Source organism: Canis aureus, chromosome 28, assembly GCF_053574225.1.
Source record: "Canis aureus isolate CA01 chromosome 28, VMU_Caureus_v.1.0, whole genome shotgun sequence".
NCBI lineage: Eukaryota > Metazoa > Chordata > Mammalia > Carnivora > Canidae > Canis > Canis aureus.
The window spans coordinates 18,793,037-18,865,125 of record NC_135638.1 but is presented as its reverse complement, the minus strand read 5'-3'; the positions used below and the strand labels follow the sequence as shown (position 1 = coordinate 18,865,125).

Sequence of the window (72,089 nt, the reverse complement as noted above, 5' to 3'; positions counted from 1 at the left end):
ATCTCAGTGTCCTCTCTTTAAGAATCACTGCCTCTGTGCTGAGTACTTTATGCCCATATAGCCATAGAATCATCCTGTTTCCTGTCCCTATTTATAGTTTTTGTATTTCATTCACATAAAAATATAATCCAACATTTACCATGTACCAGGCACAGTGGATATATGGCCAGCCCTCCTGTACTAAGGTAGGAAATGTATAATAAAGAATACAGATAAAGACTTGGTTTCTCTGCTTTCTCCTCTCCCACCGTATCATCAACCTATTGCACTCAATTTTGACCACACTATTACCACCCAAACTGCTCTTGACCTGGTCACTAGTTAAGTGACCTCCACATTGTTAAATTCAATGTCCAAGTCTTAGTCCTCATCCTATCAACCAGTTATTGTTTAACAAATGTTGCTGAGTATATGTCACATGCCAGCTCTTTTACTTTTATAGCCGCAGGACCTGAAACAGAAAAAAAACCAAAAATCCCCGCCTTTATGGAGTTTACATTCCAAAGGCCTCATTTTACAAAGTTGATTATCCAGTCTTATGAAATGCTTCCTTTCTTCCTTAGCCCCTGGGATACAATTTGTTTTTTTAAAGAATTTATTTATTTATTCCTGAGAGGCACACAGAGAGCGAGCGAGTGGCAGAGACACAGGCAGAGGGAGAAGCAGGCTCCATGCAGGAAGCCTGATGTGGGCTTGATCCCTGGTCTCCAGGATCAGGCCCTGGGCTGAAGGCGGCACTAAACCGCTGAACCACCTGGACTGCCGCAATTTTATTTTATTTTTTTAATTTTCCTACCTTTATGTTTCTGATCTTATTTGTTGCTCAAAACTCATTTCTCAAGCTCTAAGCAGTGTAGTGCCATACTTTTAAGAACTTGGGGGCTTTTCTCTCTTCCTCTGTCTCTTCCCCAGGTGATATCACACAGTCCCATAGCTTTAAGTACATCTAGAAGCTTCCCTCAGGACTTTCTTAACTGTTTATCAGTAAGTATTCCCTGACCACTTGATCCAAAATCATATCTGTCCATCAACCTCTGTCCTCTTGCCCTATTTTTTCATAGCATTTAACACTATCTGTTCTGACACATTGGTTTGCCTATTTATTGCTTTTCCCCCTCCTCAGAATAAAATCTTCATGAAGACAGGGACTTTGTTTTGTTTGCTGTTATATCCCAAGTGTCCAGAATTGTACCTGGCCCATAGAGGGCATTGTGTAAGTATCTGACAAATGAATATTAATAAGGGTCATAAGGGAAGGGCTTATGATACAGTAAGAGTATATTCGATTTGGAAAGGTCGGTGAAATTTCCCTGAGAGGATGACAATTAAACTGATGTAGACAATTATTAGACAAATCTGGGACATTACATACAAAGGGAAGATGTGCAAAGGCCCTGTGGCAACAAGAAAAATGATCAATATGAATAACAGAAGGGCTCATGTTGCTGGAACACACAGAGTGTGAAGGAGAAAATTGTAAGATAAAGTTGAACAGATAGTCAGGAACATAAACTACTCAGGGCTTTGTAGGTTATGTGCAAATTTGTGTTTTTTTAGAATTCAGAATTTTAGAATATATTCTAGGGGAAATGTGAAGCCATCTAAATATTTTAAGCAGCTGACTGCCATGATTGGATTGGATTTCATCAACATTCTTGCTGAAGTACATAGAACAGACTAGAGATGATAGAAGTGAACAGAAGACAATTGCTTAAGTGGCTAATGAGGTAGCCTAGAAGAGGAATTATGCTCATAGAAACTGCAATGTGTCATGGAGAAAAGAAATGGATAGACTTGAGAGTTATTTAAGAGATCAATTTGATAATAAAGAGTTAGATCTATGGAATGATGGAGAGAAATATCAAAGTTTCTGGCTTGCTTTTTATTGAGATAAGAAATTACACAAAAAGTTTGGAAAGTGATGAGGGTACTCATCCATGAATTCAATTAAGACATTCTTTCCTTTTGGGGGATATGTAATAAAATCTTTCCCAGTCTTTCTTCTCCACCCAAAATCCCTCCAAAACTTTCCAAAGACTTGACATATCCTCAGACTTTGCCCTATCCCTATTTTTTCCCTTTCCCAAATTTTTGGAAGGACAGGTCCATTTTTGAGATTTCCACTCTAATACACACCTAAGCTTGGCTTCATGCAGTCCAGCTTTCCCATTGTCCAATCTATTGCCTCCTATCTTGAATCTAGAGACGTTGCTACAATTGTTTTGGCTTCTGACTTCTGACATTAGTTTCTCTCAGGTTCTATAGGTCTATTTTTTCCCTGATCCAAATGTGTTTCAGGTTGTGAAATACTTAAGCCTCTCCTTTGCATATCTGCCATCACCTAATACAGCAGAATATTTTTTTTTCCGGAGCTACAGATGTGAATTTCTATCTATTAAATAGCTCCACTGGGCATTAATACCTTTAGTCTCAGAAAGAGCTATCCTCTTATTCCCCAAACCAGATTTTCTTTGTTGTATTGTTTCACTAACCTCTCAGCCATTTTAAGCTAAAGATCTATCATGCTTTCTTCTTTATGCCTCCATCTTATCTAATTTATTGCTATATTCTAGGATTCTCTCACTTCAAATATCTTACATTCACTATTATTTGTATAGTGTTGCTACTGCTCTAATTTAGCCTTTTATTATGACACATTAGGATTTTTCCAGAACACATCCTAACTTATATTTTTGCTTTTAGTTTATCATATTGTCCACCCTACATATTTGTCTGATCGACTTTTCTTTAAAAACATGGTTTTACTGTTGTTATTTTCTTATGTCAAAACGCCAATGGATATTCTTTGCCTACAGAATGGGGTTCAAATTCCTTAGTAATTTATGGTTATTTCAGAGCTCATTCCAGTATAGCGGTATCCTACTTTTCCAGCCTCATGTCTTAATTTTGCCCTTGCAAAGCCTTATCTCCTGGTCCAAGAGAACCAAGACTACAGACACTCTTTTCAATCTGTTCACATGTTTTAGAGTTTATTCCTTTAGCAATAGCTTTCCTCTACATTTCTGCCTGTCAGAATCTTCCTCATCTTTGAAGACTTTTAAAACACCACATCCTTCATGAAGGTAGGTATCTACATAAGGCTTGTCTTGTCTCTCCAGGACTGTGGTTCACCTACTCTAAACATATCAAGTAGTCAAAGACTTGGGGTGATTAGGGATTTATTCAATATCACAAATATGTGAAAAGAAATGAACTGGATCTGTGACTCATTTCTCCTGGGTCTCAGAATAGAATCCTTATATTAGAACTTTATCTCAATTGAACTGCTTGGTAATATGTATGAACATGTATGAGGCCAGTGAAAGAAAACTTGGTTAAGATTGCTTGAGTTACCAGAATTAGTTAGCAACATTTTTAATCATGAAATTAGAAAGGTAATTCCTTTTGCCCATCTCAAAAGTACTGGAGCCAAACATTGCTTGCTCTGGTTATACTCCCCATTATGTTTGGCATTCCAGCTGTAGTATCTTTCCAAAAACTATTTACAGCATTACCAAAAAGAGCCAACTTGTGACTAATTGGCAAAGTTTTGAAGAGAATTAATATATATTTGAACTTTGGAAAAGATGGAAATCATGGACATTTGGTCCAACAGATTTTCCATTTTGTTCTGGGAACAATTAGCCACAAACATGTTGTATAGTTTCTAGGGCACCACCCAATGGCCAACTGATTCTCTTCAAATTGAAAGCATATCATTCTCTTCAACATCATTGTTGCCACAGCCAAATTCTGGGCTTATGTCACTTTGCCCAAAGTTCCAAGGGGGATTGATTTCACTTTAAGCATGTTCTTGATCTTTTTTCTGGGTAGCTCGTGTTGTATGATTAGATTGACTCACTGTAAATAAACTGGAGGATTTTTGTGTAACCCAAGTCTTTTATTGAAATGAAGCATTTGCTACTAATCAGGTTCCTGCACTATTAATTATACAACTGGCTCTTCACTTATTTTTTAAACTCCAAATCCCTAATTATTTTCTACCTGACCTTTTGCAAGAGTGAGGAATTTTCTGGAGTTTGTATATTTGACATGTATTGAACAAACACTATTTACACATTCACAAGAATGCTTGTAAATGCATCTGGTTGACCTGTTGATATCTATATTTTTAGATTAATATTTATAAGTCATTTTCTCTTAGTGCTTCCTTTGTAGGCATCATGGCATTTTTGCATTTGGGTTGCGTTTGCATTATATATTCCTGACACTTAAATATTTGAGTCTTGTTCTTTCTGATTACAGCTGCCTGTGGGATTCTATACATTTTCTCATTCAGTCTCTAAAATAATTCAACCAAAAATGTAAAAGAAAAAGGAAAGAGGATTCTTTTTTTTTTGGAACTTACACTTTCAAGGAGGTATGGAGTGAGATCAAGGAAACTTGGGCAGGCATAGATGAACACAGCCAAAGACGAATACATGTATTTTCAAACTATGTGGGTCCAGGAGTAAAAATAATGTTTTTGTTTTGTTTTTGTTTTTTGTTTTTTTTTTTTGGATCTTGCCATCTGCCATTATGGGACCTAAACTCCTTTTTGGAAGTACACAAAAATGATAGAGTATTTCACAAAAACTGGGAGAAATTTGAAGGCATCTGTATAGTATTTAGTAACATATAATTATAAAAACTAAAATATAAAATTTTAAGGAATACAGGCTATTGGATTGTAATAAAATGTCAACAACTTTGGAGAAAATTGTTTATATTTTAGATGGCTTACACATAACTCCTGTTTTGGTAATTAAAACTTGAGGGCAATGATTTAAAGATTTTAAACAACTAAAATAATATTTTACATTTTACTGAAACTTTTTTGTTCACTGATGAGTGTAATTTTAAAGATTCTTATATAATACTTTTTTTGGATTGGCCAAAATACTTTTTTTGGATTGGCCAAATTGATTTTGGATCCAATTGGCCTTTTTCATCAAGTATTTCAAATTAATGATGGATCTATAATAATCATGCATACATTATAGAAGCAGTCATACCATCGAAGTCTTGGATGCTTTTAAATGGTAAGTTAGGCAAAATGCAAAGATAAATATTTCGTTCCACTACCAGTGACCGTGATTATAGGAGGTAAAGAGTCTCACTTTCTCTCCCTAGTCCCCAGACCAGCACTCCTTGGACTACATGCTTATTCTTTGGACACCAGCAACAGGAACTTTTCTAAGTAGCTTCATGGGCCCTTCCCCACAGTGGCAGCTCTGGGCAGCTGGCTGCTGAAATGGGTGCCTGGGTGGAACAGCACCCCCTTGGTTCACTCAGAACCAAGCAAGTGCTGGATTTCACTCCATTTTCTGCCAACAGGAATCACTAGACACTCCTCTAGGGATTCACTTATAGGATATTCAGAAAAGGCTGTTGGCAGCAATAAGATTTTCCCCCTATTTCTTTTTTTTTTTTAATTTATTTATTACAGTCACACAGAGAGAGAGAGAAAGGCAGAGACACAGGCAGAAGGAGAAGCAGGCTCCATGCACCGGGAGCCCGACGTGGGATTTGATCCCGGGTCTCCAGGATCACGCCCTGGGCCAAAGGCAGGCGCTAAACCACTGCGCCACCCAGGGATCCCTCCCCCTATTTCTTAATCTCAGGTCCTGACTTGGCCACTAAGAGTAGAGTGGGTTACATCTCAGCAGCAGCTTCTAACTCATTCATTGCACACTAGTGTGCCAAAGTACAGAGACTAGGCCATTCTCTACCAGGAATATCATCTCTGTGGATGGAAATAAGAGGGTTCCCAGGCAAAGTCATGACAGTTCCTTGGAGAGTGTAAAGAATGTTCTTAGGATATAGAATAGAAAATGGGAGTGAGATCTGTTACAAAAGTCCAGGATATAAATTTGAACCTCAGAGATTTAAGCAACAAGGTGTTTTACCTTTTATATATTACTGATACTATCATTGCTAGCAGTGATAGAAAAGGACTTATTACCATTTGAATGCATCTCTTTCCATATTTTTGGAGTCATTCAGTATTTTTAGGTCTTGTTCATAAAGCCAAGGTCACTCTCATTTCACACATGGACACCCTACTCTGCATACTGCCCTGTACCCCAACAAATTTTCTTTTTTTTCCCCAACAAATTTTCTACACTGCAGCCAGACTGATTTTTTACAAATGCCTACTGGTTTTTAACACAGTCTGCTTAAAAACCTTTAACATCTTACATTTTTCTTAGGAAAAAGAACAAAAATCTTTAATATGGCTTTAAGGCCTTTGTTTCAACTTCTACTTAACTCTCCAGCCTTTGAATATTCCAATCTCCTTCTTAATCTTTACTCTGGAGCCATCATGATTCTATTTTGCCTTTCATTCCACTCAGTCTCCTTGATGTGCATTCACCTTCTGGAGCTTAAAACAAATGCCATCTTAGAAAAATTCCCAGCCTAGTCAGATTCCTGTTCTACATTTGCAAGAAATCATATGCTTTTCCTTTAGGAAATGTTACAGTTGATAAGTATTCATTCATTGGCATGATTATTTGTAAATATCTATCTCCCACTATGTAATGTAAGCTGCATGAAAACAAGGAAATTTCTTATTTTGCTCATCATTCGATCTCTAGAACTGTCATTTAACTAACACCTGACCAATAGCCGATCATGTTGTTAAATAACTGAAAAGAGGGGTTCATAAAAAGTCCAAACTAAATTATTATGAATAATATGGATATTATGGGAGCTTTCAGAAAAGAATATCAGTGGAAAAGAGTATCTAATACCTATTTGAAAACTAACATTTTTCTTTTTTTTTATTAATTTATTTTTTATTGGTGTTCAATTTGCCAACATATAGAATAACACCCAGGGATCATCCCATCAAGTGTCCCCCTCAGTGCCGTCACCTGTACCCCGATGTTTATAGCAGCAATGTCCACAATAGCCAAACTGTGGAAGGAGCCTCGGTGTCCATCGAAAGATGAATTTTTCTTTTTTTCATCTCAATTTTTATAAAAGGGGAACTGAAGTTATTACCTGGGTAATTCATATCATAAATTAAAAAAAATTCCACTTTTATTTTGTTCTGATTTCTGAAAAAAAAATGGTTGAATAGGAGGATGAGGCTCACTTCATCTGATTTCTGAAAAAATGGTTGAGTAGGAGGACAAGGCTCACCTCATCCCATAAATGTGGTAACAGCCACATCAGTGCGACTAACTCAGGAAAGGATCCAAAGATTTGCAGAACAGGCTTTCAGGTAATCAGAGAAGAGGCCACACTGAAAAAGATAGGAGGGGCAGAGATGCAGTTGAGAACCAAACCCCTGGCAAGACAAATCACAAATGGGAGGTACACCACAAGCAAGAGAAGTGAGAGGATCAGACCCCACACTGGGCACCCCAACCACTGGGAAGACAAGTCCCCATTACATTTGTCTCTGAAAACCAGATGGGCTTAACTTCATGAGTTTTTACCATCAGTGAGGCATAACTCCAAGTACTTTAAAAGTCAGCGGGCTTAGCTCCAGGAGGGCTGGAGGGCAATAGGAAACTGAGTCCTCGCTCTTAAAAGCCAGCATAACAAAAACCTCACTGAGATACATCATAGAAGCAATAGTCTGAAAAGTGCCTAGGGTGTATGGGAAGGAGATTTATTTACTAATCTCAGAATATGTTCTGGAGGGGCAGGAATTTTTTTGAGACTTCTCCAAGAACAAAAGAGCTGGAAAGTGTCATTTCCCTTTCCACCCCCACACAGCCTAGATAGCCAGACATTTGCAGGAACCAGTGCATTCTCCACCTATCTTGCTAACACTGCAGCCCAAATCTGCATTCTCCTGTGGATCTGCTCCATCCTACCCATCCCATTTGGCAGGCAACTTTCCAAAGTGGCTCCTGCTACAACACACCTTATAAGCAGCCCCAGCAGGTACAGACAACATTCCAAAGTGACTCTTACTCTGGGGAAAGGAGAAGATAACCACACACACCAGTATGCCTACAGTCCCAGCAGCCAAACCTTATAGCTTGTGATGTATAGTGCTTTGCCAATGTAGTTTGAATATATCCCCAGCAGATGATCTAGAGACAAACATCTGCTCTGACTACCACCCTGGTCACCAACAAAAACCCCTCAGGGCCTGGCACAGTGAGAATGCCCTGCAGTTTAGTGTGACTGCAGCCCTGGCAAATGGATGGGAGGGGTAGGCATCGGGTCTGAGTTTTCGCCCATTAATGAAAGCCTCTTAGAGGACAATGTAGGGTAAGTAGCCTGCAGATCTTATTGCAGACACTGCCCTAATACAAGTTCAGGACAGCCCCAAGCTGGCCCCTTAACAACACAGGTACCAAACACTCCCCATAAAAGACAAAATAAGCCAGTATAGCTGACTGGACTAAAGGCAAAAATGGTTAAGTTGCAGAAGTAGAGTACATGCAACACTCATGGGATACACTCCTGAAGCACCTGGTTCTGGTGAACATGGGACATTGCCCTCAGGACCTCTTCTTCATAAGGTCACTATTCTCAAGGTCAGGAACTATAACTGACTTTCCTAATATATAGAAACAAATAGAGATGATTAAGACAGGAATAAGTCTCAAATGAAACAATAGGACAAAACCACAGCAAAGAGCTAAATGAAATGGAGATAAGCAATATGCCTGATAAAAAATTCGAAGTAGTGGTCATAAAGATACTCACTGGACTTAAGAGGGGAGGGTCTCAGAGACCTTCAGCAAAGAGATAGAAAATATTAGAGTGCAAATCAGCAATGGAGAACTCAGTAGCTGAAATTAAAAGTAATCTAGAGGGAATCAGTAGATAAATTAGATTAATAGAGGAAACAAAAACAGATCAGCAACCAGGATAATAGGAAACACCCAAATTGAACTGCAAAAAGAAAAAATTAGAATAGGTTAAAGGAACTCAGCAACATTATCAAGCATAAAACACTCACATTGTAGGATTCCCAGAAGGAGAAAAGAGAAAAGGGGGCAGAGAATTTATTCAAAGCTAAAGACTTCATAATATGGGAAACAGACGTCTAGATCCAGGAAGAAGAGACCCTCAGCAAAATTAACCCAAGGAGGTCCACACCAAGACATATATTAATTAAAATGGCAAAAACTACCAATAAAGAGAGAATTTTAAAATCATCAAGAGAAAAGAAAATCATCCCATACAGAGGAAACTCAAAGGGCTATCAGATTTTTCAGCAGAGACTTTGCAGGCCAGAAGAAAGTGGCTTGATACATTCAAAGAGCTGAAAAGAAAAGATCTACAGCCTAGAATACTCTACCAAGTCTATCATTCAGAAAAAGAGAGAATGTTTCCCAGATAAACAAAAGTTGAGGGAATTTATCACCACTAAACCAGCTTTATAAGAAATGTTGAAGGGAATTCTCTGAGTGGAAAGAAAAGGCCATAATCAGGAGTAAGAAAATTATGAAAGGAACAAATTTCACAGGTAAGTGCAAGCATAAAAATAGGTCAATCATTTATAAAACTAATATTGAGGTTAAAATGTAAAAGCAGTAAAATCAATTATATCTACAAAAATCAGCCAAAGGATTAAAAGGATGTGATATAATATATATGTATATATACATATTTTATATACATTTTATATACATATATATAAAATATGTGTGGGCAGGTGGGGAGGAATATTTAGTGCTTTTAGAATGAGTCCAAACTTACATGACCATCAACTTAAATATAGACTGCTATACACATAAGATGTTACATATAAACCTAATGCTAACTGCAAACTAAAAACCTAAAATAGATACACAAAAAATAAAGAGAATGGAATCCAAGCAGATCACTAAAGAAAGCCATCAAACCACAAAGGAAGAAAGGAGGAACAGAACTACAAAAACAACCATAAAACAACAAAATGTTAATAAATACATACCTATCAATTAATTAAACATAAATGGGTTAAATGTTCTATTCAAAAGAACTTGAATGGATAAAAAAGCAAGATGGGTGACTGAAGGGATAAAAAAGCAAGATCCAACTATATGGATCCAACCTACAAAAGACTAGACCTAAAGACACAATGCAGATCAAAAGTGAAGATATGGAAAAACATTTATCATGCAAATAGAAGGAAAAAGAAGCTGAGATAGCAATATTTATACTGGATAAAATAGGTTTTAAAACAGAGACTGTAACAAGAGACAAAGAAGGACACTATATAATAATAAAGGGATCAATCCAACAAGAAGATAAAAAATTGTAAATATTTATGCACCTAATATGGGAGTACCTGAATACATTAAAAAAAAACTTGACATAAGGAAAACATTTACAATAATACAGTTATATTAAGGGGGGCTTTAGCACCCAGTTAGATCAATGGATAGATCGTACAGGCAGAAAATCAACAAGGAAACAGTGTCTTTGAAGGATGTGTTGAATCCAGTCAACCTAACAAATATTTAGCACATTTCATCCCAAAACAGAGTACACATTCTTTTCAAGTCCACATGTTACATTCTCCAGAAGAGATCATATTTTAGGTCACTAAACAAGTTTCAACAAATTAAAAAAAATTAAAATTATATCATGCATCTCTTCTGACTATATCTGTATCAAACTAAAAAATCAATCACAAGAAGAAAAATCTGGGAAGAATACAAACACATAAAAGTTAAATAACTTGCTACTGAACAATGAATGAGTCAGCCAAGAAATTAAAAAGGAAATTAAAAAATACATGAGCTAAATGAAAATGAAAAGAGAATAGTCCAAAATCTTTGGGATGCAGCAAGAGCTGTTCTAAGAGAGAAAAGTATAGCAATATGGCCTACCTCAAGTAAGGAAAATCATGAGCAACCTAATCTTACAACTACAGGAACTAGGAAAGCAACAAAGCCCAAAGCAGCAGAGGGAAAGAAAGAATATGTTAAAGTGGAAATAAATGAAATAAAAACTAAAAAACAATAGAAGAGATCAATGTAATCAGAACTCGTTCTTTAAAAGATCAACAAAATTGATAGGCCTTTAGACTTATCAAGAAAAAAACCTCAGAAATAAAAGAGAAATAACACCATAGGAGCTCAAAGGATTGTAATAGTATGAAAAATTATATGCCAACAAATTAGACAACCTAGAAAAGATAAATTCCTAGAAACTTCTACTCTTCCAAAACTGAATTAGGAAGACAGAAATTTTAAGCAGACTGATTACTAGCAATGAAACTGAATCAGTAATGATTAAAAAAAAAACAAAAAAACAAAAAAACAAAAGACTTCCCAACAACAACAAAAATCCAGGACCAGATAGCTTCACAGGTGAATTCTACCGAACATTAAAAGACAAATACCTATGCATTACTATTCCAAAATAAACAAAACAAAGGAAAATTTCCAAATTTATTCTATAAGGCCAGCATTACCCTGATACCAAACCAGATAAAGACACTACAAAAACAAAGAAACAGGACTACAGGCCAATATCTCTGATGAATATAGATTTAAAAATGCTCAACAAAGTATTAACTAACCAAATCCACCAATACGTTAAAAAAAAAAAAAAAGTCATTTGCCACAGTCACATGGAATTTAGTCCAGGGATGCAAGAGTGGTTCAATATTCACAAATCGACATAATACATCATATTAAGAAGGGAAATAAAAAGCATAGCATCATCTTGACAGATGCAGAAAACACATGAAGTATAATATCTATCTATTTGTGATAAAAACTCTCAACAAGGTAGGATTAGAGGGAACATACCTCAACATACTGAAGGCCATATATAGAGTACCCATAACTAACATACTTAATGGCAAAAAACAATTTTTCCCTTAAGATCAGGAACAAGGCAAGAATGTCCATTCTTACTATTTCTATTCAACATAAAACTGGAAGTCCTAGCCACAACAATCAGACAAGAAATGAAAGGCATCCAAATTGGTATGGAAGAAGTCAAACTTTCATTATTTTCAGATAACATGATACTATATATATAGAAAATCCTAAATACTACCAAACAACTTCTAGAACAGATAAATGAACTATGTGGCAGGATACTAAATACAGAACTATTTTGTGTTTTTATACAATAATAAAGTAGCAGAAAAAAGATTAACAACCTCATTCACAACTGCACAAGAATAAAATACCTAGTAATAAACTTTTTTTTTTTTTTATTAAAGATTTTATTTATTCATGAGAGACACAGAGAGAGAGGCAGAGACCTAGGCAGAGGGAGAAGCAGGCTCCCTGCAAGAAACATGGTAAGGGACTAGATCCCTGGATTCTGGGATCTTGTCCTAAGCCAAAGGCAGATCCTCAACCACTGAACCACCCAGGTGTCCCACCTAACTTAACACTTAACACAGAGTCACATAGTTTTAGGTATACAGTATACAGTATGATTTAGCAATTCTTAAATATTACAGTACACCTAAAACTAATATAACACCTTGTTAAGTATACTTAACAAGTATAATTAATTTTTTAAAAAGTAAATTTGTTCTGTATTACCTGAATAATTGGGCCCATTATCTATTTAACGTGGCAGGTATCTATGTGACTATGATTGTGTGTCTGTTTTACATATGCAAGTACATTGGAAATCTTCCATGGCATCTGACTGTAATTAAAATATGACCTAAGCATTTTTAAAGTTAGAACACTTACTATTAAATCTCCACTTTTTTTAGTGATGTTTACACGTTAGCATGATTATAATCAGAGATGTGGAAGATCAGAAAAGCCTTTAAATTCAAATCTATTCAGCTTAAGAGCCATGTAACTTTGCTAAGAGGTTGGGTTGATTGCTGGCTCATGTCTCAATATTGTGATAAAGATTGTTCCCTCCCTTTCCATTAGTGCTGGGATTTATACGGCTCTTGGTGAAAGTGGGAGTGATGCCTTCTGATTGCCTTGCTCTGTTTATTATCATTGTTGACAGTCAAGAGGAAGAGAGAGTAACTCATGTTTCAATTAAGGACCAGTCAAAAATTAGAACAAATATCCATTACAAAAGATTTGCCCTTGGGGCATTGGAGAGAGATGAGGGAAGCATAAAACCAAAGGAAATAATGCTTCCAGAGAACTCCAACTCTTCTGACAAAGGCCTTTGTATGAAAGCTGTAACTAAGTTATTTGTTTAAGGACTTGGATGGTCCAAAGCAATAAAATATTAACTACCTGGAAAAATGAGGAAGAGAAAATATGAAAATCTTTAACCAAGATTAAAATATAAAGGTATGTTCATGTGACTCAGATGAAAGTTAGAATTGAAAAATATTTTATCAGAAGCTAGTAGCTGTGGAAGGTTGAAATGGTAGTGGGTCCCTCTTATCAACCTAGCTGTGAACTGCTTGTGTCAGTGCAGGTGGAATTTAGGGAAAAACCTATGTTAAATGGCTTCTTCTTTGGTGGATATCTTAATGGGGAAGGTATTTGGTATTAGCAAACCAGAAAATGGGGCATTTGGTGAGAGACTTTCATTCTTCTGGATCTTCACAATTCACCCTCCAAAATGCTTAAAGTTCTTTTGAATCATGGGGGATGATTAAGGATTATTAACTGTAAGAAAATTAAAGTTTACTTTCTAGAAGTTCAGTGGTGGGATAAGGAAGGTAATTAAAAGCTGTATTCAGAGAAATAGGCACAATTCAATGGAAGGTGATGTTGCATGAGTCCGATGGGATCTTTGGTGATGGGTTTTCTTTGAAAATGATCTCAATTAAATATTAAGTAGATTACGGTGGTTCAGAAAGCAGAGAATTGGTGAGAAAGAAGGAAAAAAGTGGTACCTTGCTTGATGATCTAGTAAGGGGCTACATGATTTTCTGATAGTCTGGTAGGTATTTCATTTGAAAAAAATCTGAAGGTTTTTAGGGGAACCACCTAAAATCACTGATTTATTGGACTAACACTGATTAAGTCCCTCTTCCATTTTTGAGTTCACATTCATTTTCTCATTAAACTAATTTACTGCTCTAGCATGCTCTTTAATTTAAATGTCACATAAACCTTTTTAAAAAATTAAAGATTTTGGAAGTAACTTTTCTGATTACAGAGATGATGTCTTTAAGGCCAGGGTAAACTATAAGCACAGCTATTTAGCAGAAATTCACATGTCTTCATTTCTTGACTTAGCAAAATTTTATCGAATGATGTCATGAACCAGGAAGTATTTTTGACATTAAGAATTCTAAGGTGAACCAGATATTCCTACTATCAAAGATCATCCAAGTTAGTAGAGAAACCCATGATTAGACAATTGCAACATAGTGACATGATGGAAGAAAACACAGGTGGGCAAGAAGTACATCAGAGAGCCCTTGGCCTGGTGGGAAGGTTTTCAGTAAGATTTTCTACAGTAGGTGATATCTAGGGTCGGGGCAAGGAAAGTGGTCCAGGGGGATCAGAGAGTAAATGTGAAACAGCAAGAGGGCCTGTGTTGTCCTCCACTCTAGCGTTAGTCACAGGCTGTGGACCTCTACTGAGAACAAATGTCTTCTGTTAGCAGAGGGCAGTTTTTTGGAGAAAGTGAAGAGCTGTGAGCTTTCAATAGCCAACACTCACAGAAGCCCAAGATGGTACACTGGCCTGGTGAAGGGGTCTGGCCGGTGCACCAAAACAGCATCAGTCAGCCACCAGGGTGCTTGGGCTATGAGTAATAGCTATATCACATGTTGATCCCTCTCCCAAAAAGCTTGAATATGGATGTTTCTCAGGAAACATCCTTAGCCTTATTCTCACAATGAACAATTCTCCCCAGGCAATGTCTACTACTCTTGTCTGCAACTCATTACCACCTTCTGATGCCCTAGTGACACCCACACCCGCACATCCAGCCAGGCATTTCCCTCAATGAATGTTTGTTGAGTGAATGAATATACTAGGATTTCTCCAGCTGAAGAAGGAAAGCACATCATAGAAAAGAGCTGCTCAGCAGTATGGAGAAGTGAGGGGGATAAACTAGGACAAGGAATTTAAAGTGGCAGTTCAGATCTGATCAGAATGACATGCGGGTGAAATGTTCTGGTCACATCTGATAATGCTAAATGTATTAATTTGACTTAAATCGGGCTTTTTTTTCCCCCAGCTCAAAATAAACACTTTAAATAAGTTCCCAAGAACTCTCTCCTTTGTACCCATATCATAGTAAGGAGAAGATCTGACATGTTTAATCAACTTATGGGAAATCAAATCCCTCTTTTCCCTCCAGGTAGTAGGTTGTTCCTGGCTCTGGATGGTAGGGGTGAGGTAAGTCAGGCCTACAGTAAGTGTTTGGACAATCACAAAGGTCCATCTTCCTGTCCAGCCACAAGGAAGGGGAAAGAGTCAAGAGGAAATGGTTAAGAAGGAAACTCAGGCAAACCTTTCCCCTCAAGAGGAAGAAATCTTTTAGATAAAGGACAAAAGTGCAAAACAGATATCTCAGGGAAAAAAAAAAGGCACTTCAGTTTACAAGTCTTTTATGATAACGAATCTCTAGGGAGAGATAACTAGAGAAAACATGCAACTTAGCTTTCAGAAACAAGCCATCTGGAAATAGGAGGAGAAAATGTTGGATGTAAGTTCCTGGCAGTGAGCTCCAGAGGGCATATCCTAGCATCTGCATCTTCTTAGCAATCTGCTGCATTTTACACTACACTAACAACTGACAAAGAAAAAGAATGGAAAGTGTCAAGAAATTACCATTTGGTGGCTCCTACATGTCAGCCATTGCATGAACTGCTTCATATACACCACCTCATCTGATCCTCAGACTGACCATTCTAAGTTTTCTAACTTTCACCTATACTTAAAAAGAGTCAAGTGTATCCAAAGCAAAATATACTTTCCCATTTTCCCATGGGCCTAGGATTTCAGAAATAGAGTTTCCTGAATTGTGATTAGTTATGAGGAAGCAGCTTTCATATTAGGGTAATTTGAGGACAGTGCAATGGACATATAAGGTACACTGCTCACAGTCTACTCCAGTCAGGGCACTCTCAAAATAAACATGGATCTTTGGTGCCTGGTGAGCCAGTTTTCTCTGTTTGGTCATCTTTGAAGGAGGAAGAAAAATCTGCCCCTTTGTTTTCCAACAAATTCTGGGAGAACATTGCTAGTTATAGCAACAGTGGCCTTTGGTAGAAGAATGGATGGGAAAATGATGTTTGATAATATTTAAGGAGTCCCTTTTTTTTTCCCCCTGAAAGTTTCTTGAAAATTACTAGGATTTGTTTTTATTCTTTTGTCACAAATTAGGGAGGTATTTTCTTCTTTTGATCTTTAAATATCTAAAATTCTTATATTTTCTCTTACATAGAAGATTCAATATATCATAATCTAGTTGTCTAATAACATATTTGTCTAAGATACTTCAATAACTGTTGGTGTGAATTGATGGAAAGAATTTAGGCAGATAACTTCTCAAAACCCCTCCTTAATCTATGTAGGAGTATATTGAGCACACTCAACAAGAAAAATGTAAGATGAGAATCCCATGTATTAGGTGTTATGGCACCAGTATAAGCTGTTTTCCCACATGCTGTTCCATAGCAGTTAATACTTCTGGTTTAGACCCATCTTCCTCCATGAAGAATGGCTTCTCCTCGACCATGGCATAGCCACACAGGTTTTTCCCAAGACTAGGAGATCAAGAGGAGCATGTTTGATCTCAGGATGTCACCAGTAGAATGTGTTACAGTGACCACTAAACCCCAGGTTTGATATTGGGGTTTACACTCCTATAGTGTCCCCTGCAGTTACTTTTTTAGGGAAGGGCCTGCTATGCTTCTGTACCTCTCTCAAAGGCTGCTATGGAAGACTTCTCAATGGCTTGTATATTCTAAATGCTGAGGAGCCAGGGACTGTTGTTATCTTACTTAGGGATAGAAAACTTACTTAGGGAGAAAAAGTTATGATTCTGGAAATCCAAACATTTTAATCATCAGGTCTCAAAATTCTAATTTACTGCACATTTTAAAGCAAAACATACACATCTAAATAGACAGCCATCTGGTAGGACTTCAGTGTTATTCTTTTAGTAATATTCCATATAAAATTCTGAACTTTTAACTGTCATATACTTTCCTGTCATCATTGTGCTGAGTGAGATAATTATAAGGAGAACTGAAAGAAATCTTCATGACGCTCTCTTCTCTGAAGTCAAACTTATTAGGGGTTCTGAAGCTGTGAGCAATCATACCCTTGTCTACTCTATTTTCCTAATAGTCTCTGTTCTACAATACAGCCAATTACTCCTAAGCATTCTGCATCTAATGCCTGGATCTCACATTTTTCCCACTCTTCTGCTATGCAATCAGACCTTCACACTCAACCTGTTTTTTTTTTTTTTTTCTTTCTCAGCTTTATGTTCTTCCAACTGCCCACACCATACCCCTAATTTCACATTAGGCCCTTCTTATGTGTGTTATTCACTGGGACATCCTTGGCGGTATTATAGGCTTCTGACTTGTTAGGCACAAATAAAAAAATGGAAAGGTTTGACCCTAGGAATATATAAGCTAATTTTGCTATTTTTGTTGTTGCTACTGTTACTGTTATGGTTTAGTTCCATGTTTTACTAACAAAGTTTCTCCTTAGAATGATGCTTCAACTTAAGTTATAGAAGGATTAGTTTCTATATTGCCCTGTCACTTGCATGAATTGTACACTATTGCCATGGTGTTTCGTAGGTCCAGAGTATACTAATTCCATTGTATTTTCTTCTTAGGAATCTGTTTGCACGTGTAATTCCCACTGGGACTCAACCCACTAATGATACCAACTTAGTTCTAGGCTTTTGTTATTAATGATCCTGATAGGTCTATTGGTATGCAACAGAAAAATATACAAGATCATAAAAAAGTCATATTGAGATGTGTGAGTCTTTGGCTGCTTAATGGATGAGGGACATAATGGAGATATATGGTTTTGTAAGCTTATGGGTGTTCTGTTAAAAGCTGATTAATCTAGCCATTCATTAATTCATTCAATTCATTAAATATGCCAAACCTCTTTAAAGGGGGGAACCAAATTAGCAGCCAGTTCTTTTCTTTAATCATCTAAAAAATCTAATAGGGAAGGCAGACATGTAAATTATTTTAGTAAGGTGTGATAAGTTTGACTGACATTCTACTATGTAGTCTAGTACTTCTAGAAGACATCTTAGCTCTGCAAATTTAGGTTCCTAAAAAGGTAGGAAGGGAATGGTATTGAAGAATTGAGTAATCAGTAATACTTGGAATTCATGTTCCAGTAAGGAATATCAGTTTCAAGTGGAGAAGAGGATGAACAAGAACTAGCAATTTCAAGAATTTAAAAACTCAAATTTCTGGTATTATCAGTAAGGTATCCATTTAGACATAGAAACAAGGAATAAGTTTAGATACCACCACCTGTACACAAAGTCATAGTTGGACCACTGGCAAGAAACGTGTTGCTAATGTATAGTATTTGACAGCTTATAACCTATCTTCCTGTTTATATTCTGTCAAAAATAATCTGAGACTCTTGGGGTACCCTGGGTTGTTCAGTTGGTTAAGTGGCTGACTCTGGGTTTCAGTTCAGGTCATAATCACAGGCTCATGGGATCCAGCCCTAAGTCAAGCTCTGCGCTCAGTAGGAGTCAGCTTCGATATTCTCTCCTTGTGCCCCTTCCCCTACTCATATGCTCTTTCTCTGTCTTTCCTTCTAATTAAATAATCTGAAACTCTTAGAAAATAATCTGAGTACATTTTCATATTCAAAACCTTTTTCAAGTCCTATTATTTTCAAGTAGTGGTAACAATAATAATTACTATAATTAACATCATATTATCTATACTGCATTTATCTATTTTGTAAGACCACTTAGGGGAGTGGCATTGGCAAGATGGTTAAATAAGATATCCCCCTCCCATATTCCCACTGAATAGTTTGGAATCCACCCACAGATAAAAGTTCTTTCGTGGGAGCTTTGGGGTCCAGGTAAGAGATTCTGAAACTGTGTTCAAAATGAACATAGCTGGTAGGAGACGTCCATCTGTGCTTCCAGAACCAGATTTATAGACTTTAATCTTGGCTGTGGGGCCTGAAACTGCCTGAAACTTGGTTCTAATCCCTTTCAGCCATGGTTCAGTGCCATCCTTTCCCACCAAGGGACCCATCTGATGGCTCCTAGAGACCTGGTGGAACTACATATATTTGGTAATAGACTTGCTGACTGAGGACATATAGTAGTATGGACCCTGAAGAAGACATTTGTCTCACTACCTACCATACTTAACAAGGTATTTGGGGAAGTCCTAACCACCCAGAGACCAGGCAGAATATGCATACCTGACCAAACACCTGGTAACAAGCGTATCAATTGTGTACCCCACTGTAGATCCAGTGAGCTTCAAAATTGACTCAAATTCATCATGATTGCAATTCCAGAGCTAATACCGTTAATCTAAGGAACTGATGGAAGATCCTTATCTGACCAAACTAGTCTATAAATAACAGAAGAGGCACTTGCCAAAAAAAAAAAGAAAAGAAAAGAAAAGAAAAGAAGAGGCACTTGCTCCCTCCAATGCACAAACCAATGCATGGTTATGTGACTCATGAAGAATCAGGCAAATATAACACTACCAAAGGGAACTAATAGAGCTCCAGTGACTGACCCTAAAGAAATGGAAGTCTATGACTTGCCTTAAAAATAATTCAAAATAATCACCTTATATAAACTCAATGAAATGCAAGAGAACTAAAAATTAGGAAAACAATGCATGAACAAACTGAGACATTTAATAAAGTAAAAACCATAAAAAAGAACCAAAAAAAAATCCAGGGGCTGATGAAGACAATGATAGAACTGCAAGATTCAATAGAGAGCTTCAACAAGACTTGATCATGCAGATAATCAGCAAACTCAAAGATAGAACATTTGAAAATAGCCAGATAGAACAACAACAACAACAACAACAAAGAATAACGTTTATCTGAATGAGAAAGTATAGAGTGAATGAACATTCACATCATGAGAGCACCATAAAGAAGAAAGAGGCAGAAAAATTTAAAGAAATAGCTGAATATTTTCCAAGTTTTTGGGAGAGAGATGCACACTTAGGTACAGAAAGTTCAAAGGACCACAACAAGATCAACTCCCCAAACACCCCAAGATGTGTTATAATTGAAACGATATGTCAAAGACAAAAATTTTGAAAGCAGCAAAAGAAAAGCAATACAGAAACCTCCATAAGTCTATCAGTAAATTTTTCTGTATAAAACAAGTCTCTTCAACAAATGGTGCTGGGAAAACTGGTCAGCTCCATGCAAAAGAATGAAACTTTCGCAATGAAACCACTGTCTTATACCATATACAAAAATAAAGTTAAAATGTATTAAAGATTTGAATGTGAAGCCTGAAGCCAAAAAAAAATCTAGAAGAAAACAAAGGTAGTAAGCTCTTTGGTCTGTTTGCTTGTTTATTTATTTAAAATATTTTATTTATTTATATGAGAGAGAGAGAGAGAGATATTGAGAGGCAGAGACACAGGCAGTGGGAGAAGCAGGCTCCATGGAGGGAGCCTGATGTGGGGCTCGATCCCGGGACTCCACGACCATGCCCTGGGCCAAAGGCAGGTGCTAAACCGCTGAGCCACCCAGGTATCCCTCTTTGCTCAATTTTAGTAACATTTTTTTTAGACCAGCATAAAGACAAGGGTAACAGCTAAAATAAACAAATATAATTCCGTCAAACTAAAGAGTTTTTGCATAGTGAAGGAAAACATCAAGAAAACAAAAAAGCAACCTACAGAATGGAAGAAGATATTTTCAAATTATATTTCTGATAAAGGATTAATATCCAAAATATATAAAGAACTTACACAGCTTAATATCCAAAGCCAACCCAATTAAAAAATTGGCAGAGGACCTGAATAGAATTTTTTTTCTAAAGACATACAGATGGTCAAAAGGCACATAAAAAGATGATCAAAATTTTAATACAAATCTGACTACAACTGAGATATCACCTCACACATGTTAGATTGGCTATTATCATAGAAACAAAGGACAAATTTTGGTGAGGATGTGGTGAGAAAAGAACCCTCATATACTATTGGTGGGAATGTAAATTAGTGAAGCCACTATGGAAAGCTATGAATTGCAATACAATCTTGCAATTCCACTTCTGGGTTTCTATCTGAAGAATACGAAAACATCAATTCAAAGAAATACATGCACTCCTATGTTCATTGCTGTATTATTTACAGTAGCCAAGATATGGAAGCAACTCAAGTGTTTACTGACAGATAAATGGATAAAGACGATGTGGAGTATGCATACACAGTAATATTTTTACTTGGACACTTAAAAAAAAGAAATCTTGCTATTTGCAATAATGTTGAACTAGAAGGCATTATGCTAAGTAAAATAGGTCAAAGAAAAATAAGTTTATGATTTCAATTATGTGTAGAATCTAAAAAAACAAATGAGTAAATAAGACAGAAACAGACTCACAGATAAAGGAAACTGTTGGTTACCAGAGGGAAGGGTTTGGCAAAAGAGGTAAAGGGAGTTAAGAGGTACAGCCTTCAAGGTATAAGATAAATGAATCATAGGGATGTAATATGCAGCATAGGAAATGTAGTCAATAACACTGTAATCACTTTGGTGACATCATTACTATTCAATATATGATAATTAGAATTATCATGAGGATGATTTGTAATATACAAAAATATTGAATCCTATGATGTATACCTGAAATAAATAGGATATTGTATATCAATTATATTTTAATTTAAAACAAGTTATAAAGTAGGATATTAATAGCATAAAATGTGGGGAAAGGAGAAGTATAGATTTTGTATGTTTTTGAAGGTAAGGGTCTGTCATGTTAAAAGTATTTTATGTGACCTCATGGTAACCACAAGGGAAAAAAAAAAACCTGCAGTATAGACACAAAAGAAATTAAAGCATAGAAAAAATACATAACAAAGATTACAGGAAAGGAAGAAAGCAACAAGGAAATTTAAACACTAGTAGAACACAATTAATAAAATGGCAGGAGTAAGCAGTTACCTGTCAAAAATTAAATGCAAGTGGACTAAATTATCCCATCAAAAGACCAAGTTGCTAAATGTATTTAAAACAAAAAAACAAAAACAGAAAACATAACCAAGATTGAACAATATGCTGCCGAAATATGCTACTTTAGCTCATGTAGACAAAATGAAGGAATGGAAAAAGATATGCCATGCAATGAGATTAGGAATCACTATACTTAGATCAGAAAAAATACTGTTTCAGTTAAAAATTGGTCACAAGAGACTTAGAAGGTCACTATATGGTGATAAAAAAGTCCATTAATTGAGAGAACTATAAGTACCTATGTAACCAAAAGTGGAACACCTATATGTTTAAAGCAAATATTAACAGAACTAAGTGGAGAAATATATAGCAATACAATAATAGGTGATTTCAATACCCTACTTTCACACTGAATAGACCATCTAGACAGAAAAATGACAAGGAAACAGTGGATTTGGATAATGCTATAAGCCAAATGAGGCTAAAAGACATGCATAGAACATTTTTTCCAATAGCATAAAAGGACAGATTAATCTCAAGGGCACATGGATGGTTCTCCAGGATAGAGATATTGGGCCACAAAAGCCACCCTTAACAAATTTAAGAGGATTGAAATCATATCAAGCATCTTTTCCAACAGTAGCATGAAGCTAGAAATCAATAATAAAAAGTAAAAATTCACAAATGTGTGGAAAATATGTAATATACTTCTGAAAAACTAGCAAATCTAAGTAGAATTTATAAAGTTGAGACAAACAAAAATGAAAATGTAACAGACTAAAACTTATAGGATGAAGCAAGGGCAGTTTTAAGAGGCAAGTTTATAGTGATGAATGTCTGCATTAAAATAAAAGATATCAAATAAGGAACTTTATAACTCAAGAAATTAGAAAAGAACATGAAGTGTACAGTTAGCAAAAGAAAATAATGAAAATTAGAGAAGTAAAACAGATTAGAAGAATAGAAAAAAAATATCAGTGGGACAGAGGTGGATTTTTAATAAACAAAACTGACAAACTTTTGGCTATGAACCAAAAAAACAAAAGAAGACCCAAACAAAATTATGAGAGAAGACACTAAAATTGACACTACAGAAATTTAAAAGAGGATAATATGAACAATTATATGCCAGCAAAATGGATAACAAAGAAGAAATGGAAATTCCTAGAACATACAACTTACCAAGAATGAATCATGAAAGAAGTTTTTATTGATCTCTTCTGATTTTCAAAGGAGATTGAAACAGTAATCAAAAATCTTCCAAAATAGAAAAATCCCAGGACCAGATGATTTCACTGGTAATTCTACCAAGCATCTAAAAATGATCAATGCCAGCACTTCTTAAATTCTTCCAAAATTGAAAAGAGTAGAGAATGCTTCGAAACTCATTTTACAAGGCCAGTGCTACCCTGACACCAAAGCCACAGGACACTACAAGAAAACTACATGCCAATATTCCTGGTGAATATAGATACAAATATTCTCAAAAAGATACTAACTGAATTCAATAGCATTTTAAAATGATCACACACTAGGACATCTGAGATTTATCCCCAAGATGCAAGGATAAGAAAAATGATGTAATTTACCACATTAATAGAAAGATGAGGGGATCCCTGGGTGGCGCAGCGGTTTAGCGCCTGCCTTTGGCCCAGGGCGCGATCCTGGAGACCCGGGATCAAATCCCACGTCGGGCTCCCGGTGCATGGAGCCTGCTTCTCCCTCTGTCTATGTCTCTGCCTCTCTCTCTCTCTGACTATCATAAATAAATAAAAATTAAAAAAAAAAGAAAGATGAATAAAAAACAATCACCTCGAACTGTATGGAGAGAGCTTTCACAAAATTCAATTCCTTTTTTGATGAAAGCTTTTAACAAATTAAGTATAGAAGGAATATACCTCAACATAATAAAGACTATAAGTGACAAACCCACAGTTGACATCATACTCAATGGGGAAAAGTGAAAATCTTTTTCTCCAAAATCAAGGTGCCCACTCTCATCATTACTATTCAATATATGAGAAGTCCTAGTCACTAGGACATTAAAGGAAGAAGAAAAAAATAATATGCACCCAAATTGGAAAGAAAGAAGTAAAATTGTCTCTATTTGCAGATGACATGATTTTATGTATTGAAAACCCTAAAGACCTGCCCCCCAATGTTAGAATAAATGAATTCAGTAAAGTTGTAGGATATAAAATAACATGAAAAAAATCAGTAGCATTTCTATACACTAACAACGAACTATTTGAAAAAGAAAAAAATCCCAAATACAACAGCATCAAAAAACAATAAAATACTTAGGCATAAATTTAACTGAGAGGAAATATTTGTACACTGAAAACTACAAGATCTTTATGAAAGGCATTGAATACAGAAGCAGGAAGATATCCATGTCCATGAATTAGGAGAGTTAAAATGCCTACACTACCCAGAGCCAAGTATATATTCAATATAATCCCTATCAAAAATTCAATGCATTTTTACAGAAATATAAAAAGAATCTTAAAATATTTATGGAAAAGCAAAATACCTCAAACAGTCAAGGTAATCTTTGGAATGAAGAACAAAGCTGGAGGCATCATGGTGTTGGGGAAACTCAGTAATCACATGAATAAAACCAGATCCTAATTTTACAAAAACTCAACATGTATTACAAGTTTATTTTTTATTTTTTTTAATTTTTTAAAATTTACTTATGATAGTCACACACAGAGAGAGAGAGAGGCAGAGACATAGGCAGAGGGAGAAGCAGGCTCCATGCACTGGGAGCCTGACGTGGGATTCGATCCCGGGTCTCCAGTATCGCGCCCTGGGCCAAAGGCAGGCGCCAAACCGCTGTGCCACCCAGGGATCCCTGTATTACAAGAAAATATTTGTAAGTCACATATCGCTTAAGGGGTTAATATCTAGAGGATTATAAAGAGCTCATACAACTCAATAGCAAAATGCAAAACAAAAAAACTCAAAAGCAACCCCAATATGTCAATTTAAAAAATGACACAAGAACTAAATGTTTTTTCCAAAGAGGATATGCAAATAGCCAACAGGTGTCTGAAAAGATGCTCAACATCACTAATCACTAGGGAAATGCAAATCAAAACCACAATATTACCTCACACCTGTTAGTTCTTGTCCTTTTGATAATTGCCATTCTAATAATTGTTGGTGAAGCTATGGGGAAAGGGAGCCCTTGTACATTGTTATTGGGCACGTAAACGTGTAGTCAGTATGGAGAACAGCATAGAGTTCCCTCAAAAAATTAAAAATAGAACTACCATATGATTTGGCAATTCCACTTCTGGGTATTTATCAGAAGGAACAAAGTTCCTATCTTAAAAAGATATCTGCATTCCTATGTTCATTACAGAATCATTTAGTATAGCCAAGAAATGGAAACATAAGTGTCCATTGAATAGTAAATGGAAATAATACATGGATGTACACACACAATGAAATATTATTCAGCCATAAAAAGGGAAATCTTGCCACTTGCAACAACATAGATGCATCTTTAGGGTACTATGCTTGGTAAAATAATCAGAGAAAGACAAATACTGTATCATTTCACTTATATATGCAAACTAAAAATCCTAAACTCAAACACTAGGATAGTGGTTACTGTGGCTGATGGAAATGGGAAGATGTTGGCTAAAGGCTACAGATTTCCAGTTACAAAATGAAAAATTTCAGAGGACCTAATACACTCCATGGTCACTATAGTTAAAATACTATATTAGGTATTTGAAAGCATCTGAGAGTAAATTTTAACTGTTCTTCAGAGAAAATAGTTATGTGAAGTGAAGGATGTATTAGCTAACCTTATTTTGGTAATGATTTTATTAATATATATGCATATGAAGTCATCACATTGTACACCTTAAACATATACAATGTTATCTGTTAATTATATCTCAAAGTGGAGGGAAATAAGAACACTTGGTATCATCTGGAGACAATGGCTATGCCACAAGACTGAAAACGGCCAACAAAATCCCAGAGAGGCTTCATAACTTTATGCTAATCATGCGACTTATTGTTTTGACAAGATAATTGATTCATTCAAATATTTATTAAAGGCTAACTAAGTTTCAGGCATTGGCATTGGGCCAGGAATAGAATCTAGTTTTTTTTTCCCCCAAAGGAAGGAAATTATACTATGCATTAGCCCAGTGTCCCCTAAGAATTCTATGTAGTTACAAGTTGCCATGATAATGACATGGAATTTTAGAGGAAATAGGATAAAAATGTAAACTTCAGTATAAGGGACCACCACCAAAAGGTTATAATCATCTTATCTTTGGACTGAATACTTACAATCATTCTATACAATACAAATCACTATATCAGTTACAAACAAGAACACTAGGATGGATACTTTGCCACTATCAAGAAACTTTCAGCACAGTTGCATCCAACATGGACATAAGTAGAAGATAAAGTTTACAGAGTATGAGACTTGAAACAGTGCATTTCTAGCTTTTAGAGATCTTTGGAGGCTCAGTGGAAGTGTCATTTGCTCTGGGTTTTAAGCAAATGATAGAGGTTCTGGATCCAGAAATATACGAAGAAAGGGAATCCCAAGTGAAAAGAGCTTTAAGCAAAATTACGAAGGTAGTAAAGTATGCATACAGAACACAATTTGTTCTATTTTGAGTATAGCAGCAGGGTAGAAGCAAGATTGAAAATTCAAACTCAGGTCATATTATTAGAAGGACCTTCAATGCCAAGTTTGGGATATGACCTTTATTTAACAGGCAATGAAAGGGGTTACCCATCAGTGTTGACACAGAAATCTAGCTACATAACCCAGACACAAATTATCAGTCTGTGTCATCATAACCTTTGAAGTTAAACCTTTGGTCAGGAGTATATGCTAATGTCTAAAGCTTTAGGATCAACTTCCCAAGGGAAATTTATAGTAAAGCTTTAGATTTCTTTTGAGAATTTTCCTTTGAGGCAATATAAAAATCTGATGTGTTGTGTGTTGACTACCAATTTTAAGATAAATGTTGGAATGCTCTGAGTTTGCCAACTGCTGAAAAGTAAAATAATGACACATTAAGTAATGGAAATGTGGGAATTAAAACTTTCACAGAAAGAGAAAACAAACTCATCATTTCTTTCCTTATCTCTGTGTCAGCCCCCCTTGCTTGTTCATGTCTTGTCCTTTGAGATGTCCTCAGTTGCCTTTATTTCAGTGCTTTTGATATTCATGAGGGGTGAAACACCATTTTGGAATTTAGAAAGACTCTTGGCCTCAGTAACTGAAAATAATTGGAGTAATTTCATTTTACTTCTTCTAGAAGAAAAATCTGGAAAGTTCACAGGTTGACCTCTATTATCCTACCTTTCTGTAGTCCTTACCTTGTTCCAAGCCCTGCTAGAGTTACAGCTCTTGATGTGCTTTGGACTGTGTGGTGCCTCATAATCCACCAATCCTGCAAATTCCTGCCCTTGAATCTAGTATACTTTCACATATTTCTCCGAAGACCGTTAACTCAGACTGTCAGCTGGTAAAACTAAGTTCCATACATAAATTTATGCAGGAAGGAGAGGAAGAAAATATGCAGGAAAGAAAACAAATATTTGAACGCAGTGAAATAGTTATAATCCAAAAAATGTCAAGCTATAGTGATTTTTAAAAAGATCTTCAATTTGCAGATACTTTAACATTCTCTGCCAAAAACTCCAGGTATGCATCAGTGTCTTTCATCATTTTATAGCTTTGAGTGAGGTTTTGTGCTCCATAAATTTAATACGTTGTCCAGGTGATCTACTGTGTACCAAGGTAAATTCCCAAACCATATCTCTGCATTGATATGAGTGCATCAAATGTCCCTCCCAGATTTTCTATACCTAATCCATCCATCAAATAAGCCTGTATCAAGCATTTTTTAAAAGTGTTAACCATCCTGGATACTTTTTGAACTTTACCGTGATTAAAAGTAAACTGGGAATATGTTATACCATAGATTTTTTGGTATGAATTGGGGCCGAAGGTCTGCATCTTTAACAAGGTCACAAGTGTGCTGTTTGGGAGACCACACTTTGAATAAAGTCTGAGTTTCTCTCTACTAAAGAGACTCAATATAATGGGGACACTGGGCACATGGTAGGCAAATATAAAGCAATCTTAACATAATTGATACACACAATCACTGAGAATAGAAAGGAGAGAGGGATTCATTTTGTGAAGAGTAGGAGAAGTTCAGGAAGTTTTCATAGAAAAGGAGACTTGGATGGGGTCTAGGGAGACATGAAGGATAGTAGCAAGTATGGAAGATATTCTTGACAGGAGGAATAGGTATTAGAATTCAGAAGACTCCATAGAATCACGTGACTGAGAGTTACCCATTGAAAAGACTGGTTAGGATTGGAAAGAGAGAAAGTTTATTTCTTATAGTAAACCTATATGGACATAAATATTTTGTAAGTTAGGAGATGGACACACAAAGCTCATATATAAGCATATGTACACAAATGGTCCTGGTCAAAATGGCCACTTTACTTATTCAAAAATCAATTTTATTTTCAGAAGAAACACCTTTCTCACATAGCTCTGTCTCTCCCCCAGTGCTCTAACCACAAAACTGGAGTATTTATTCTTTATTCATTGAGCAATAAATGCATGGAATTCCTACTACTTTATGCCAGAATATGCACTTGACTCTGGGGATATAGTTTTGAACAATGTAGACCTGTAACCTGACTTGAAGGAATTTGTATTTGGGGATGACTGACATTTACAAGTAAGTGCAATAAATTGTGAAGAGTATTACCAAAAAAATGTTGTTACAGGAATTGTTACATTACACTGTAAATAGATGCTCCTGAGAAAGTGATGGTTCAGCTGAAACCTGAAGAAATAAAGGAAGTTAACCAGAATATGTGTAGTGGAAATGGGGGAGGGAACGAGGGAGGGATAGAGAGAACAGCATATACAAAGTGCAGCATCATAGACTAGTGAGAAAATATAGTCTTCAAATAACTATTGGAGATTCAGCATGCTTGATCTTAGAGTATGAAAGGGGGGAAATGGTAAGAAATGAGAGCTAAGCAGGGACCAATTGCAGGCTTTAAATGTTGTATTAATGAACATAAGTATGCTAAATGCAATGGAAAAGCCACTCAATGGAAAAACCACTCAAAGGTTTTAAACAGGGAATGACAAAAAAATTTAAATTTAATATCTTACTGGCTGTAGGAGGAATACTCAAAATGTATGAAACAAGAGACCAGCTCTTAAAACTGCTCAGGTGAAATATGATGGCACTTTAGATGAGAATAGGGGGCAGTAAAAACGGAGAGAAGTAAATAATTTCACATTTGTGTATTTCCTGAGGGTAATGGGTGATACAAGAAACAAAGAAGTCAGTGATGACACCAAGATTTCAGGCTTGGCCAGATGCTATTTATTTAGATGGGGAACACCAGAGAAGATGCACTGTCCCTGACAGAGAAAGAATTCCCATTTGGATGTGTGCTTGAAGGAATTTGAAATATCCAAATAAAGATACAGAGTAAGGAATAGATGTTTGGAATTCAATGGGGAGACCTGGTTTTCAAGTTATAAATCTGGAAGTCATCAGCATATAGATGGAAATGAAAGCCCTGGAAATTGAGGAGATTGCTTTGTGAGAGTATGGGGGGTGGGGTGGTGAGAAGACTGCAGAGCTAAGAACTGAGTTCTGAAGAACATCAACACTAGGACGTAAACAAAGGGGGAGAAAAGTAGTAGGAGAATGAGCCATCAATGATTAAGAGGAAAGTTTAAAGAGAAGTATTAAAAGACAAAAGGGAGTATTTCAAGAAGGGAAAGGCATTTCTATGTGTCAACAAATTTGAATGACCCTGAGACACATCAAAAAGGGTCTGTAATGGGTGACCCTGAACAGTGTTAAAAAGACTTTTTCTGGCCTTCCACCCTATGCTTCTATTCTGATCTTCCACAGAATTCCATCTGTTTTCTAAGACCCTACTAAAGAAGAATCTTCATAAAAGCCATCTTCCCATTGGAGATACATTCTCATTTTGATATACATCTGTAATTTTCTATACCTTATGTGTTCTTTGTAACAGGCTACTTTTCCTATCACTTGGGCATAGATCTCTAATATTCTGGAAAGTTACCTGAGGAGAGCTTGAATGAGGATGTTAGCTGAAATTAATCAGAGTTGCACAGCTGGTCACATACAGTTTTTATTAGTCTTTGCAGAATTTTACAACAGCCATCCTGATATAGTCCCTAGGGTTCTGAGAAGGCAGGAATTCTATTTCTGTGAATGGTTTTATCTTCAATATTTAGCTCATTGATATGTAAGAAACAGCCATTAAAAAGTTGTTACGTGTTTTCTTTCATTTTTTTTCCCTGTTGAAAAAATTTTAATTATGTTTCTATTGGAAGTCTCAATATTTTTGATGAATTCTAGGTTGTGTTGTGGCACAGTTATTCTTTTAGCATTCACACTTTAAATAAACAAATTTTCACCAGGGATTCCCTCCATGAAATTTTAGAGCTGATCCTGGCATTTATATCTGTTGTACTGGTCTGCAGGGGGGTGGCATTGGGAATTGTATACTGGTATTCCTTTCTTCCAGTAATACTTTCAATGGACACCACTGGATCAGGGTAGCATTTACATAGGTTTTCCTTGCAAGTCCCATCATGGTTTCTTTTCTTTTCTTTTTTTTTTTTTTTTTAAATTTATTTATTTACGATAGTCACACTCAGAGAGAGAGAGAGAGAGGCAGAGACACAGGCAGAGGGAGAAGCAGGCTCCATGCACCGGGAGCCTGACGTGGGATTCGATCCCGGGTCTCCAGGATCGCGCCCTGGGCCAAAGGCAGGCGCCAAACCGCTGCGCCACCCAGGGATCCCTCCCATCATGGTTTCTGATGTTGCAGATGGCATTTGTAAATGTCATTAGTTTATTTTTATTTGATCATTTATACACCATCTTATTCTTGCTTCTGTTAATCCATAGTTTGAAAACCAAAGATGTTTAAAGTGACTATTCTCTTTTGACCATGGACCTTCTCCAATGGGGACTGGGAGTAGGCATTGATTCTCTCTCTCCCTGTCACCATTTCTGACTTCTGAAGGACTTTAAGAAAAAACAAAGATTAATCAGTTTTCCAGAAGTTATAACCTACCCCCAACAAGCATGCACTTGCTCTTCAGGTTCTTGTAAGGACTTAGGTACAAATTAGGAAAAAATGCCAGCTAAGGACTCCTTCCTTTGTACTATGTCCAGGGAAAGAGATCTGACAATATCCCCGGCAAAGTGCTCTATAAACACCCTCCTTTTTTAACCTAGCGGTAAGGAGTTACATGCAGAAAAATAGCTGCTTGAAACCCTTTGCCCCCATGTTAAGATTGCTGCCAAAGCTTTTGCCTTAGTTTGCTTCAACAAGAATAAACTATGCAAAAGCTCTGGAGTTCTCAGGCAATGTGACTGCCTGCCCTGCTTGTTTAAGGTCATTAAAATCTTGGCCTTTGCCAAAAGACTTAGAGCAGAACCATCCTGTTCTTGGAGTGACTTGTAATTTTGCTTAGGTCACAGACTTTTTAGTGGCCAACAGCATTAAAATGGGTCATTTTAATTGGTGTTAAGTATAAACAAGATGCAAAGAGTATGTGTGATAATTTTAAAGTTCTGTTTATAATGAAGATAGTTTGCTTAATTGCTAATACATTTACATTCATGAATTATTAAAAATAAAAACATATTTCCTACTATCCCTGTCAGATAAAAGAAGGATGTTATACTCTAAATGCTATTTCTTCAGAGATTTTCTTTATTGAGTCCTACAAAGCTTTCACATTTATCCTGGATGCATTTGTGACTATATTCATATAGCCAAAAAGACAGGAGGAGTTGTGTAATTATCTCGTGAGTTCAAGGCTGTCAGAACAACCTGTTAGGGCAATAAAAGCAAAACCATTTTCAAGTCATCATTGGTTGATTAATTATTTTGAACTGAAATGTCCAGTAACTCTTGCATTTGTTTTGGTTAAAGATAAAAGATCATTTTTATCTTGTTATAATTAACTATTTTGTCTCTGATGAAGTACAGAAATTGCACTAGTATTTTTGCTTCTTGAACAGTCTATTATGACTGCTTAGAAAGCATAGAACAGGGATCCCTGGGTGGCTCAGCACTTTAGCGCCTGCCTTTGGCCCAGGGCGTCATGCTGGCATCCCTGGATCGAGTCCCACTTTGGGCTCCTTGCGTGGGGCCTGCTTCTGCCTGTGTCTCTGTCTCTCACTCTCTCATGAAAAAAATAAAATAAAATCTTAAAAAAAAAAAGCAAGCATAGAAGAGATTATGGCTCAATTTTATACTACAATTGCAAAAGTTGGGGAATGTTTCATGTTCTGCTCTATAAGCCAAGCCAATATAATACATTTGTTTGTAAATAATTCTGCATCAAGGTTTATGAACCTATTCATCTTCTTCCTTTTTGAAAAATAAGATATCTGTAGGTCCTATCCAACTACCTACAGTATATATTTTAGTCAAAATTACATTAATAATGTTTAGATGGTAAAAATATTTCTTGTGGTACTAAGTGGCCTACTATATTGCTTCAATTGACATTCCTAGGAGAAAATAAGGCCAAGGGCCTGGTGGGGATATGAGTAGGGCTGGGTGAGGTAGTGCAGAGGCAGGAAAGGTAATGAGGGATGGTAGTGGTATGGGTGACTGGTGTTGTAACATGTGCCAAGAACTTTTCAAATGTTATATTAATCCTCTTTTATAATGTGAGACCAATATTCTATCCATTTTAAATATAGAAACACTAAAGTTCACAAAATTTGCTTAAGATCTCAAATTAGTAAGTTACAGTTGAGGTTTTAACGCTTTTTCCTGACCCCAAAGTTCACATCTATTCTTTGTGGTTATGGCTGCTTTCAAGGATTGGGATAATTCAAGAAGATGGCATTGTGCCAAAGTCATTTTTTAAGTCTGAAGAAAATCAGGAAGATTCTGGGAAGTTTTATTTGTATATGTAGTTTAATCTACTGGGACATATACTGACTCTTAGGCATTTCATTAAACAAATATTTATTAAACACCAATTAAGTGTCAGGCATTTTTTCTAGGTGAAGACAAAGCACTGAATCAGATACATGCTTGCAATGATACTGAGGAAATTCTTATCTAGTTCTGATTTAAGAAGTTAAACTACCTAAATACTACTAAACAGTATTATTTAGGACAGAACACTATGAAGAAGTAGCTATCATGCCCTTTAAGCCCATCTGTGAATTCATCCCATTTAACCAGATGACAATAGGCTTACTACAACCTTATATCCTGTCTATATTCCACAGTGATTCTCTGGAACCCTATGATTAAGCATCCTGAGGTTTCTATCTATTCCAAGTAACTGGCTCTTATTACCAACTACTTCTGCGTCATTGCTTATCCAGTGTCAGTAACATTAGTACCCCAAATTCTAAGTATAATTTGGTTTTGCCTAAAACATTTTGCCTATAAACATTCAAAAGTTTTACAAGGTAACAGGCACAGCTTTGAAGGTATCTGGCCAGATTGCCATGGACCACAGCCACCCTTATTCTTCATCCCCATCCCTTCCCACAACTTGCTAAATTATATTTGCATGAATTCACTTACCTTCCAAGACATATCTACTTTTTTTCTGAGAGAATTCGAACCCTTTGTCAGATGCTCAGGTAGGAGGATCCACAGTGAAAATATCTAATAATCTGCTCACCTCCAACCTGGCTGCCTTCTAAGGGAAGACTTCTTATATTTTCAGTAATGATCCTTACTACCATCCTCGCCCTGGACAGTTGGTTGATTCAAAATTCTATAACTTCTACTCTAAGTATGGTAGCCAGTATGGTTTATCGGTACTATTCATTTGCATATAGTATTTTGAAACTCAGAATTTAAATTTCAAGAATAGAAATTATTTGAAAGAATGGTCAACTCTAGGGCAGGATTGAAATATAAGAGAACATATGAATGTTACTTGCCAGTGTTTACAGAAGTCCTGAGATATTTTGGAGCTCCCATGGTTTTATTTTTCAGCCTTCCCTCTAAAGTCTGTTGACAAAACGACTTCAGTCCCAAAAGGCGTCCTTCACCAGGTAGAGAAAGAAATTCCAAGATATTCTAAGTATCACTGTATATTTAATACAATCCCGATAAGTCTAATAAACTGAGATAATGAGATCTGGAAGATGAAAAATTAGAAAATAGAAGCATTTTAAAGCTTTACAGCTAAGTAAAAAAGCTGCCCTTATATGGACAATTCTCTTAAATTCCCATTTCTTCCGTTGTAGTACTAAGCAACTGATAATACAGTTTAGGGAAAATGGATTCAGTAATCTCTATCATTTTAAGTGGCTTCTTTTAGTCAACAAACAAATGAGGTTAAAAAGTCTCTCTTAAAAACAATATTTTTGAGAAAGGACTTTTCATTAGAATAGATTTTTTAATCCCAGATCTAAATAATATTACTATAATCCATAAGTAAGTCCTAATGAAGTACTAGAAATCAACAGTGGTCAATCTCAGGATCCTTCCAGCTATTGGGTTGATATGTTCATTGTTTAGTTTGCTTTTGATAAATTACAGGATAAAAAAGAAATCAGTATTACTTGTTAAGAAGTGAGAAGTGAAAATCCTTAGATACTGATTTAGGTTCTCTTGAGCCACTTTATGGAGCTTCAAGAATGATTTGGAAATTTTATAGAAAAGACATTTTATACATTTTTTTGTCATTTCCTTTGGTGTAGAATTGCATTTTTTTGAATGTCATATTTAAAAATATTTTTCAAAAATAGTGCTGAGATTTTAGTAGTGGGATTTAAGGATTAAATGGATTACAGATTTTTAAAAAAGGAAATTGGCGGGGTATAAACTCAAGATGTATTGATCTTAGTTTTTCCACTGTGAACACAGTTTATTATCACTAGACACTTTGATTATACAATAACTTAGTTTTATGCATTTGATTTTCAAAACAAAAAATTACACAAAAATGAGATGAAAAAGTGTGTAATCTTTTGTGTTTGACTTTTTTTTTTTTAACTTAGCCTAATGTTGAGGCTCTTTTCTGTTGTGTTTATTAGCAGTTTACTTTTATTGAGTCATAGTATTCCAATAGTGTAGATTTTTTTTTTTCATCTCTCTGATGTAAAAACTTAGGAGTGGAATTTCTGGGTTGTAGGATATAGGTAGAGTGTATATGGTAAGGTTTGGTAGGTAAGACACTGCCAGCCAAACTGTTTTCCAAGGTAGCTGTTTTCCAAGGGACCATTTCACATTCCATTGGCAATGCAGGAGTCTAGGAGTTCCAGATCAACAACACTTCATATTGTTAGTTGTTTGAATGTTATTCTGGGGGTATTAATATTACTACTATTGCTGCCACCACCACCACCCCTGGTAATTACTAATTTGCTAAAGTTTTAAATTATGGATTAGCACATGTCAAAAATATGCCTCTACTGAAAAGTCACAATAAAGGCAAATCTTATTCGAGCTCTCAGTCTGGTCAGCTACTAAAACAGACTTGGAATATATGAGCTGTAGTTTTATTGTATTAAAATATTTTCCTTTTCATAAGGTGAAATATTAAAGGGTAGTAGTTTCAGTTTGATAATTCAAATGCTGTCATTTTAATGTGTCTTACCATAAATCTATATTATAGGATTCTGTGTCATCCCTCATATCTTGGATAAAAATGCTTTGGTCTCCTTTCTAACTTGGAAATCATGTATGCATGTCTGTTTTTCTTCTGCTTCTTGGAGTGGGTTGGTAATAAAATTTTTACTCATTTTTTTACATTAGCATTCTTTCAATTCTATATTATACAAGGCAATCCAGCTGTTGGAAACTTTTTAATGATGTATAATATTCTCACAAAGCTTTCATTCTTTCACTTTTGTAGATGGAGTTTCACTAAATTAAGAAGTGAATGATCATATTTGACAGATAATGTTTAGAAGAAGTCTGTACAAAATTCTTCTGTTAGTAAAGGTACCTATCACTCACTATGATTATGATCTTGAAGTGATTATTTGTTTCAAAATAGTATGACCTGTAACAAGTATTTGACTTATTTATTATTTTAAAACTATGCAAGATGCTAGTTCCATAAGGAGTTTACAATTCAGTGAAAGAGAAAACCCCCAAATCCTAGTAATTTAAATTAGTATATAGTGTAGACAGGAATCCTTTCTTTCTCTTGTTTTCTTGCATATGAAAAGAGCTTAGTATATCTGCCTATGGGGTTTCTTGTTTCTCCTGTGCAAAGAGACAGAGTGAACATTCTGCTAGTGAGCATTTGTCGTTGATTCACATTTCTTAGTTAGATGGAGTGAAAATACCATAGAACTTGAGCATGTGGGGTATGGTTATTCTGCTCTTTTTGCACCAACAGGAAGCAGAGGCCTAAGTACAATCCAACTGTGGACTTAAACTTTCTCTAGTATGGGCTGTCCCAAGGTGTGAGTAAAGGAATGAAAGGTAGCAGCATGCCCATGTGGGCTTTCTTTCTGAGCTGTTTCTTCTATCTGCCTTTATTAGTTAAGTAATGGTGACATTTTGGTTTCAATTGCTGACTATTGCCTTTTTCTAAGTTGACTCAACACCCATATGGGGAACTACATGTCATTTATTAGAACCCCACAAAGACTCTAACTAATGGTACACATCAGGAGCTGTATTGACATAAAAGAGGACTGTTAAATGACAGCTTATTAGTCACTGAAATATTTACTCTTACAGACTATCTCTTGAACTAGATTGTCAGTATGGAAGCTGTCTTCTTGTTCAAAGTTATTTTGTGCCCCTACCTGTGAGAAGGCTCTACATTTTGCACTATTGAGTTTGGTTGTGGCCTTGTGATTTACTTTGCCAACAATCTGTGAGTGGAAGTGACAGGGTACATTTCTGGACAGAGCCAGCACATGGTTTCTTACTTTTCCTTACTTCTGCAATCATGGAAGCATGTATTTAACAGGAGCCTCTGTCTAAGCCATGAAGACCATGTGGAACAAAGCCCCTTGAAAATTTGCGTTGGACATGCAACATGAGAATACATTTATTGCTTTAAGCTGCTGAGGTTTGGGAATTTGTTAGCACAGCATATATACTATACTGACTCACAGTTTCCTACTCCTTCAAAAAGAAATTTACTGGTCAAATACATTGTGACTTTGGATGTTAATGGGAGATCTCACTGTTTTTAAGAACAGTTTTGTCTGCAGTAGGCAAGGATAGGAAGGAGCTCTACATTAAATGGAAGTTTTTATCATATAACATATACCTATTTCTGAGGAGTCAAATGAGCCATTCATGTTTGTTTATATCAGATTACCCAGTAGAGATCAGAATGTATGTGAACTGCCACAGGCAACTACGTGTTAATAGTGGAGTAAGCAAAAGGAACTAAAAGCTGGGGAGGGCATAGGTAATTAAGAGCATGACCACTGTCCAAAAATGATGACTTCTGAGTGAGTGGTGGTTTCAAAAGAGAGAGAGAGAAAGAGAGAGAGAGAGAGAGAGAGAGAGAAATCTGCAAATAATCTAGTTAGCAAGCCCTAACACATTCCGTTTGGTTAGAATTCATAATTGACTGTTTATATGTATCCTTACTTTATTCTCCTTTAGCTATACTTAACATTTTTATTTTTCCTTTTGTATTATGTTGATTTTCAAAAATACAAATACTAGCACATTAGAATTTGTAAGGCAACTAAGAAACATGTTCAATGTTTTATAAGTGTTCGGTTTATGATACCTTCTCTAGTTTTCTTAATTTTAGTCTCACATTACTGGCACACCAAATCACAATGCAAAAGGGCAGATGTTGAGTTTCTGATGTTTATCTTTAAGTGCTTTATCTCTATTTGATATGGCACACACATCAATGAGATGAAGGATAAACATCATGATCATCACCATAGATGCAGAAAAAACATTTGACAAAATTCAACATTTATTCATGATAAAAACTCTCAACAAAGTGGGCTTAAAGGGAACTGACCTCAACATAGTAAAGGCCATATATGGCAAATCCACAGCTAACATAATGGTAAAAAACTAAAAGCTTTTCCTCTAATATCCATAAAAACACAAGGATACCCACTCTTGCCACATATACAATATAGTATTGGGAAGTTCTAAGCAGAGAAATTAATTAGGTGAGAAAAATCAAACAAAAGGTATTCAGAAAGTAAAACTGTCACTATTTGTAGATTATATTATATACAGAACTTCCTAAAGATTCCACCAAAAGATTGTCAGATCTAATAAATTCATTAAAATTTCTGAACATAAAAAAAATCAATAAACAAAAATCCAAATTTCTCTACACTAATAGCAAACTATAAGAAAGAAATTCAGAAAGCTCAACTTAAAATTGCATCAAAAAGAATAAAATGCCCAGGAATAATTTTAACCAAGGGGTAAAAGATATGTACTCTGAAAACTATTAGAAAACAATGAATGAAAATAAGTCACAATTAAATGCAAAGAGATTCTTCCAACCCATTAGTGTGGAATATTGTTAAAGTGTCCATAATATCCAAAGCAATCTATAGATTCAATGAAATCTCTATTAAAATTCTAATGACATTTCTGGCAAAAATAAAACAATCCCATAATTTATATGGAATCATGAAAAACTCAGTAGTCAAAGAAATTTTAAGAAGAACAAAGCTGGAGGCATCACACTTCCTGATTTCAAGTTGTGTTATAAAGCTATAGCTCAAAATGTATTATTACAAAAAGATACAGAGCACCTGGGTGGCTCAGTCCTTAAGGGTCTGCCTTCAACTCAATCCATGGTCCTGGGATTGAGCCTTACATTGGCCTTCCTGCTTGGTGGGGAGCCTGCTTCTCTCTCCTTTTGCCACTTTCCCTGCTTGTGCTTGTGCTCTCTCTCTGTGAAATAAATAACTTTTTTTTTTGAGGGGGGGATAGATATAGATCAGTAGAACAGAAAAAAGAGCCCAGAAATAAATCCATGCAATATGGTAAATTAATTAATGAAAAAGGAACTAAAAATATAAAAGGGAAAGAATAGCCTCTTCAATAAATGGTGCTGGGAAAATTGGACAGTCACAGGTAAACTAATCAAACTGGACCACTTTCTTACACCATATTCCAAAACTCAAAATGGATAAAAGACTTGAACACAATATATTTGAAATCATAGAACTTCTATACAAAAACCTAGTAGTAAGCTCCTTGATATCAACCTTAGCCATGAATTTTTTGGATTTGACAACAAATGCAAAAGCAACAAGAGCTAAAATAAGTAGGACTATATTAAGTTTAAAAACTTTTTCACAACAAAGCAAACCAACAAAGTGGTTAAAAAGGCAACCTACTGAATGAGAGAAAATATTTGCAAATCATATCTGTTAAGGGGTTAATAACCAAGGTAAAGAGCAATTCAATAGCAAAAATTCAACAATGAATTAAAAATAGGCAGAGGATCTGAGTAGACATTTTTCCAAAGAGGGCATGCAGATGGCCAACAGGTATATGAGAAGGTTCTCAACACCACTAATCAGAGAAGTTTAAATCAAAATACAAGGGGATAGCACTTTACACCTGTTAGAATGTCTATTATCAAAAAGAATTAACAAGCGTTGGTGAGGAAATGGAGAAAGGGAGACCTTACACACTGCTGGTAGAAATGTAATTTGGTGCAGCCCCTATGGAAAACAGTATGGAGGTTTCTAAAAATTAGATATAGGACTACCACATGATCTAGCAATTTCATTTCTGGGTATTTATCTAAAGAAAATTAAAACACTAACTCAAAAGACATATGCACCCCATGTTCATTGCAGTGTTATTTATAATAGTCAAGACATGGATGCAACTTAAGTGTCCATCTATGGACAATTGATAAAAAAATCTGATATATATGTACAATGGAATATTTAATCATAAAAAGGAAATATTGCCATTTGCAGCAGCTTGGAGAGACACTGAGGACATCATGCTAGATGAAGTGCCAGACAAAGAGAGATACTATAGGATCTCACTTATATGTGCAATCTAAAACAAAAATAATAGCCTTTTAGATACAGAGAATAGATTGGTGGTTGCCAAAAATGGGGATAGATGGGCAATATTGATGAAGTGAATCAAAAGGCCAAATTTCCAGTTATAAGTCAGTCATTGGTGTTGTAAAAGAATCCAAGATAGTGATGTAGGAAGACTGTGAACTCACCTCTTCCATTAAAACACCGAATCTATACCTACATAAAAAGCAATTCCTCCTCAAGAACTGAGGCTGTCTGAATAGCTTCTGCACAGCAAAAGAGAGACACTACCTAGAGAACAAAAGGAGACATGGAGACACGGCAAGGATGAAAACCCTACCCCTGATGCTGCTGTGAACTGCAGTGGGAAAGGATAGCACTGAGGGACTGGGAACAGTCATCTGGTCTGGAGCATAGAAGGGAAAAAAGAAGTGCTGTGTTTACATGGGCAACTAAAATTAAAGGAACCAGCTCCTAGAGCAGCTGCCAAATGGTGGAAGAACTGCAGAAATGCTCTCTAGGATCAGAGGTGCTAGCTAGTGCTATTATTTTTGTTCCCCTTCCATCCCGATAGCTTAGACAGAAGCAGGGTCCAAACACTAAAGTTGGACTGCCACCTCAGTGAGCCCCAGGCCTCTAGCCCACACTGCCATATGAAAGCAGCCCCCATAGTCGATGCCCATGTAAGCTCTAGCCAGCTCACTAAGGTGGTCCTAGTGTGGCACACACTGGACCATTCTTGGACAGCTTCAGCTGTGGACACACTTGGAACATTCTTGGACAGCTTCAGCCATGTTTCCAAGGCAACATAAATGAAAAGCACCAGGACATTTTAGGCCTATACTCACAACTCCAAATCACTTACCAGGGCACCTCCCCACCCCACAAAGAGCGCCAAGCCCCCCCAGCCTGCCATCACTTTAGTCCAGCCATGTAGCCAGGGTACACATAGTATGGAGTGCCCTAAGACTCCCTAGCCCATGGTCACTTAAGCTCCAACCATCCTGCCATGCTTCCCCCCGGAGCAGACCACCCAAGGACCTCTCAAGCTTACACCTGCTTCAGTTTCAGCTGTCCCACCAGGGTAACTTCAGTACAGAATGCCCCAGAACCTTCAGTTCACACTTGGTACAGCTCCAGGCAGCCAGCCAAAGCTGCCAGATACACAGAGTCTACAAAGGGGGATGTTTCTATACAAGACCATTCCTTCTATACCAGAGGATGTAGATGTGCCACTTAATTCATAGACACAAACACAGAAAAGATAAAACAAAATGAGGATACAGAGGTATAAGTTTCAAATGGAAGAACAAGACAAATTCAGAAATTAAGCAATCTACCTGATAAAGCATTCAAAGTAATGGTCATAAAGATGCTCACCAGACTTGAGAGAGGAGTGGATGATTTCAGTGAAAATAAAGAGATAAAGAAAGAGCCAATAAGAGTTGAAGAACATAACTGAAATCAATTACCCTAGAAAGAATCAACAGTGGATTATGGAATACAGAAAAATGGATCAACAATCTGGAACAGGGTAATGGAAAGCACCAAAGCTGAAGAACAAGAAGAAAAATTAGGATAGGTTAAGGGATCTCTGGGGCAACATCAAATGTACTAAAAATGATACTATAGGGATCCCAGATGGAGAAGGGAGAAAGAAGCAGATAACTTATTTGAAGAAATACCTGAAAACTTCCTTAACCTGAGGAAGGAAAAGGACACTTAGATCCAGGAAGCACAGAGAGTCCCTAACAAGATGAACCCAATGAGGTCAACACGAAGATTCATAATATTTTAAATGTCAAAGAGTGAAAATAGAGAATTTAAAAGTAGCCAGAGAAAAGCAAACAGCTACAGACAGTAGTCCCCATAAATCAGCTTATTTTTCTGCAGAAAGACTGAAAGTCAAAAGGGAGTGGCATGATACATTCAAAGTTCTGAAAGGAAAAAACCTATAACTAGGAATAGTTTTCCGAGCATGGTTAGCATTCCGAATTGAAAGGTAAAGTTTCCCAGAAAAATAAGAGTTAAAGGAGTTCATTACCACTAAGCCAGCCTTACAGGAAATGTTAAAGGGAATTCTTTAACTGGAAAATAAAAGGCCATAACTAGTAGAAAACTATAGAAGGAAAAAAATTTCCCTGGTAAAAGCAAACATACCACAAAGGCAGCAGTAGGTCAAACACTATAAAAGCTAGTATGAAGGTTAAAAGACAAAATTAGGAAAATAAATATCTAAATAGTTAAGGGACTAACAATGTAATAAAGAAGGCGTAAAATAGGACATGATATACATAATCATGGTAATAAGAGTAAAAATGTAGTGCTTTTAGAATGTGTTTGAACTTAAACACCCATCAACTTAATATAGACTGCTATGTATTTAAATGTAAATGTTATATATTTACTTCTATGTTTATTGTAGCATTATTTACCAAAGTCAAGATGTGGAAACAACCTAAGTGTCCATCAATAGATGAATGAATAAAGATATGGTATATATATGCAATGGAATATCACTCAGCCATATAATGGGTTCTTGGCATTTGCAACAACATAAATAGACTTATAGGGTAATATACTAAATGAAAGAAGTCAGAGAAAGACCAATATGTAATTTCACTTACATGTGGAATCTGAAAAACAAAAATAAGATTTTATATATATATAGTCATCGGAATAGATGCAGAAAAAGCATTTGACAAAAGTACAACATCTGTTCATAATAAAAGCTCTCACAAAGTGGGTTTAGAAGGAACATACTTCAACATAATAAAGCCCACATATGGAAAAATGCATCACTATTAGTATACCCACTTGTGAAAAACAGATTCTGAAACATAGATTCTCTTCTAAGATCAGAAACAAGACAAAAGATACCTGCTTTCACTTTATTCACTTTTTTTTTTTTTTGGCATAGCATTAGAATTCTAGCTACAGAAATCAGACTAGAAATGAAAGACATTGGTATTGGTAAAGAAGTATAAGGGTTACTAATTACAAATGACATAACACTATATAGAGAAAATGTTAGACTCCATCAAAAAACTACTAGAACTGATATATGAATTCAGTAAAGTGGCAGGATACAAAATATACAGATATCTGTTGTATTTTTATATACTAATAATGAAGTAGCAGAAGAAATTAAGAAAACAATTCCATGAATGGATAAAGCAACTTGTAAAAGAAAAGAGTTGATGGTATCACAATGATTTCAAGACATACTACAAAGCTGTAATAATCAAAATATCATGGTATGGCATGGTAGCGGCACAAGAATAGACACATAGATTAATAGAACAGAATGGAGAGCCCAGTAATAAATCCGTACTTATAAGTTAATGAATCTGGAACAGAAAACACAAGGATAAACAATGGGGAAAAGACCATCTCTTCAACAAATGATGCTGGGAGAACTGGACAACTACGTCAAAAGAATGAAATTGGACCATTTTCTTACATCATATATAAAAATAAACTCAAAATGTATTGAAGATCTAAATGTGAAACCTGAAAATATAGAACTTAGGAAACATAGGGAGTAATTTCTTTAACTTTGGCATAGAAAAACATTTTTTTCTAGAGATGTTCCTCAGGCAAGGGAAACAAAAGCAAAATTAAACTACCAGGACTACACCAAAATGAAAAGGTTTTGCACAGGGATGGAAACCATCAACAAAAAAGACCCTTCTGAATGGAAGAAGATATTTGCAAATGATATATCCATTAAGGGGTTAATATTCAAAATACTTAAGTGACTTGGGCAGAGGACCCAAATGGACATTTTTCCAAAGAATACCTACAGGTGTCCAACAGATATGTGAGAAGATGCCCAACATTGCTAATCATCAGGGAAATACAAATCAGAACCACAATGATACACCACCTCACAGCTGACAGAATGGTAGCATTAACAAAACAAGTGTTGGCCAAGCTGTGGAGCAAAAGGAACCCTCATGCACTATTGGTAGGAATATAAATGGGCACTGTCACTATGGAAAATAGTGTGGGGGTTTTTCAGAAAATTAAAAATAGCAATACCACATGATCCAGTAATTCCAGTATTGGGTATTTACCCAAAGAAAAGGAAAACAGTAATTTGAAAAGATATGTACATCCCTATGTTTACATTATTTGCAATAGGAAAGATATGGGAGTAGTCCAAATGTCCATCTACGAACTGGGAAAGCAGTGGTGTATATGTACAGCGGAATATTACTCAGCCATAAGAAATGAGATCTTGCTATTTGCAACAACATGGATGGACCTAGAGATACAACATTAAGTAAAAAATGTTAGAGAAAAAGAAATACCATAGGATCTCTCTTATATGTGGAATTTGAGAAACAGAGAAAGAAAAAAAAAAAAAGACAAAAACCCCTCTCTGAAACAGAAAACTGGTTGTTTCCAGAGGGGAGGGGAAGTATGTGTGTGTGTGTGGGGGGGGGATGATTGAACTGGATAAAGGGGACTAAGAGTACACTTGTCATGATGGGCCCATGAGGAGTAATGCATAGAATTACTGAATCATATTGTAGATTTGGAAGTATAAATTATACTCCAATTAAAAAAGGACCACCATCATGATAGTTGAGATATAAAATATATAAAGTTCACGATGTAATATACAGCCTGGTAACTGGAGTTAATACTGTATTACATGTTTAAAAGTTGCTAAGAGTAGATTTAAAAAATTCTCATCACACACACAAAAAATCTGTGTTAATGATGGAGGTTACATTAGATTTACTGTGGTTATTTCTCAATATACAAAAATTGAATCATTATTTTTTTTACCTGAAACTAATAATGTATTTGAATTATGCCTCAATAAAAAGGAAAAGCTCAATTAAAATGGATTATTGAGGATAGTTTTGTTGGAAGGAGTTATATTTGAGTTCTGATTGTCCTGGACTACTAAACAAAGCCATAGATAATATAGTCTTACACATGCAAATAGAGGTACCTCAGAACCAGTTTTTTGTAAACTGCAGTTGGCCCCTACCTCCACCAGGAGGCTAAGGGGTAGAGGGTACATTTCTATTGAGACCGTTATTTTGGGGGTATATAAAAATAAGGAGCATAGACAGACTTTTTCTTCATCTTAAGTCCAGTGATTTCAGAGAACTTTGGTGCCCATCAGCTTGGTGCTTTAAGGGGGCTAATATCAGACTCTGTTCTCATGAAAAATCTCTAGGGGAGATCATGATTGGCTGCTGCTTAGATTGTAGAGGAAAGAAAATGGGTTGCAATATTTACACCAGGACAAAGGATGCTTGAGTGTTTCCCACTGACCATTTGAGGGCTACGTGGTAGAGTTAAAATGAGGGATCATCTTTGATCCTGCTTAAGAGGATATTCTAGAGAGGCAATGTGACTCTACCAGAGAGGACTGCCTACTTCTGGGCTGGGAAGAAAGATAAGCAAATGATGGAGAGGCAGATTTACCGAAGTCAAGGAAACCATATTTGGAAGTTCTCTTTATAGGGAAGGGCCTATAAAGACTCCATTCATTCCATCAGGCCCAAAGATAATCAATTCTGAATATATGATAATCCTTGAGGACACCAAGGTCACCTGAAGACAATACCAATAAAGTAAAACCCTTCCTTCCTCTCTACCTAGAAACAGTAGCATAAGTAGGGGAGAGGGGCACATGGGCTTTGGTGCTTATGAAGTACCACAGGAATGTGACTGCAAATTCTGATACAACCACTATAGCATATAGAGACAGTCAATGCCAACTGCCCAGATGCCATTTCCCCTTTAATACTGTTAACCTCATCCTCCTTAGGGAAATGGATAGGGAAGAAGGGTTATAAGACTAAAAAGGAAAGAAGCCAACCATACCCTTTTCCACAATTGCAAGCTTCCTACTGCAGAAGCACCAGGCTTATGTGATGAGAAATTAACCTGTAAACAAAGTTTAGAATTTTACATGCTGCACTACATTGGGTCTCATGATTCCTCTGATAACTCTTCTGGGACTTTTCATTTGTCACAATTAAAACCAACATCCTTTTCAAACCAACATCCTTTTCACTGGCCTACAACCCTGACTCTTACAGAGTGGTCCATGGATAATTCCTTCTCCCTTGAATGCTCTTTCCCAAATGTTTATATCCCAAATGTTCTTCCTCTTTATTTTTATTTATTTTTTTAAATAAATTTATTTTTTATTGGTGTTCAATTTGCCAACATACAGAATAACACCCAGTGCTCATCCCGTCAAGTGCCCCCCTCAGTGCCCGTCACCCACTCACCCCCACCCCCCGCCCTCCTCCCCTTCCACCACCCCTAGTTCGTTTCCCAGAGTTAGGAGTCTTTATGTTCTGTCTCTCTTTCTGATATTTCCCACACATTTCTGGCCTGTATTTAAAATTGCATCTCTATATGCCATACTCCTAACTTCCTTTATTCTGATTTTTCCCCTTAATATTTAACACATTAACATATGGTAGAATTTACCTATTATGTTTCTTGTCTGTCTTCTGAGACTATAATCCCCAAAGGCAGGGATTTTTGTTTTGTCTACCACTGTTTCCTTTTAGAATAATGCTTGCCACATAATAGGTGCTTAATAAATGCGCTGAGGTGATGTGTTGGACAAACTGTTCAAGTTTTATTTTTAATTACCAATTTATCTAAGTGCTGCATATGATTAAGGGCAGGCAAAAATCTCTGTAAAGTATATTATTTTATTGGCATTTATGTTTTTGCCAGTAAGGCCTCTGAACAAAATATGCAGTTATTCTAACTGGAGAATGAGTTTTAACTCATTGTTGTTTTAGATCTTCCTTCATTGAAATTGTAGCAAACTATTTCATACTTACCCAAATGAACTTCTCTCCTGAGAGGCTAAGGAGATAAAGAAATTCCTCTAACAACTATATCAAACCTAGCGTCTGAAAGTTATGTGCACTGCCTTTTCCCCCGAGAAACTAACCTGATCTTTTACTTTGTTTTCATCCAAATTTGAATGTTTTCTTGTACAAACTCACTTGCTGTTGGCAAGTGGACCTTTTTCTAAGAAAGGCTAAATATGCTCATAAAAGAGATTCAAAGTACTTCTTGGACAACAAGTTTTATAAAACAGCATTTTGATGAGTTAAGTGTAAGTAAATCAGAAACAGATGGATTACATAGCTATTGAGACCCACACATTTAAAAAACAAGTGAAAAATTTGTGTTTTGTATTCTTAAATACAGAAATAACTTGTCTAGTTTGAAACTTTTCTAGTTTCTACTGTGTTTTGACTCAAAGTTCATGTTTTCCTGTGCTTTTTTGATATGAAATGTTTCCTATTTATAAACTTTCTTAATAACCTTTGCAGGGTAATCAAGTTGCTCTAGACTCCCAATTTTGAACCAAGGTAAACATTAATGCAATTAAGATACTCTAAAGTTATTCACATTTTCTTCTAATTTAATATAAGGGATGGCAAAGGATTTGTTTTTAGTGTTTTGTTTAGTGGGAGTATTTTTTTGGTTACAAGGAATAGAGACATACACAGACTACTTTAAGAAATAGGTAGTCTATAAAGATAGAGACATGAAATTCATGTGATTGGTCATAGCTACACACATGAACATCTCTAAGAGCATGATGGCAAATGGATGGCTAACAGCTGATCTTCCTCAAAGTTTTGCTAACGGCTTCTCTCTGCTCATCTGAACAATTTTTCCCCCTCATTTTGTTTATTATTGACCTCATAAAGTCAGCCTCAAATGACCCACAGTAACTCCTGAGTTTTCTTTATAATTTTTAATCTCAGCTGCCACAGCTGTCGGCCTTAGACTCTATAGTTTTGAATTTTTGGAAGAGAACTCTGATCTAGCTTGATTTTTAATCCAGGTTGCTGATTACTCAATCATATGGCTGGGCTATCTGGTACAATCAGCTGTGATTGAGATAGCCTGGTTCCCTGTGTAAGAGTGAAGTGTATGGACAGGTATCAAGATTAGTGGCTCAAGTTTAAGTGTACCAAATACAAACTCCAGGATTCACCAGCCAGAACTGCTAGTAAAGTATTTGTCAAATATGTTCTTTGGGAAATAAATTATGTGTTACTCTTTTCAAGAAAAGAGATGTTTTAGATTTGAAATTTAGAACTCAAAAATATGGATGGCTTTCCAAGTACAGAATTCTATCTAATCTGTCTGGACTTTAAGAAACAACATCAATTATGTGACTATTTAGGAGACTTGTGTCTGGAGATTGTTAATTATACTGTTTTAAATATAGTCTGTATTTTCCTAAGATCCTTGAATTTTTCCTTGAAAAAAATATTATTTGATCCATGCTAATTTCATAATGGGCTTTACATAAAAAAAAAATAAGACTTGAAAACCCATAGAAGATCCAACAAAAATCTGGTAACAATTGAAATATAGTTTCTATTTTGCCCAGAAAAGCAGAGGAGATAAATAATTTTAAATAGACAATTCTGATGCAGAAATTAGACAATAATCTGCTCCGTTATAAAGTTCAGGAAACCCATAAAAAATAATTTCCAGCATGGGAAAGCACACTGAATGAAACCAACAGGCAGATCGGAGTTCTGGCCTTGGCTTTGCCAGTTACTAGCTGGGCTATCTCATTTCTTTGGTAACAAGAATAAGCTTGGACTACATGCCAGCTTGAGTTCTTCCCGACACTAAAGAGAACTCTAAATAAGGGATATCCAGGGCTATTGGACATGGCTGTACAAGTGGTTTATTGCACATTTCTAAGAAGTGACATTCTAAGGATTCTTACTCTAGTGTTCCACCAAGTAAATACCTTTATTGGTAGTTTTATGAAGAATAAGATTCCTTGCCAAGAGCTCAAAGAAGATGGTAGAGTAGAAAGATCCCAATATCACTTCTCCCATGGACATACTGAGTAGCTACATTTACACAGCTAACTCTGTAAATAACCCGAAGACTGGTAAACCAGGCCTTCCACAGTTAATGATAGGCTGGAGGCCATCCTGATAATGGTGGGAGGGGAAGAGGGAAAGGGGTTGTCAACCAAACCCCTAGTGGACTAGCCACAAGTGAGAGGGACATGACAAGCACAGAGAAGTGATAGGATCAGACCTCACACCAGACATCTTAGGTATTGGGACTTGCAAGTCCCCATAACATCTGGCTTTGGAAACCAGTGGGGCTTAACTTCAGACGCCTTAAGAAAAACAGCAGAGCTTAGCATCAGAAACTAAAACTTAATGAGCTTAATACTAGGGTATCCAGAGTGTGATGGGAAACTGCGTCTCCATCCTTAAAAAAACAGCATAGTAACTTGGCCAGAGACTAGCAAAGAAGAAACAGTTTGAAAAGAGCCTCGGAGTATATGTTAGAAAGATTTATGGACTAATCTTAAATTATGTGCTGGAGGGGCAGGGATCTTTAGGAGATTTTGCCAGGAACAAAAATGCTAAGGGGTGCCACTTCTGTTTCCTTCCCCCAGCCTAGATAGCTGGAGGCTTGCAAGAGCCAGTTTTAATACTCTTCATCTACCTTGATAGCACTGAGTCCCTTCCCCTGTATTCTCCTGTGTACCTTCCCTATCTAACCTGCCCACCTCTGCAAGTTGTCCTTTCAAAGTGGTTCCTGCCTCACCATACCAGCTTGCAGCCAGCCTCTGCAAGGACCCATAACCACTCCAAGGGACTCTTGGAGGTAGTGGTGTGGGGGGGGGGTTAACCTCACACACCTGTGGGCCTGAAGTTCCAGCAGCCTGGACATGCAGTAGTACAGAGACTAAGCCTAGCCCTTTGGTGTACCCACAACTATGCAGAGATGCTAATTATAGACTGCTAGGTTGACTGCTGCTCCCAACCACCAACAAGCCTCTCAAGAGTGCTGGGACCAATCCCTGCCCTGCAGGCAAAGCAGATCATTATAGCTGACTGGACTGAAGGTAATACTGGCTCAGCCATAACAGGAGATCATATGCAGCCCACAAAGAAGATGCTCCTGGAGTGAATGGTTCTGGAAACAGGATGGGGGAGTTATGCTACATGGCACCACAGGGTCTTTTATGTGCCAGGCCACTACTTTTAAGACCTAGAGACACAACTGACCTACCTAGTACATAGAAATAAAGAAATAGACAAAGTGAGAAGATAGAAGAAATGTCCCAAACATAACATATAAAAATTATAGTAAAAAAGAGCTAAATGAAACATCTCAACAGTATATCTGATAAAGAATTCAAAATAATGATCAAAGATACTCAATGAACTTAAGAGTGAATCTCAGTGAGAACTTCAACAAGGAGATAGAAATTAAAAAAAAAAAGAAAAAAACAGCTGAAGACAAATAGAATATTTTTTAAAAAAATTCAGTTATTTATTTATTCATGAGAGACAGAGAGACAGAGAAAGAGGCACAGACACAGGCAGAGGGAGAAAGCAGGCTCCATGCAGTGCGCCTGACATGGGACTTGATCCTGGATCTCCAGGATCACACCCTAGGCCAAAGGCAGCGCTAAGCCCCTGAGCCAACCACCCCCCCGCCGGCCTGCCCATAATAACTGAATTTTTTTAAAAAAGAACACTACAGGGAATCTAGCAGATTAGAGAATGAAGAACAGGTCAGCAATTGTAAAGGCTAGGTAATGGAAAACACCCAAAATGAATAGAAAAAAAAAAAAAAGAGTAGGTTAAGAGAACTCAGCAACATCACCAATTGTAATAATTTGTGCATTATAGGGAACTAAAAGGACAAGAGTGAGAAAAAAGGGCAGAAGACCTATTTGAAGAAAGAGCTGGAAACTTTCCTAATCTGAGAAGGAAACATATCCAGATCCAGGAAGTACTGAGAGCCCCTAACAAGATAAGCCCAGGATATTAACAACAAGACATATAATAAGTAAAGTGGCAAAAATTAGTGATAAAAAACTTTAAAAGCAAGAGAAAAGAAAAAACGGTTACATACAAGGGAACCCTATAAGGCTATCAGCTGATTTTTCAGTAGAAACTTTTTGGGCCAGAAGAGAATGGCATAATACATCAATGTGCTGAAAACAAAACAAAACAAAAACAAAAACAAACCAATACCAAATCAAAACAAAACATCCTACAACTAAGAATACTCAACCCAGCAAGGGTATTATTCAAATAGAAAGAGCTAAAAGTTTTCCGGGTAAAAGTTAAGGAGTTCACCATCACTAAGCCAGTCTTACAAGCAATGTTAAAGGACTTCTTTAAATGGAGAATAAAAGCTATAAATAGAAAATTATGAGGGGATTTCACTCTTTGTTCACAAAATCAAACATATAGTGAAGGTAAATTAACCACTTACAAAGCCAGTATGGAGTTTAAAAACAAAGTGAATTCAATTATATCTACAAAAATTAGTCAAGAGATAGACAAAATGACAAAATATGATACACACAAAACATGGTGGGAGGTATAAAAATGTAATGCTTTAGGATGTATTTGAATTTAAGTGACCAGCAATATAAACTTCTGTGTGTATAAGATATATATACCCCCAATGATAACCACAAATTAAAAACCTAGGATATGCAAAAAATAAAGATAAGGAGTCTAAGAACAACACTAAAAAAAGCCATCAAATCACAAGGGAAGAGGGCAAGAGAAGAAAGAAACAGAGAACAGAAGAATTACATGAACAACTAGAAAACAACTAACGAAATGGCAATAAGTACATATAGATCAATAACTACTTTAAATATAAATGGAATAGATGCTACAATAAAAAGAAATAGGGAGATTGAATGGATTAAAAATGGATTAAAAAGACCCATTTATATACTGCCTACAACAGATTCATTTCAGACCTAAGAAACATACAAAGCAAAAGTGAAGGCATGGATAAACATTTCATCCAAATGAAAGTGAGGGAAAAAAAAACCCCTGGGATAGAGTGCTTATATCAGACAAAGCCTATAGGATGAGACAAAAAGGCACTACACAACAATAAAAGGAACAATGCAATAAGAGGATATGACAATTGTAAATATCAATGTACCCCAATATAGGAGCACTTAAATATAGAAGGCAAATACTAACAGAAATAAAAGGAGAAATTGATAATCCAATAGAGAATTTCAACATCTCACCTATATCAATGGATAGATCACCTAGACCTCCTCCACCCCCCCCCAAAAAAAAGTGAACAATGGCTTTGAATCACACACTGGACTAGATGGACCTAACAGATACAGTCCAAACATTCCATCCAAAAACAATACACATTCTTTTCACGTGTACATGGAACATTCTACAGGATAGATCACATGGTAGGCCACAAACCAAGTCTCGATAAATTTAAGAATATTGAAATCATATCAAGCATTTTTACCAATCACAATGGTATGAAACTAGATATCAATGACAAAAAAATTCTGGAAAAAATATATGGAGGCTAAAAAACGTGCTATTCAAGAATGAATAGGCCAACTAAGAAATAAAAGAGGAAATTAAAAATACTTAGGACAAATGAAAATGAGTCCAAAATCTTTGGGATGCAGCAAAAACATTAAGAGGAAAGTATATAGTAACACAAGTCTACTTCAAGAAACTAGAAAAATCTCATGACCAAACCTTACACTCAAAGGAACTAGAAGACCAAGTCCAAAGCTAGTAGAAGGAGAGAAATAAGAAAGATTAGAGCATAAGTAAATGAAAGCCTAAAAACACAATAGAAAAAAAAATCAACAAAACCAAAGGCTGATTCTTTGAACAGATTAAAAAAAAATTGATAAACCTTTGGTCAGAGTCATCAGGAAAAGGAGAGAAAAAAAAAAAAAAAGATGCACCAAAAAGAAAAATATCTAGGAATTTAACCAATGATGTGAAAGACCTATATTCTGAAATCCTATGTATGCAACTGAAGATGACACAAATGGAAAAATATTCTATGTTCATGGATTGGAAAAATTAGTATTGTTAAAAATGCCCATACTACCCAAAGAAATCTACAGATTCAATGCAATCCCTTTCAAAATACCAATAGCGTTTTTAATAGAACTAGAAAAAGTCTCAAGTTTTTATAGAACCACAGAAGACCTTTAATAGCATAAGTAATCTTTTTCTAAAAAATATTTTATTTATTTATGAGAGAGAGGCAGAGACACAGGCAGAGGGAGAAGCAGGCTCCCCGCAGGGAGTCCCAGTGGGACTCAATCCCTGGACCCAGGATCACAACCTGAGCCGAAGGCAGACGCTCAACCACTGAGCTACCCAGGTGTCCCTAATAGCATAAGTAATCTTAAGAACAAAGCTGGAGGTATCACAATCCCAGATATCAAAATACACTGCAAAGCTATAATCATAACACTATAGTACCAGCACAAAAAGACACGTAGATCAATGCATTATGATGATAGACAGCCAAGAAATATGTACAATACCTATATAATTAAACTATAACAAAGGAGGCAAAGAGTATACAATGGGGAGAAAAGTCTTTTCAGTAAATATTGTTGGGGAAAAAAGGACAGCTACATGCAAAAGAATGAAACTGAACCACTTTCTCACACCATACACAAAATAGACTCAAAGTAGTTTAAAGGCCTAAATGTGAGACCTGAAACCATAAATCTGCTGAAAGAAAACATAGGCAGTAATCTTTGGACACTGTCCTTAGCAACATATTTACAGTTATAATTCCTAAGGCAAAGGAAACAAAAGCAAAAGTGAATTATTAGCATTACACCAAAATAAGGCTTTGCTGAGCAAAGGATACCATTGACAAAACAAAAAGGCAACCTACTGAATAGGAAGAGATATTTGCAGATCATATATTTGATAAGGGGTTAATATCCAAAATATGTAAAGAACTTATACAACTGAACACCAAAAAAAAAAAACATTTAAAAATGGTTAGAGGAACTGAATAGACATTTATCCAAGATGACATATAGATGGCCAGACACATGAAAAGATGCTCTATATCCCAAGTGTTGGCAAGCATATGGAGAATATGGAACCCTCATGCATTACTGATAGGGATATTAATGGGTGCAGCCACAGTGGAAAAGTTTATGGGGGTTCCTCAAAAAATTGGAGAGAAATCTATGATCCATTAATTCTACTACTGGTAGTTATCTGAAGTAAACAAACACTAATTCCACAAGATATATGCACTCCAATGTTTATTGCATCATTATCTACAATATCAAGGATATGAAAGCAACCCAGGTATCCGTGGATAGAAGGATGGATAAATTGGTGTGTATACACACACACACACACACACGGACACACACACACTACTGTTTTACTCAGCTTTGGAAAAGATCAAGAGCGTGCCCTTTGCAACAACATGGATAGATCTAGAGGGTCTTAGGCTATGTGAAATAAATTAAAGACAAATACTACATGACTTCATTTATATATGCAATCTAACAAAAAGCAGACTTGTTAAATACAGAGAGCTGGTGGTTACCAGAGGGAAGATAGATGGGCAAAAGAGAAATGGAATTAAGAGGTACAAACTTCCAGTTATGAAACAAATGTCATTGTGATGAGAAGTACAGCATAGAGAATGTAATCAATACTGTAATATGGTATGGTAACATGATAATTATAGATATGCATAGAATTGTGGAATCACTATGCTGTACACCAAAAAGTATAAAATTGTACTTCAATAATGAAGAACAAGGATTTCTTCTACATCTTGTGTTATGTCCAACCAGAATTTAAAGTTCCGTTATTTATACAGTGGTTTTAATTTATACTTTAAAAAAATAGGAAAATTGGATTCTGATGGCAAAGTGAGCTTGCAATTGAGAAACAGAGGTATGTTTTCATACCTGCTTAAAAAAAAAAAAGAATTGGGGTGTGTGAGTGGCTTAGTAAGGTAAGTGCCTTTGGCACAGGTCATGATCCCAGGATCCTAGCCCCACATCCTTCCTGCTCTCTGCTCAGTGGGGAGCCTGATTCTCCCTCTCCCTCCCATTCCCTCTGTTTGTGCACGCTCTCTCTCAAATAAATAAAATCTTAAAGAACTAAAAGCATCCCTATGTTGAACAACAGCTATTATCATAATCCAAGAAGAGATGCAAACTCATTATATCCAATTAACTCTTAAAGAACACACCTAGGCTCAAGACTAATTGCAAGAAAAAAAAAAGAGCAAATTATTGCCAGTGACAAAAGTAAAGGTTTATCTTATCAATAAATAGATATAAACCCTAGAAAATGTAGATTGAAAACTTTCCCCTACTTTGGGGCACAATTACTCTAATCCATTCCAAGAAACACAAGATGTTCTCTCACAGCAAATCAAGCATTAGGAGACAATATCAGCTTTGAAACAGGAACTCCCTGAAAGCAGTCACTAACATTGGCATTTCTTTCTGGCTCTCAGAATTGAGATTATATTAGAACCTTTTTCAACTTCTTAGTAGTTGACTTGAGTAGTCATTTTCTCTCCCACAATAATGTCAACCACAAGCATCAGTTCACTTCTGAAATATATCCATTGGTTATTTGCCTATTTAGATATTCCAAGGACATTGTAAAATCCCAATCTCTGGAAGAAGTAGACCAACAGAACCAGCCTTCTCTGTAAGAGGCGGTTCTCAGCAAAGTGTAATTTGAGGGCCTAAGAAAGGGCAAAGTATTTTCCATGTCCCCAAATCATTGTCATTTAGGCAAAGACATTTCCTGTTGTTGTTGTTGTTGTTTTTTTATAACAAATGTTTACAGGATAGGAAACACCTTAATATCTTAGTAAGAATGAGAATACAGTGGTTTCCTTCATGATAGGAGGAGCTTAGAATTTTAGAAGAGATGCTGAAAATAAACTTCTCCCTAGAGAGATTTTTTGTGTTTATATCAGATATAAATTTTATGATTTTATATATTATTTGGTATACTGGAAAATAGATACTTGTTTCGGACGCATGGTAATCCCATATGCTTTTTTAAGTACTAGTCTCTAATGTGATAACCAAGATGATAAAGTAACACAAAACTTCATCCTATTTTGATCTCATTGAACTATAAAATAAGACCATCTAACTTTGACAATAAAGTACAGGTGTTCATGATCATTATTTATCATGATGATTTTTGGTAAAGTGGAAGTACCAATATGATAAATACCTGCTTAGAGAAAATTAAAATAAATAGAAGATGTATATGACAGCAACTTAATGTGCCCAGGAGAAAAGCTAGAGTAATGACACAGCTTAAGTAATGGTGACGTTTACTTGGGTTTACCCTGGCATAATAATCCTGACTAGTCCTTTGATGTACATGCCAAGGTTAAATGGGAGTCTGTAACTTGTTTGAGAACACCATGTTTTGAATGGTGTGCTGTAGCTTTACCTATCCAATTTTGTAAAACCTAGTGATGTGAAAAATAACATGGAATTCATAGTTTCTCTTAGGAAAATATTTGCTGAGCCAGAATGATAGTTTGGATGTGCTCGAGATAGCTTCTATACTAAGTGAAAGAGGAACCACTTCTAGGCCTAAGATTTTTCTGCCTATAACAAAGATTTGTGCAAAAGTAAATCCCACACTGCTTATTTACAAACAATAGGACTTTCTCCTTGCTTTTATGAAGTAAATCATCTCAGTTTTAGGGAAGTTGTAGAATCTCAGGGGGCAAAGAATAATTCAGTAAGCTTGATCTCAAATCATCTTTATTCATTGTTCTTTGGGAATTTGGAAAGTACATGAAAAACTTTAGTATTTACCTCTGAGTATTAGTATTGGAGATTTTGCAATTTTGCAAGTTTGGATGCCCTCACTGCAGTGCATCTGCATGAGCCAGAACTCAAAAAGCACAGTGCACTGGAAAGCTATGTTAATAGCGACTAAACCAAACATTGAACGTTTCAGGGAGTTCTGTAACACTAAAGTCAAAAATTATTTTCTTTTCCTTAGTCCACCATGAATATCTGAATAATTATATTGGTTATGGGAAAGAAAGTCCTCCAATACAAGGGATTGTGGTGATAGCTTAATGCAGAATTGGTTTAATGGTTAAAGTGTTTTACTCAGCATAGTAGTAAAAGGCTTCTGTTCCAATTACTGATTCAAATAGATACTTTAAATGATATGCAGGAAGCTTAATCCCTCTGTTCCTTAAGTGTGTCCTTTCCATCCTATATCTTATCAACTTTCCTTCCCTCCTCCTCCCCACAGCTTTCTGGATTTTGCATCTGTAATTTGATACAGATCCACTATGAGACTTCATTGAAGATTTCAGGTAGATTCCTAGTAATCAGAATCATGGTGACCCTTTCAAATATTTCTCATTTTTCTAAAAATCCTCATACCTAGTGGACTTCCTGGTCTTCTTTGAATTGCTTTACTTATATTGCAACATATTTTTGAACATTCAGGGACTCTGCTTTTTCCTGTTTATTCTTCCTACTGGGCTTTCAATCTTGATATAACTTATTACCAACTACTTTGTTTTCAATCTGCTTGCCTGGTCTAATTCGCTAATATTTACCCTCCTACATCCTTAAACATGAAAGTAACAGCAACCACAAAATTTGCATTGATAAATTTGGCCTGCAAATAGATGACACATTCTCTAAAATAAAAAAATTAAAAAAAATTACTTATTTATTCATGAGAGACAGAGAGAGAGGCAGAGACATAGGCAGAGGAAGGAAGAGGCTCCCTGTGGGGAGCCTGATGCTGGACTCAACCCCAGGACCCTAGGATCACAACCTGAGCCAAAGGCAGACACTCAACCACTGAACCACCCATGTGCCCCTAGATGACCTATTCTTTTCTTCCTTTTTTCAGTCGAAACTGGCTCTTTGTGTTCATTTCCAGGTTAGTCTTCAGCCCTTCACATATAAATCTCTTTCTTACATTTCTAAAGTTTTTTTTTGAAGGTCACAAATGGCACCTAATTATCAAAATCCATGTCCTTTCAATTTGTTATGTTATATAATACTGTTAACTATCATTTCCCTTGTTATTCACTTGTCTAATTTTTCTAACCATGTGCATCCTCATTTTTTCTATATCTTTTCAGTGTCCTTTTCTATTTACCTCTACATTTTATTTTGACCACATTTCTAGTGTTCTATGCTTACTTCTAAAGTGTTTCAGGCCATATTGCCATGGTGTACAGCTTACTATCACAGTTATCTCTAAATTCACTTAGTTGTCCCTCTACCTCTTCTACCATAACCCTATTAGAAGCCATCATCATTTTGCATGTGGGCTCTTGATCTAGCCTTCTGCCCAATAGCCTTAATTCTTCTTCTCTCCCCCATAATCCATTCCTTACATATCATCTAGAGAGGTCTTTTAGAATAGATAGAATGATATCACTTACTTAAAACTCTCCAATGGCTTCACACAGCATCTAAGATAAAAATAAGAGCTTTTTATATGGATTTCCAAGCCCTATGTCATGTAATTTCTGCTTACCTCCTTTGTTCTCTTTTTTTTTTAATTTTTTTTCTTTATTTATGATAGTCACACACACAGACAGAGAGAGAGAGAGGCAGAGACACAGGCAGAGGGAGAAGCAGGCTCCATGCACCGGGAGCCCGACGTGGGATTCGATCCCGAGTCTCCAGGATCGCGCCCTGGGCCAGAGGCAGGCGCCAAACCGCTGCGCCACCCAGGGATCCCCACCTCCTTTGTTCTCTATCTCTCCTTATCCACAAGCTTTAGCAACTTTGGAATCTAATATTTTATGCCTTCTCCTGGACTTTACACCATCTGTTCCCTTTGCTCAGAAGGCATGGATGCCTTCTTTTTACTCAGCAGATTAGTTTTCACTTCTTTAAAGAGCCCTTTCCAGATCATCCATCTGAAGTAAACAGCCTATTTTGCATCTGTGTTTTTAGGAAAGTATTTGTCCTGTTTTATCCCCCTGGTTATTGGTTTCATGTTTGTAGTATGTATTTCTTCTCAGATGTATTCTCCATGGGATCAGACTTTTTAAAAAACAAAACTGTTGTGTTCATAGGTCCTAGAACAGTATCTAGTACATGATAACCTTAAAGTATACAGATTGAATAAATATTGCAGAACTTTTGAGAGTACAGCCACTGTGATCAACATTAGAAAGTCTCCTCCAAAAATAACTATATGATCCAACAATCCCACTTCTGAGTATTTATCTAAAAGAGTTGGAATCAGGGTCTTGAAGAGATATTAACTTTTTCATGTTCACTGCAGTACCATTTATAACAGCAAAGATGTAGAAATAAGCAGTGTCCGTAAATGGATGAATGGATAAGGAAACCCAGTGTGTATATATAATGGAATATTATTTGGCCTTAAAGGGAGTTCTGCAATATGTTACAACATAGATGAGATTTGAGGACATTCTAAGTGAAACAAACCAATCACTGAAGGACAACTATTGCATTATTCCACTTATGCGATATCTAAAGTAGACAAATTCAGATATTTGTGGAAGAGTGAAACAGTAGTTGCCAAGAGTTGGGAAGAAGGGGAAATGGGAGGTTGCTATTAATGGGCAGAAAGTTTTAGTTAGGTAGGATGAATAAGCTCTAGAAATCTGTTGTACCTGTGGTTAATACTGTATTACACACTTAAAATTTGTTGACCGTAGAATTTACACTAAGTGTTCTTACCACAAAAAAAGAATTCATCCTTTGAGTAACTCTTAGTGTGTTGTGATTGCTTCATATTAATGCAACCCCCCCCCAAAGATGGTATTAGAATATCACTATAAAAATGGCACTAGTAGTCACAGAAGTGACTACTAGTCTAGATTTTTGTTCACACTAGATATAATCGACCATAAAAAAAATCTTTGTATTATCTTCCCTGGCTGTGTGTGCTGACTGGACTGAATTGGGCAGTTCTTCTGCTAGTCTCAGAGTTTCTCATGAGTTTGTAATCAGATGCTGGAGTCCTCTGGAGGCTCACCTGGAATCTGGGAAAGCTGGGCTACTCTTCTTGAGCTCCAGGTGATCTTGGGGGCCTTTCCTTTCCATGTGAATTCTAAAGCAGGGTGGCTAGACTTCCTTCATGACTTCTGAGGACCCCAAAAAACTCCTACATGGGGAAGGAATTGCTGGACATTCTTCATATCTGTGCTCAGAACTCCTATGATGTCACTGTCCCTGCTTGCTCTTGGTCAAAGAAGTCAGCAGTTCAGCCCACATTCAAGGGAAGAGTGACAAGAATATAGATGGAAGGGTGTATATGAGAGCATTTTGGAGGGTGGCTACCACAGGTAGATACAAGTGAAATAGCAGGGTTAAGCACAGGAAGGGATAGGAAGGTGGCAAGAGACAATAGAAAAAATGAACATGAGAATATATTTCTTCAAACTCAGCTGGTTCCTAAAATCTAGTTCTGCTTGTCTTACTCATTTACATTCCCTTTAAATAACATCATTTTAAAGAGTTTAATAGACTGAAATCCTATCATTTTAGAGTTTTATTTTAACTAGATATATTAAATTCCATTTTTAAGGATCTTCCATCTCATGCATGCTACTGTAGGAATCCACAAACATGGATGGAATCTTCCTCGTGGTCTGTTTTTGACATTGGTTTTTCTGAAGTACTCCTTTTAAAACTTGTAGAATAATACTGAAATTCCCAACAGATAATTTTCCCTCCTGTGCTTATTACTGAGCACCCAATCCATAGCTTAACCACTGCAGCACTCCATTAATTGTGGACACGGAATGCTCAGGAGAACCATCCCCCCATGATTGTGGTTTGAAACCCTCCAGAAAAGGCCTGTAATTGACAATCTGACCTCCAAAGGGGGAGTGATGGTAGCATTAAGGGTTCCACATAATGCTGAGTTTGGGTTATTTTGTGATTGGTAGGATACATTATTAGGGCAACAAATCCAGATGTTATCAGGCATCAAGACCAGTAAATCTGGAAAAGGATAAAAAGGAGATGTAGGTGTGAAAAAAGGAGACCACTAAAATGGGAAAAAATTTAAAAAACACCTCAGTGACACCCTTTGTAGGAATAGTTGCATGGTCTGAGATGGGGCTGCTGTGGTTGTAAATGAAGTCTTTATGACCAAGTGTAAAGGAAAGGAAAAGGCATTGCTGATGTAGAGTTGATTGTTGTAGAAGATGAGTACGTTGCTTTTGTCAAAATTTTTTCTTTGTGGTTTCTTCAAACATGATACTTATTTCTATTATACAAGAAATATACAAATGGGCCAATTTTTGAAATTTTAAAAAACATCTTCACATGCCAAGATGAAGACACAATTTTCTTTTAAATTGTGTCTACTAGAAGCCAGAAAAGGACACAGGATTATTTGCCATGAATTTAGAAAATCTAAGGACCTACCAGTAGCTGACCACTACTGTTCTTTGATTATAGAATGTGGGCCTGAACTAGAGCAGTTGTTCCTACATGTCACATGGTTGTAGGATATTCTCTGTGGCTTTTGACCTCAGCTCTGTCCCTCTATTCATAGTTTCTCAAGATTATTTTCACTTAGGTTCCTGTTTCTAAACATCAAAGTTGAAAACTCTCTGGGTGGGTGGGCTGAATATTGTGATGCTACTCAGATCCCCCTTCAGGAATGAAAAGGTTATTATGCCAGCTGCTGGCAGGGCTGCCACCAAAGTAGCTTTAGGTTGTCATCTACTTTAGGGATTGCCTTATATCTCAAGAGCCTCCTTGCGTGAAATCACATCCCTTCAGTAAGGCACCCCTTTTGGCAGTCAGCGACTAACTCAGGTGATGGACTTTTTAGGCCTGTACTTTCTCACAACTCAGAAGTGTTCTGGAGGCTTATTTCATCTTCACAATGACTCTGCTGATCCTAAGTTCTAGTTCAAACTCTCCTTCTGCCTAAGATTTTTCTTCTCTTCACTCTCACTGTTGTTTGGAAAACACTCATAACTTTGTACACACTAAGTCTGTCTTAGAATCTGCCTTCTGGACAAGCCAACCAGTAATACTCGTAAATTCACACCTCTGATCTTTTCTTAAGCTTCAGATCCATAAATCAAACTGTTTAATCATTTCTGCTTGCATTTGTGAAAGTCTTCAAGCTTAGCATGTTCAGAACTGAATTTCTGAAAGTTATTCCTCTTTCAAAATTGCCCTGCTCAGTGAACGTCATTGCCAGCCACCTAGTTCTTCTGCCCCAAACCTAACCATTATCATTGATTCTCTTCCTCAAAACCCACATCCTATTGATGAACATCTTGTCAGCCATGACTCCTCAAACCATCCCAAATTCAAATACATCTCACCATTTCTATTGCCCTAGCCATATCTGTGCTGCCATCAGTTCTCACTTGGCACAAGGGAGATGCCTATATTCTCTTAACTATGTCTGTCTGTATCCCCTCTGGATAGGTCTTCCAATAGAGCCATCTAATAAGTTATACCTTGTTATTCTCCTAATTTCAATGGTTTTCCATTATAAGAGGAAAACCCCACATGAGCCCCTAATGACATTATCTCACAATCTACTGATGGTTCACTACTTCCGAGCCATATTGGATTTCACTCTGTTGTATACATTCTTTTTTGGTCCCAAATCATTTGAATTTTCTGCTGCTTCAAAAGCTATGCTCCAAGATCTTTGCTGGCTATCCTTTCTACCTTCTCTTTCCTTGGATCTCGAATGTCACCTCTTCAGAGAGGTCATGCTAACCACTTAGCTAAAGCAACTCCCAGGCTCTTTTATCATTTTATTTTATCCTCTTCACAGCACTCAGTCCTGAAATTTGCTGTGGATTGGATTGGATTCCTATAAAATTCACATATTGAAGCCCTAAATCCCCAGTGTGATGGAGTCTGGAGATAGAGTCTTTAGGAGATAATTAAGGTTAAATGAGGTCATAACAGTAGGGTAATAATCCAAAAGCACTGTAGCCTTAAAAGATCTCTCTTTCTCCACTCCCTTCTCTCTGCCCCCCTCCCCCCTTGACAAGTTAGATGTGCACTGGTGTAAGAGTGACACACATGTCTAGGGACTTCAGGTGGTGGAGGAGAACATGCAGGGAAGGGAAATGGTAAGGAGGAGGAGGATCTTTAGAGGCCTGACAGTTTTAAAAGTTTATCATTTCCTTTTGTTGTCAGTTATTTATAGGATATATATAAGAAACTCCTATGCATTTTGTTTATGATTGAAGTAGACTGAATTTTTGCTATCACTTAAAGAACCCTGTCATTTCTGGTTGACCAAAACTGATTCTGTTATTTGAGGTGTTTTTATACAAGTTCTAAGTATAGCTTCTTCTGCTTTGTAGTTCTTACAAGTCTAATTCTGGTTTTAATAGATAGGTTTCTGTCCAGTGAAGTGGTAGATCTGAGTTCAGCAAAAACAACTACTTTAGGTACTTTCATTCTCATTTTAAAAACTGAAGAACCAAAAGTAGAATTTATGTTCTTTCTCATCTTGAGATACAAAAATGCTGTTAAGATCCAACTGGTCTTGAAACCCAAAGTTAGAACATGGAGCTGTTTGAAGAGGAATTTGCTGGTAACCGTGAGTAGACTGAAAATGAAAGAACTATTCAAGTAGTACACTTCGTGGTGGTTGAGGTTTACATAATCATGGTCTTTCATGATCAAAGATAACAAAGCTTTGGTACTACTCTGCACAATATCAACTCTTTGTATTTTCTGATCTGCTCACTAAGGTTGAATTTTATCATTTTTCCCCCCAAAGATTCAATCCCCATTAACAGAAACCCACTAAGAGGAGTGCATTTGTGGCTTTAGTGGCCTACCAAACCAAACATTTTCAGGTCAACTCAGGAGAAGAAAGAGGATCTATTTCAAGAGGTCTATTACTGCACAAACAAAAGAATAGCATGAAGCAGGATATCTTTTTATAGATGAGTTTTAAGTCAATAGCACTATCAGTCTTTATAATCCCTGCTAATTTTAAACACAAAATTGCATTGGCAATATATGCCTACATAGCTAAGATTACCACTTTATCCAGACACCAATATACAATATTATTTTTGTAGTTCCCTTTCTTATAGTGCTTGGCTTTCTGTGCATCACATTTTCCCCAAAGATGTTAGAAAATAGGAAGTATCACAGATGTTATCTAAGTGTTCTTATTGGGTTCTACAAATCCAGCATCCACCGAACTCTGTATGGTACATTCATATTTAAAAATCTGAAGCACAGAAATGCAGTAGGCTGTATAAGTTATTGGTTTGGTGAATCAGTATAATTTAGGATGATATAGCAGTGGATGGGAGCAATAGGATAACAGTGATGGTGATGAGCAGAACCCTTAGGCTATTTTAGGGGTGAAAGGTATTTAGGTAGTGGATTGCACTATTATTAGTAATTGTTAAAAGGGTTTCCAAGGACCTCTCCTGTTCACTGCTCCTGAGATATATAATTGGCCTGCAGTAAGGAAAAATGAAAACCCAGGTGCTATGTCCAGTGGAGGCCCAGAGAAGATACGAAGAGAACCATATCAGCAGTTTATAAATATTGTTTTAGAATTTTCAAATTCAAACATCATTTTAGTATCATAGAAGATCCTATTAGACACAATGCTTTATGGTTTTGGTATGGGTTGAATTTTGCTAATATCCTTATTAGTACCACTGTAAAGTATATTTGAAACCCTATCTTACAATACACAGACATACACAAATACACACACACACACCTCAACATGGATTAAAGATTTAAGTGATTAAGACAATGAAATTCTTATAAAACATAGGGGAAAAGCCCCCTGACAGAGGTCTTAGCAATTCTATTTTGGGTAGAATACCAGAAGTACAAACAACAGAATCATAAGCAAATAAGTAGAACTACATCAAACTAAAAGATTTGTGCACAGCAAAAGAAAGAATAAAACAAAAAAGACAACCTAAATGATGGAAAAAATATTCACAAACCATATATCAGAGAAAAGATTACTATCCACAATATATAAGAACTCGTATAACTCAATAGCAAAAAAAAAAAAGAGTGAATTAAAAAATGGACAAAGAACGTGGACATTTTTTTTTCAACGAAAGTGTACCGATGGCCAACGGATACATGAGAAAGCTGTTCAACATTACTAATCATAAGGGAAATGTAGATAAAGACCACAATGAGCTATCACCTCAGGCCTGTTGGAACAGCTGTCATCAAAAAGACAAAGAATAAGAAATACTGGTAAGAATGTGGAGAAAAGGGAATTCATGTACACTGTTGGTGGGAATATAGATTGGTACAGCCACTGTGCAGAAACAGTATGGTGATTCCGTAAGAAATTGAAAATGGAACTACCATATGACCTAGCAATTCTACTTCTGAGAATACATCCAAAGAAAGGAAATAAGAACTATGTTAAGGATATCTGTGCCCTCATGTTCATAGTCATTTTATAATGTCTAAGACATGGAAACAATCTAAGTTTTCACTAGCAGATAAATGGGTAAAGCAGCTGTGGTATATATGTTGGAATATTATTCAGCTACAAAGAAAGAAAATCCTGCCATTTGTGACAACATGGGTGGACCTGGAGGACATTATCCTAAGTATAAAAAAGTTCAAGAATGACAAATAGTATAATGAACTCACTTATATGTAGAATCATATGTATCAGTGTTAACTGATAAATCATATTTTTTTCAAATATATTTTTTAATTTATTCATGAGAGAGAGAGAGAGAGAGATTGGGAGAGAGAGAGAGGTTGAAAGAGAGACATTGGCAGAGACACAGGCAGAGGGAGAAGCAGGCTCCATGCAGGGAGCCCGACGTGGGACTCGATCCCAGGTCTCCAGGATCAGGCCCTCGGCTGAAGGCAACGTTGAACCGCTGAGCCACCCGGGCTGCCCACGTCATATTTTTAAGAGTTGTTAAAAGATCAAGAACTCTCATTTCTTACTAGTAAAGTTGTTGTATCTGAGATGGATGTGAATTTATTGTGATGTTTCATCACATGTATAAATCAAATTATGCTGTACACCTTAAATTTATGTAGTGCTATAGGTCAATTCTAGCTCCATAAAACTAAAAATAAATGTAATCATAAGACTAAGACATTAACAAAATACTGCCTTTTCCAGGAATATAAGTTAAATTCTTCAGTTTAATGGGATAAGTCCCATGCTCTGTTGGCCGACCTTGGGTGATATGCTCTTTGGTAAACTACCAATGAGAACAGAGATCATGCACACAGCTGCAAGATAGATGATGCCTTTTTCCAATCTACTGGTGACATTTCTCATCAACAATGAGGCAATTAGTAAAGGAAGAAGAGACAACAACAGAATTGTGGCTTTTATTGAGGAAGGCACCCCAGCTGTTTGGATCATTATGTATTATTAAGAAGAGAAGACTTTCTTAAAACATGAATGTAACAGATGTTTGCCAAGGCCTCCCAGCCTGAAGGGAAAATAGGGTCATGATAACCATGAGGAAACAGAATCTGTGGAATCTCATCACTTTCAAATCCCTCTCTCTGCTGGTTTAATGAATTCCTGGTAAGTCTTGAGAGTATAGAAAACAATAGCCTTTTTCTTCCTACATTTAGTAATCACCTGCTTAGCTGATAATAACACTGATAAGACAGATATGATTTGCTGCACTGATATTCTTTCCCACTCCCAATGCTGATGGTCATGGTGGGCTACTGATATTGGCTTCATAGGTCACTGGTCAATTCAGTAACCTTCTTTTATTATACTACAGGAGTAGATGCACTGTAGTAGAGGTAAGAATCCTTTTAGCTTGTGTCACAATTTCTAGGCTCAAAGCAGGGCATGTTTATATAAATTTCTTGTTTCTAGATCACTTCAAAATTTTTTTGTTCCTCAACTCCTGGTCTCGGGCAAAAAGTTTTATATACTATAGTTCATTCATATTTCTCCCTCCTATACAACTTTAATAGCTGTTCTTAGAATAAGTTTGTGAAAGCCCATCGCCTTTACTCAGGATGGCTTGTATTTCATCTAATCAATGTATGATAGATTAAGGGGTATTTGCTTTCCCAAATTTTTGTGTCTGTTTTGGCCTTGTCATCATAATCCACACATCCTATTTTTGCATGAAAACATGACAAGTAGACAAATATTTAAGATTGCAGATTTTATATTTGTTCAGTAATTTGATAAATTTATTGAAAAATTCTTGTATACCAGGTATCTTTCTAAACTGTGGAATTATAGTGTGAATATTTACCCTTGTGAGTCTTATGTTTTCATGTGGAAAGACAGAAAACAAATAGAAGATAGTATTGTTTCTCTGCAGGAAGTACTGTGCAGAGAACTAGGATAAAATGGTGATAAATAATCAACTAAATAAAAATGAAGTAGTGAGTAATTAATGCAGTGCTGGCGGTAGTTAGGAAAGGGCTTTTTGAAGAAAGGCAAAGTATCTGAAAGAAAATAAAGATCTAAAACTTCATGGAAAGCAGAACTTAATCATAGGCTCTGTTTTGAGCACAAATAGGAAAGTATATAAGGAAGATGGAAACCGTGTTGATGACCTTGAAATCACACCATCTAAGGCTCCTCCAACATGTATAGTCAGGGCTCAGTAATAAATGCTTAAGTGTTGTTGGTATCTACTTGATAAAAGATACATTATAAAATTTGAGATTTAATTGAGGTATATCCTCAACTAAGGAAGCTAGGTTTAACAGGCAGTGAGGGGGGAAAAAAAAACCTGCAGAAGAACAATTATTCAGACATAAAACTTAAAGTCAAAGTCAAACAGACAAAATTTTAAGAGTTGAACAACCTAATTGATAAACTTAAATCAGACATAATTTACTCATATAGAGAAAATATATTCAAGCATATAAGGAGCTTAAAAACAAAGGTCAGGAGAGAAATCAGGGAATGATGGTGGAATAAGGGCATTCTGAGCTTGCCTTCTCCCATAGACACACTCAGGCAACAACTACATGTAACATAATTCACTCTGAAAATGATCTGATATTATCAGAACACCTCTCCCACAGCCAGAGACGTAAATAAGCTACATTGATAAGGATAGAAAGGGTAAAGATGGCTCAGGAGCCAAAACCCCAGTGTGACAACCCACAAGTGGGAGGGATATCACAGATGAGGAGCAGCTAGGGGATAAAACACCATACTGGGCACTTCTTGTCCTGCGGTCCTGAACTAGGAAGATGAGCCCCCCCCCCCCCCACACCACCACCACTTCATTTGTCTGTATTTGAAAAAGTCTGTAAGGCTTAGCTGTAGAAGAGCCAGAGAGCTGTAGGAAACAGAGTCTGTGCTCTTGAAGAGCAAACATACTGCATCACGTGGCCTGAGATCCAACATAGAAGCCACTGTTTAAAAAGCACCTGTGATATATGTGAAGGATACTTGTTGATTAATTTTAGAACATGTACCAGAGGGGTAGGAATCTACAGAAACTTTTTTCAGGAACGGAAGGGCTGGTAGGTAACATTTTTTTCTTGCTCTTCTTCAGTTTAAGTGGCTGGGCATTTCTGGGAGCTAGTTTTGATACTATCTACCTTGCTAGTACCACTTGCCTGCCTCACCATTTTCCTGAAGACTTGCCCCACGCAAAGCACTTATCTGGGCAGGTACCCCTCCCAGAACAGCTCCTTCCATGCCACATCTGGCAAGCAGCCTCATTCAGGACCAGGATCTCCCTTTCCCCAGCTACTCCTGGGTGGCTGTGGGAGGGGAGATAACCCCACTCAACCAGCATGCTGGCAGTAGCTATAAGCTGGGCCTCTCACCCACCACACAAGCCCTGTCTACCAGTGCACATGTAACCATTGCAGCCAATCATTACAAATAGCTGGGCTGAGGGTTAGTCCTGCCCACCAGCATGCCCACAGCAGTTCTGGTCCAGCCCAAACAGGAAAGCACACAGGAGACAGCCCCGGAGCTCCTGGCTCTAGTGACTAGGGGAGATCACACTATTGGGCACCACAGAACATATTCTGCATAAGGCCACTACTTTTAATACCAGAACACATAGCTGATCTACCTAATACATTGTAACAGACAAAAAATAGAGAAGACAATATGATCCAAACAAAGAATAAAGACCAAATCACAGAAAAAGAGCTAAATAAAATGGAGACCGGATAAATTGTTCAAAGTAATGGTCATGAATATACTCACTGTATTTTAAAGAGTGGATGAACTCAGAACTTCAACAAAGATCACACATCAGACCTGAACAACTGAAATAAATACACTGGAGAAGTCAACATTAGAAGATGGAAAAAAAAAAAAAAAAAAAAGAAGAAATGTCCAGTGATCTGGAAGACATGGTAATAGAAAGCAACCTAACTGAATAGAAAGATAAAAATAATAACATTGAGCTCGGTAGCATTTGTATTATAGGGGTCCCAAAAGGAGAAAAAGAGGCAGAAGATTTCAAGAAATAGTTTAAAAACTTCCCTAACCCGGGGAAGGAAACACAGAGAGCCCTAAATAAAATGAACCAAAGGAGGTCTTGTCAAGTTATGAAATAATTAAAATGGCAAAAATAATGATAAAGAGATATTTCAAAAGCAGCAAGAGACAAGTAAATAGTTACATACAAAGGAAACTCTAAAAAGAGGTCAGCTTATTTTTCAGCAAAATTTTTCCAGGCCAGGAGAGTGCCATGATATTCAAAGTGCTAAAAGGAAAAAACCCAGAACCAAGAGTACCTTACCAAGGAAGGTTAGCATTCAGAATTGTAAAGTTAAAAGTTTCCTAAACAGAAGTTGAAGGCATTTATCATCACTAAATCAGCCTTACAAAAAAAATGTTAAAGGGAATTCTTTAGGTGGAGAAAAGGCCATAATTAAAAGTTCAAAAATTATGTAAGGAAAAAATTTCACTGGTAAAAAGCAAACATACAATAGGTGGTAGGCCACTTACAAGGCTAATATATAGGTCAAAAGACAAAAGTAGGAAAAATTATGTCTAAATTGTTAAGGTATTCACAAAATAGATATAAAATATAGCATGATATATACAAAATGTGGAAAGGGGAGTAAACAATATAGATTATTATACACACTGGATGTTATATAGGCATCATGGTAACCACAAACCTAAGACATATAATAGATACACCCAGTAAAGAGAAAGGAATTCAAACATAACATTAAAGAAAGTTCTCAATCATCACAAGAGAACAAAAAGAACAGCAGAACTACAGGCAAACAAGAAAACAATGAAGTGGCAAGTAGTATGTACCTACCAATAACTATTTATTTGTTTATTTATTTATATTTTATTTTACTTTAATTTTTTAATTTTATTTTTATTATGATCATTTTAATATATATATTTATTGAAGTTTGATTTGCCAACATATAGTATAACACCCAGTGCTCTAAGGGGGGCACTTGATGGGATCAATAACTATAAGCTGGGCCTCTCACCCACCATACTCTAAATGTATACAGACTAAATGCTTCAAATCAAAATATATCTAGTGATTGAATGAATTAAAAAGAGCCCCATTTATGTATTGCCTTCAATACACTCACTTCAGGCCTAAAAACATACAGACTCAAAGTGGAGGATATTCATTTCAAGGAAAGATATTCTATGTAAATAGAAATTAAAAGAAAAGAAAGGCTGGGGTAGCAATACTTCTAGAAAACAAAATAGACTTTAATTCAAAGACTGTAAAGGGACAAAGAAGGGTATTACATAATGATAAAGGAATCAATCCAACAAGAGGATATGACAAGTGTAGATATCTATGCACCCAACATTGGTACATTTAAATACATAAAGTGAATATTGATGGAGAAATTGACAGTAATAAAATAGTAGGTGACTTTAACCCCACATTCACATCAATGGCTAGATCATCTATAAAGACAATAAGGAGAAGAGTGGCTTGGAAACACACCTTAGACCGGATGGATTGACATATACAGAATATACCATCTAATAGAGGAAGACACATTCTTCAGGTATATATGGAACATTCTCCAGGATAGATCACCAATTAGGCTAAAAAACAATAAATTTAAGATTAAAACCTATTAAGCATTTTTTTTTCCTGAGCAAAACAATATTAAACTTGAAAAATACAAGGAAAAAAAATCTGGAACAAGCACATGGAGGCTAAACAACATGCCACTAAACAGCTAATGGATTAACAAGGAAATGTAGGAGGAAATACCTGGTAACAAATGCAAATGGAAATGTGACTGTTCAAAATCTTTGGGATACAGTAATAGTTCTAAGAAGGAAGTTAATAAACAACCTAACAATACACCTAAAGGAACTAAAAACAAAACAAAGCAAAAACAAACAAACAAAAAACAAACAAAAAAACAAACCCAAAGTTAGAAGAAATAAAGATCGGGGTAGAAATAAGGGACAGAGACTGAAAAAAGTAGAAGATAATAGTAAAGCTAAGAGCCATTTTTTAAAAAATAAAGTGTACATTAAACATTTAGTCAGATGCATCAATGAAAAAAGATGCATCTCAGTCAGAAATGGAAGAAGTTATAACTGACATTATGTCAGTTATACACAAACAATCATAAGGGACAACTATAAAAAATTATATGCCAACAAGTTGGATAACCTAGGAAAAAATGAGAAATTTCTACAAACATATCCAAGAATGAATTAAGAATACAAAATCTGAATGGAATGGACCAGTTACTAGTAAGGCTGTTGAACAGGTAACCAAAAAACTCCTACAGGAATCTAGGACCAAATGGCTTCAGAAGTGAATCCTACCAAACATTTAAAGAAGAGTTAATACATAGGATTTTCAAAGTATTTTTTTTAAAGGAGGAAGAGGAAGGAATGCTTAAATTCTATAAGGCCAGTATTAGGCTGATATAAAAACCAGACAAAGACACTACCAAAAAAATTACAGACCAATACCATGATGATCATAGTTACAAAAATCCTTAAAATATTAGCAAACTGAACTCAAAAATATGAAAATATATGGAAAATTGTTTGTATATACTAATACTATACTAATGTATATTAGTACATTATTAATTGTATATACAAACATTAATTATTTGTATATACTATATACTAATGAGTGAGCAGAAAGGGACATTCATTCCATTTACAATTGCACTGAAAAAAATATAGGTAAACCACAGGAGGTTAAAAATCTGTACTCTAAAAATAAGCTATCATTAAAGAAACTGAAGAGGACACAACAAATGGAA

At 36.2% G+C, this 72,089-nt stretch overlaps 1 long non-coding RNA gene across 2 annotated transcripts; it reads right to left on the bottom strand.

Moving 5' to 3' along the window:
- Positions 1-30,863: 30,863 nt before the first annotated feature.
- LOC144300201 (uncharacterized) lies at positions 30,864-52,212 on the bottom strand. Of its 2 annotated transcripts, XR_013366793.1 has the most exons (4): positions 52,122-52,211; positions 45,899-45,961; positions 34,010-34,114; positions 30,864-31,105 (listed from the first exon to the last, which is right to left on the bottom strand). It is a non-coding gene; the product is annotated as an uncharacterized LOC144300201 (long non-coding RNA). The 2 variants fall into 2 exon arrangements; XR_013366794.1 differs by lacking the exon at positions 45,899-45,961 and having other exon boundaries at positions 52,122-52,212.
- Positions 52,213-72,089: the final 19,877 nt, after the last annotated feature.